The 71,495-nt window shown below is 43.3% G+C and overlaps 4 protein-coding genes, 3 long non-coding RNA genes and 1 pseudogene across 8 annotated transcripts; 5 read left to right on the forward strand and 3 right to left on the reverse strand.

Moving 5' to 3' along the window:
- Positions 1–776: 776 nt before the first annotated feature.
- LOC116206454 (molybdenum cofactor sulfurase-like) lies at positions 777–4,417 on the forward strand. Its single transcript, XM_031539336.1, has 2 exons — positions 777–1,840; positions 2,383–4,417. The coding sequence occupies exons 1-2, from the start codon at positions 1,075–1,077 to the stop codon at positions 3,294–3,296; spliced, it is 1,680 nt and encodes a 559-aa protein (XP_031395196.1). The 5' UTR covers positions 777–1,074; the 3' UTR covers positions 3,297–4,417.
- Positions 4,418–6,386: 1,969 nt separating this feature from the next.
- Positions 6,387–8,084, forward strand: LOC116205856 (transcription factor TCP19-like). The gene has a single exon (XM_031538544.1). The coding sequence runs from the start codon at positions 6,657–6,659 to the stop codon at positions 7,815–7,817; it is 1,161 nt and encodes a 386-aa protein (XP_031394404.1). The 5' UTR covers positions 6,387–6,656; the 3' UTR covers positions 7,818–8,084.
- Positions 8,085–11,199: 3,115 nt separating this feature from the next.
- On the forward strand, positions 11,200–13,175 carry LOC116205827. Its single transcript, XR_004156589.1, has 2 exons — positions 11,200–12,444; positions 12,552–13,175. It is a non-coding gene; the product is annotated as an uncharacterized LOC116205827 (long non-coding RNA).
- On the reverse strand, positions 12,065–14,414 carry LOC116205826. 2 transcript variants are annotated; one of them, XR_004156587.1, is made up of 3 exons: positions 14,053–14,414; positions 13,838–13,937; positions 12,065–12,875 (listed from the first exon to the last, which is right to left on the reverse strand). It is a non-coding gene; the product is annotated as an uncharacterized LOC116205826 (long non-coding RNA). The 2 variants fall into 2 exon arrangements; XR_004156588.1 differs by lacking the exon at positions 13,838–13,937.
- An 18,913-nt stretch (positions 14,415–33,327) lies between these two features.
- On the forward strand, positions 33,328–35,103 carry LOC116205914. Its single transcript, XR_004156600.1, has 5 exons — positions 33,328–33,766; positions 33,872–33,971; positions 34,132–34,173; positions 34,327–34,368; positions 34,772–35,103. It is a non-coding gene; the product is annotated as an uncharacterized LOC116205914 (long non-coding RNA).
- A 3,133-nt stretch (positions 35,104–38,236) lies between these two features.
- Positions 38,237–40,538, forward strand: LOC116205334 (protein STAY-GREEN homolog, chloroplastic-like). Its single transcript, XM_031537907.1, has 4 exons — positions 38,237–38,737; positions 38,819–38,992; positions 39,355–39,522; positions 39,900–40,538. The coding sequence occupies exons 1-4, from the start codon at positions 38,615–38,617 to the stop codon at positions 40,254–40,256; spliced, it is 822 nt and encodes a 273-aa protein (XP_031393767.1). The 5' UTR covers positions 38,237–38,614; the 3' UTR covers positions 40,257–40,538.
- A 1,086-nt stretch (positions 40,539–41,624) lies between these two features.
- On the reverse strand, positions 41,625–44,144 carry LOC116204103 (annotated as a pseudogene).
- A 939-nt stretch (positions 44,145–45,083) lies between these two features.
- LOC116205663 (expansin-A18-like) lies at positions 45,084–67,525 on the reverse strand. The gene is made up of 4 exons (XM_031538295.1): positions 67,261–67,525; positions 67,123–67,159; positions 45,564–45,842; positions 45,084–45,396 (listed from the first exon to the last, which is right to left on the reverse strand). Exons 1-4 carry the CDS (start codon positions 67,448–67,450, stop codon positions 45,084–45,086), a joined length of 819 nt encoding a protein of 272 aa, XP_031394155.1. The 5' UTR covers positions 67,451–67,525.
- Positions 67,526–71,495: the final 3,970 nt, after the last annotated feature.

The following is a 71,495-nucleotide window of genomic DNA, read 5'->3' on the forward strand; positions in this document are numbered from 1 at the left end:
GAAGCTCCAGCCTCATATGCACGAAGAGTGCCGGCCACTAACGAAAAGTTGCTTTGCCTTCTTCTGCTTGTTCCCTTGCGTCTGCTGTCAGTTCCAACAAAATTCCGACTTAGAAAACAACGTTGCCTTGCCATCATCTCTTTCCCAAGTCAAGGTCATTGGTTCACTTGCTAGGCTGCGTTAACAAGAGCATCTCTGCAGCTGCGAAAGCAAAATCGTCCCTATTGTCGAATTTCAGAAGGAATTCTTAATCTTTGTCGTGAATTCGTTACAGATAATGTAATTTTCCTATGCTTCTGGAATCGTCAAAGCTTCAGTACTAAGACTCTTGTATGATGAAAGGGCAGTACGTATATACGCAGCATCATTGCAGCCTTGCAGGACGCCGATTTAAGCTATGTCGCCCTGAAGTTCATATCAGTCCATGGCAAAACGGAAGTTAGATGTCATCTTAGAACTGACTGAACCACACGCAACTATCATAATTTCCAAACAAATCAATCACATTATATTTTCTGTTACAAGTCTCGATCAATTCCATATAAATGTGCCGGGAAAACAGGATGGAACTTTTAGCACACGGAGCCTAAAGCCCACTCTATATTTGGGCAGTTGGTAAACAGTTCACACCCAAAATTGATGATTTATGTGTTTAGGTATGAATGTCTACATCTGCGATAAGAGGGAGCTTCTACCATCACTGCTCCGATCGATTACCATAGGACAACTATAAATGGGTTTCAGCATGGCTTTCGTTAATCGATGATGTAAACATATATATGTCGACAAAGAACCTTAAGAAGTTTCACGTCCCGCCTGCAAGCAAGAAATTTCGGATTCTGACTTTCTTATCCCTTTATTTCCCTTCTCATGTCCTTGTAACCGACATGAAGTCGTTTTACCATTAAATTTCTTAATGTTCACGGAATTCCCCTCAATACAAGTTGTCTATGCTGACAAATCATTTAAGACCCAAGCAAACGTTATATGCAACGAAAGGCCAAAACAACCAATCTGGTGGGAAAGTCCCATGTAATAGATTAAACAAGTCAGAGGACAAAGGAGATTAAAGACATGAGCTCACCCTGCATTAGAGAGGCCTCAGATGCCTGTTTCCACGGCTGCTCTCCCTTCCTCAGCAGCGCTCCCCCCGACCCATCGTCCCGAACCCCTGCCTCCGCATTCCGCTCCGACTTCGCGATGTCAGCCACCTCCTCCCTCCACCCAAATGCCACGTTCACCAACCACGAGTCCCTTTCTTCCCTGCAGGAGTCGTTCTGCAGCTTCGCCGGAGCTTTCCCACAGTTCACGGAAACTGAGCAGGCCGACAGGATCCGCGAGCAAGAATACCACCACCTCTCCTCGACCGAACATGTCTGCCTTGACTACAGTACCGGGCATGGCCTGTTCTCATACTCACAGCAGTGCATTGCCGGCTCGGTCCCCTCTTCGTCTTCTCATCCTCCAGTTCTGAGTTCGACGACAACCTACTTAGAAATCTCCTATAAGCAGGTTAACCTCAGGGCGCAGCTGGCATATGGAGGACTGGAGTCGGAACTTGAATTGAGGACTAGGAAGAGGATTACGAGATTCATGAATATCTCTGAAGATGACTACGCAATGGTTTTCACTTCCAATCAGCCCTCTGCCTTCAGGATTGTGGCAGATTCATATCCTTTCCGGTCCCACAGGAACCTCCTCACAGTGTATGATCACGAGAGCGAGGCAGTTGAGTCAATGATTGAGAACTCGAGAAAGAGAGGAGCCAGGGTGAAATCGGCCGAGTTCTCTTGGCCCAGACTCAGGATCCGTTCGGAGAAACTGAAGAACATGCTAGTGGGTAATGTCGAAATATCAGTTCAATTCAAATAAATTTCCACCGTTATCAGCTCATCTCAATTAAGCTCTACCATTACTTGGTCTTCTTCGAATCAACATTCTGTGAGATTTTAACTTCTGTACTTATGGAAACACGAGAACAGCATTAGATCCTGTTAACCTGAACTAGTTGAATCACATCGCCCTTTAGTGTCTTTGTTCAATGTTATTTCCGTGTTAATTATTTTGGCATATGCCGGTGATGAAGATTATTATTAAACCGTATCATATAACATTGTTCGTGCACCTTCCTAGTATATTTGATCTCTTTGGAAGTTCAATGTTAAATCGAGACTGAGCCTTATGATCTGCTAGAATTCAGTTGAGTTCAAAATTGAATCGAGCGAGATGTGGCACATTTACAGCATTGTTTCTTACGATTTGGTTCGGTCCATAAACGAAGCAAATAGTTCCATGCATCAGTGATACAGCTTCAATCCAAATGAGCTACAGAAAAGCAGTTTCTCCCATTGATGTCTTTCATTGTGCTGTTCCGTTTAACAGGTAAGAGCAGCAAGAAATCGAGCAAGGGGCTATTCGTCTTCCCACTGCAGTCGAGAGTGAGCGGAGCTCCGTACTCTTATTCATGGATGGGGATGGCTCAAGAAAACGGATGGCATGTCCTTCTCGATGCCTGTGCACTCGGGCCAAAAGACATGGAAACTCTAGGGCTATCTTTATTCAAGCCCGATTTTCTTATCTGCTCCTTCTACAAGGTCTTCGGGGACAATCCGTCAGGGTTCGCTTGCCTATTCGTTAACCGATCCTCCATTTCAGTCCTACAGAGCTCAGACCCTTCCCTGAGTGTAGGAATTGCCAGCCTCATCCCATCCTCGACAACAAGACTGGAGGAGCCGATCGCGTCATCTGAAATAGTGGAACTGGAGACAACTTCCAGCCCGGAGATTGAATTCCGAGCGCTGGATCATGCCGATGAGCTGGGGCTGATCCTGATCAACACCCGCGGACGGTGCCTGATCAACTGGCTGGTAAACGCATTGCTCTGTCTGAGGCATCCAGACTCGGAGGACTACTCGCGCTCTCTTGTCAGGATTTATGGGCCAAAGGTTAGTTTTGAGAGGGGTCCGGCAGTGGCATTCAATTTATTCGACTGGAAGGGGGAGAAGGTCGACCCGAAGCTCGTGCAGAAGCTAGCAGATCGGTTCAACATCACGCTGAGTTGCGGTTTCTTAAGGCACGTGTGGTTCCACGATGAGACCCAGTTCGATGAGACAGAGGAAAACCGCGGAGGACATATTTCCCGCATCTGTGTGGTGACGGCCTCTATCAGGTTCTTGAACACCTTCGAGGATGTGTACAAGGTTTGGGCATTCACGGCGAGGTTCTTGGATGCGGATTTTGTCGAGAAGGAGAAGTGGAGATACACAGCACTTAATCAACAGATGATCGAAGTATGATATGTGGCATTATCTGCACATTCTTTCATTCCTTGATTTGGAAAGAGCGATGATCGAGTGAGTAGTTGGCAAGGGAAAGCCGGGTTTTGATGATTCTGATCTGAACCTTACGTTTATCGTCATGGAATCCATACGCCTGACACAATGAGCTAATTTCTGTATGTCAAACATGAAGGATAGGATAGTCCTCAGGCCAGAACATCCAATGCTCTTCAGCCAAATATTTTGGATCCTCACTCTTAACACTTATTTATGGCCTGTGAAGACACAAAATCACGTAGTTTGTCAATGAAATAAGTTAAATTATGGTGATAGAACAACATGGATTGATTCAAGATCGTTCGACACATCTTCCCCTTAGATAAGGATTCGTCTTCGAGTCTAGTGAAGAGGCAAATAAGACGAGGAGGGGACCGAGCCGGCAATGCACTGCTGCGAGTATGAGAACAGGCCATGCCCGGTACTGTAGTCAAGGCAGACATGTTCGGTCGAGGAGAGGTGGTGGTATTCTTGCTCGCGGATCCTGTCGGCCTGTTCAGTTTCCGTGAACTGTGGGAAAGCTCCGGCGAAGCTGCAGAACGACTCCTGCAGGGAAGGAAGGGACTCGTGGTTGGTGAACGTGGCATTTGGGTGGAGGGAGGAGGTGGCTGACATTGCGAAGTCGGAGCGGAATGCCGAAGTAGTTCGAATCTGAATTAATCGGGACTTATTGAGTTTTGAGATATTAGGTAGTGCACACCAAAAAAATAGTGGTGCCAGGACTGAGCCCACAATAGATGGAAGGCCCTAATTTTCAGTGTGATCAAGATGAGGCCCAACGCCCATGGCCCAGCCTTTTTACAAGCCTAGGAGCTATTTCAGCTATTCGTGACCTGACAGGCGACTTTCAATGTATGGACACATTAGAAGGCAAAATTACGACCACCAGCAGTCTTTTGCTTTGTCTTTGTTGGAAAACATCTGTGGGCTGGGCTTCGGTCGTCAAGGGCCATTTTTTATCTTTGTTAGGGGCTACCTCTATCTAATCTTATGGTTAACGATCTCGGACCTAGTAATGGACCTTCGGCCAGGCAATCGCACGCTTCATAAGGTTGAGCGGGCTTGTTATGGTTTGTCGAATTCGTTATCTTGCAGTTCTTCCTTGAGCCTCTCTGCTTCCCTCTAGACCAATAGTCCTTTAACAATGAGTTCTTAAACCCATTGATGCAAGGGCTATAGATGGCTATGGCCATAATATGTAAGGCTCGGTTGAAAACCCCATGCGGAGCTCAATTTGTTACGTCCAGATCAACAACTCTGGTTTGTACGTCTGTGGCCCTGCCTGTCCAATAAGTCACGGGGCTTCGGACTTCTGTGTCGATGTTCTTATCGGTCTAGCGATGGTCCATGGACTGCAATACGATATCAACTATACTATATTATAAGAACTACGGAGTATATTGGATCTGCATCCTCCAAAATCCCTCTGATGTATGTAAGTGAAGTAACTTGCCTACGGTTCCGATGTTGCTTATTGTAGTGAACATAGAAACCCGGATCGCAATAGCATCACCTGATATGACCTCATGATATGGTGCTTCTAGTGACTTGCAATCTTTATTTTTCGTTTTTTTTTTCCCAGTAATCTTTATTTTTTGTTGAGATGGTGAGATATTCTCTTTCTCAATATGTTGATTGAGATTATCCTATATGCAGATATTGATTTGTCCTAATCATAAAATGCTTTAAATAGATTTTAAAAACTTGTAGATATAAAGTCTATCATTTAAATTCACAGTTTACCAACGACCTCATATCTCATGATTATAACTCGAGACTTGTAACTTCTGATTCCTCACGAATACTGAGCATAACCCTGATTTGCAAACGCCTTTAAGAATTATAGGTTGGATGATGGAAGAGACTTTAGCAGCCCGTTTGGTTTTAGGGTTGATTTTTAAAATTTTAACTCTAACTTTAACTCTACTTATTACACAACAAAAATCAACAACACAATTATTACTTTTTCTATTTTCTTCAATTTTTTAACTATTCAATTTAATTTTTAATACTAAATTCTCTCAACTATTCATTACTTTTTCACACTTTTTCTCATAATTCAACAACATAATCATTATAACTAAATTAAAATCAAAACTTAACTCTAAAATCAAACACACAATAGATCTTTCAATATAAAAATTTATCGTGTCGGAGAGGGCAAGACCATGGGGACTAGACAATAGGGGGTAACCAATGAAGTCCAATTAAATAAATAAATATATATTTTAGCATTGTTTTATAAGTAATACAAATACATTAGCATTTTTTTTCTTTTGGCTAGATATATACATTAGCATTATTATATTAAGAAGGGCGAAATACAAAGCAAAACTTTTCTACGCTCCCTTACATTTGGTTTGGTGATAAAAAGGAGCTTAACATTTTGTTTGATAACGGAGTAAAATTTGATTTCGCAATATGAAAATAAAAGTAATTTAGATAATTCATTATTTAAATTAAAGAAAAAGATAAAAATAAATAATAATTGTGTTATTGATTTGAGATAAAGTTAATGAATAATTTGGAGAATTTATTATTAAATTGAAAAAAAATGATTGTATTGTTAAATTAAAAAAAATTGAGTTAAGTTAAGTTAAATTTAACTCTATTATCAAACGAAGCAGTATCTCATGTCGTGAAAATTAGTTGGACGAAATCCAAACACACCTAATTAAAAAAAAAAAATCCTTCTCGTCTAATCCAAAAATAAAATTAAAAATAAAAGAAAAAAAGAAAAGCATAACTTTTTTTTTCCAGACCTTTCCGCAATGCTCGCTTGCTATTGGCTGAAGGGCAGAGACCACCTGTAGCTATGCAGGTGGTCCCCCACAGGGGCCCACAACCCCCACCCCACGGCCCCCACAATCTGATAACCCCGAGGAGGTCCCCCAAAGCCCAAAGGGATGGCCCCCCCACCCCACAAACATGTGCCAACCTCTCCTGTCCACAAATAACATATGATCAAATCTCCACCGTCCTTTTCCCCCCTCCCGCTGGTTCCGCCACATCCACAATCCGCCCCTCCCCCCCCCCTAACCCAACCCCACCATCAATATGCGCATATGCTCTCTCTCTCTCTCTCCCTCCTCCCTCTTCTTCTGAGGTTTGATCTTTTCCCTCTCTCTCTCTCTCTCTCTCAGTCTTACGATTTACGTTAGCCCTCGTTTTCTCGGAGGCCAAACAGAACCGAAAGGAATCTGTGAATTTTTTTTGGCTTAGTGATTCTCTGACATTGTTGAAGATGAAGACCTCCCCCTTTTATTCGACCCTGTAGTCTTTTCATCGGCAGCAGCAGCAGCAGGAGAGAAGAAGAAGAAGATGGAAGACCACGACGACGACGGGGCCGCCGCGTCGGATCTCAGCACCAGCGTCGGCGACCCGGATGGAGACTACGATCCGTCCCGCCACGCCCTCCCGGAGCACTCCGCCACCGTCGAGCACCCCATCCCCTTCCAGGCCATACCCTTGAAGCACGAGCCCGTCGACTCGGACCCCGCCTCCGAGCCGGACAGCAAGCCGCAGCACGGGCCCCTCGCCATGGTCTCCGTCGCTATGCAGATGCAGATGCAGATGCAGCCGCTTCCCGTCGTGCCTGTCGCCACCACCCCCGTCACGACCAGGCGGTCCTCCACCAAGGACCGGCACACGAAAGTGGAGGGTCGCGGGCGGAGGATCCGGATACCTGCCACCTGCGCCGCCCGGATCTTCCAGCTCACCCGGGAGCTCGGCCACAAGTCCGACGGCGAGACCGTACGGTGGCTGCTGGAGCACGCCGAGCAGGCCATCATCGAGGCCACTGGCACCGGCACCGTCCCCGCCATCGCTGTCTCTGTCGGCGGGACCCTCAAGATCCCCACGACCCCACCAGGGGGAGACCCGAATGCCCCCAACCACCCCTCAGCAGCAGACTCCTCCAAGAAGAGGAAACGCCCCTCGGCCAGCGAGTTCTGCGAGGTCACGTCATCATCGAACCCGACCGTTCCTATCGCGGCAGCACCGCAAGGTCTTGTCCCTGTCTGGGCAGTGGGCAACGGGGGCATGGTGGTCCCCGCCAACGCGTTCTGGATGATCCCCCAGGCAGCCGCCGGTGCCACACCAGGAGGCCCACCGGCGGCGCAGCAGATATGGGCCATATCCCCCACCATGGCCCCGATATTTAATGTAGCAGCCGCCGCGAGGCCCATCTCTTCCTACGTGGAGGCAGCTGCGAATAGGACCGTTACCCAACAACAAGCATCGGATGCCCGAGGCAGCGTCTCGAACTCGGCCGCCAGCACGAGCCTAGTCGGGGCCAAGGTGGCAAAGAAGTCGACAATGGCGCCGAGCGTGAGCAGCAGCTCGGGTGGCGGGAGTAACAGTAATAACAACACCGCCAAGAGCAGTAGAGGGAAAGCTCAGATGCTTAGGGATTTTTCATTGGAGATTTACGACAAGCAGGAGTTGCAGTTAATGGGCGGGGGGGCCCGCCGGGAGCAGTAACCAGCAAGCTCGGGCCACGAAGCCTTGAGGGCGGGGGCGGTGATAGGAAATTTTAGTTTTTAGCTTTCGGAAATAATAAAGGAAGGATTTAATTAGAGTAATTTCAGCTGATTAATTAACTTAGGGCGATTTTAATTTTAATTTCTGTTTGCGATTTTTGTTCCAAGTGGACAAATTAATCGTAGCAATCAATCTGCTTTGTCTTGCTCCGAAGGAAAATCAAGAGAGCAACTAATGGGGGAAATCCCGACTCATTTTCGCAACTCATATTCTTCGGGGTCCTGTGTTTCCTTTTCCCGATCATTTCCGAAACACCCAATGAACACTGAATTCGATGTAATAGTTGGTGAGATGATAACTTGCAACGAGCGACAAAGGTAAACGTCACTAATGAAAAGATTAAGGAAATTAGAAACAGTATTGAAGCTACTATTAGTTTATGTGGCAGGTAAAGCATTTCATCGAAATAGAAAAAAATTTAATCATTTTATTAATATATATACTTTTCGGTTTTTGTCAGTGAAATGTTAAATATCCTTTATCATCGTTTTCTTGTTCCTTTTATTAGACCATCAAATCTTCTAATAGAGAAAAAATAATGCTAAAATGACACTGCCAGATTAATATATACAGGAAATTTACCACATATAGAGCAGACATAAATAATAGGGAAATATTGAATTTTAGAATTTTGTTGCAAAATAACAATCAATTATATCCGAATCCGTGCTTCGGGCGAGCAACCAAAATGCACTTTGGGCGGCTTGCTTTGTGGTGAAAGAGTAACCTTTTTGGACATTTTCCTTGCAGAATAAAAATAAAAATAATAACTCTGGCCGGAAGTATGCTCTTTGTTTGAACTTAGGAATATCGACTTCTGTGAACTATAATAGATTTTTAGTGGTGTTACGCTGGCAAGGTTAATGTTCACGTTAGATATTCAGTTCATCTGATATATTCGCGGTTAAATACGAGAGTCCGAACATTACATGGATGGGGGCAACAAGGACGTCACTAGTCCTGTCTATAAATGATGATGATGATGATAAAGATAACTCTATATTAGCTTAATAGGGTCGATAATAGCTTAGTAGGGTCGATAATAGCCTAACTCCTTCTATGCATACGCAAATTAGAGTAACCCTAAAATCAAGGAGGGTACATCCGATTATGCCACTAACTACATGTATGACAGGGTTATCTATCTCTTCATTTTGTAGGATGTTCACCACTTCATGTTGATGTAAGAAATTAGTCAGTCAGAATTTGGATAGCCTTGGTTATATGGAGTAATAATAATAATAATAATATCCCAAGGGAATGAGTGAGCAGAGTACCCTTTTTGACCGTACACACGTGAGCCAAGTCGAACACGTGTAAGTGGGGGTTCAGGCGGGGAGGCGGAGTTCGTTGAATAGCTACCCGGAGTTGGGGCCCACGCGCTCCCGATCGGGGTCAAACAAGAGATGGTGTGGACCCAAAGTTCTGGGTCCCAAGCACTAGTCATCCGCGTGGAACGCACGGCTTCCCCTCCGGTGGCCCTTGTGGGGTAATTGACGATCACGCGCCACAGTTGGGACCATTTATGAGCTCGATCTTTGATCCGCTGTCAGCGGGGCCCACTTGTAGCTGTGGTGGAGGGTGGGACCTGTGAGGGGAGGGATGAGGAGGGCCCACTCGTACGCAAGGAAATTGTGGGCACAAGAGATTAAAAAATAATAAAAATAAAATATATGGGGATGAGTCCTGCTTTTGGTCCCCCTGACCCATTTGCTTAATGTTATCAAAATCGAGCCGATCATTGAACCGATTGAGTTATGGATGCATAGATTTATATATAAGTTATCGGAGGTGGATCTGACTGCATATTTCATTAAGAATAAATAAAAGCTAATATTAGTAAAGAAAAACTACTAAAATATGATAGATATACAATAATTTAAAGAATTATTAAGATAGTAAAGAAAAACATATGTTGGATGAAACAGAAATAATGACAAATGCGAATTAATCATAAAAATGGTGAAAAAGGGGCAACTAAACGTGGTAGCGCGGTGGTAGTGCGTGGATCTACTCATGTTTGGTTGGGTTGTTAAAAAACCCCCCAATGATCTAAAAAACAATTTCGGGCCGAACCGAATTGAATTGAATTTTCGGATTTTTTTATATAAAAGATTTCTGACTGGTTAAATGATTTTATTTTGGGATCGGATACGATTTCGGGTTCCGAAATGTAAAACTCATCTATCCTGAATCAACCGGAGTTACTTTTATTTTTTCAAATTATATATACTCTGTTTAGAATAGAAATCTCAAAACTCTTCTCCACCTCTCTAATGGACCCATTTGGCCATTTGATTTTATCTCAGGGAAGTTATTGCGAAAAAGGTTTTATAAGGAACTAACTTAGGATTTATCTCATTAATTACTGGTTTTAATATTTGAATTGACGTTTTTCTCTCAAGTGTTTGTTGAATTTGGGTTACCCGAGAACCGACTCGGAAACTCCAGATTCATGGATGTTTGATTCTCTTCTTGATTTTGGATTTGGTTCGCATGGATGAGTTGTAAGGTCCATAATACGACCAATCCGAATCCTCCGAAAGTTTTCCCCATACCCAGACAAAATTGACCTATGAACAAGCCTAATGTTTGGGCAATTGAAGGTCGAGGGTTCAAGCCCTCACACCAACATAATAACTATATTAAAGCAAAAATAAGGAAGATAATCCATGAAATCGGCCGGTTCAAAAGGTTCGCTTAAAAAACCGTCTGATTCCCTAGGTTTATGGGCTTAAAATTGCATTTCGGTCCATTAAACAAATTCGGACCGGCCACAGTATCAATTTGTCCGAAAGTTCTGATGACAATTCATTTGCTATTTTGGTAATTTCATAGGGGTTTACTGGTTTGTGTGCCATGTAATTTCTTCAATACTCATCATGTAATAGAATCAATTCCAAAGTTTTGGATTCAAAGCTTATCTGTTACGTAATGATCTTGGACCCTATCACGAACTTGTACTATATCACATATTCTACGTAGTAGTTTGGAATTTATCCATTTTTCTATTTATAGAAACTCAAAGTTTGAACATTGCAACGACATAGAGAAATTAACAAACAATAAAATAAAATAAAGGACCTGAGATCGTAAATATTTTTAGCATTTGTTACCAACTCAGTTAGAAATTAAGTAGATCAATTTATTTGTAGAGGGGAGATAAAAGTGATAATAGAAATATTAAAACTTAAATTTAGTCTATATAAAAAATAAACGATAAAAATAAAAAAACTATCATAATATATATTATTATTTTATATCATTTATTTGGGTAAATAACACCACATGTCATAGTTTTTTTTTCACCCCACATCACAAAATCAAATATTTTCACCGGATGTCACAGAATTTTTTCACTACGTGCCATGCCTTCAATATTTCTTCAAGAATTGGATGGAATGCTGATGTGGCTTGATTTTGGGACGAACCTTGCACAGTCGGAAGCACACGTCACTCGAGCGGGACCCACATGCCACCATCTTCTTCATCTCTTTCTCTTCTTTGCTCCCTACGCACACACTGACAAACACAACTCCCTTCCTCCTTTGTCTCCTCCACCTAAAACCATCACCTCATCTTCATCATCGCCATGCAGCACTAAGCAACAACATGGCAAGAAGAAGAGGGAGACGACAGGAACAACTCAGGAATGGAGGATAGGAAAGAGCAGCAACAGCATCTCAGGAGCTTGGGGAAAGAGCGGCCATTCTAGAGTAGCTCGAGAGCTCGGAAAGGAGCAACATTGACTCAGCAGGGCGCTCAAATGAACAACACGGCAACAACAAAGAAGTAGAAGCTGAGAGGAAGATAGTGATAAAGCGATGGAGGCTCCTATGGGTCCTATTCCCTTGTCCCTCCTTTGACGTTCTTCCCTCTCCCCTTCTATCTTCATCATAGCTCAGCCATCATCTTTTATCATCGTCATTGCCCCCCTCTTTCTCTCGGCCTCCCATCATCACAGCTACATCCACCTCCATCACCATCCTTTGCCCATCACCATCTCCATCCTCTGCCCATTACTATCTCCATCCTCTGCTTTCTCTCTATTAGCTCTATCCTCTGTACCTTTCATCACCAATGCCACCCTCAACTCCTTCTTCACCTTTGCCTTTAGCTGTTACATCCCTCTTATCCTTTGCCCTCATGACCATGGCCCTCTACCATAATCACCAGCATCTCTTTCCTTTTCTCTCCCCCACTCTTTCAACTTCCCTTACACGGATACAAACCACCAGCATCTTCTCATCTCCCCCTTCCACTTCCATGGGCGCCCTTTAAACCATTTATCCTCCTCTGCCCTGTGTCTTCATCACCAATCTCCTGTTGCCTCCTTCATTTTCAATCATCATCCTCAGCTTTTCCTTGTCCTTTAGCCACTCCATGACCTCCTCAGCCGCCTCTATCCCTTTACCACTATCTTTCTCTCAACTCCTACTTCTTTGCGTTGGGAAAAATAGACGATAGTAGAAGAAATTCTGAACGAAAAGCAAAAAAGACACGAAATTAATTACCCAGTTCGTCAGAGAAGAAATTCTGACTACATCTAGAGGCGCCGCCAAGCCAGGTATTCTACTACTTTTTTCTTTGAGTTAGAGTTACAAGAGATATTAGCTGCTACTTATAAAGGGAATCACCCTAATTACATCACCAATGGGCCGAATTGAAAAACAGAACAAAACATGAGCTCTCGATTTGGAATCACAGTACTTCAAGTTTCATAACTCAACACTTTGTCGCTGCCGCGCTGCTCCTCTGAGCTCCTCGCTGAGTCATTGCTGCTCCTTTCCGAGCTCCCGAGCTATTGTTGCATGGCCGCTCCTTCCCCCGAGCTCCTGAGATGCCGTTGCTATTCTTTCCTATCCTCCACTGCTGAGTTGTTGTTGCCTTCTCCCTCTCCTTCTTGCCATGTTGCTGCTTACTGCTGCATGGCGATGATGAAGATGAAGGCGATGGTTTCGGATGGAGGAGACAGAGGATGGAAGGAGTTGTGTTTGTCTGTGTATGCGTAGGGAGCAAATAAGAGAAAGAGAAGAAGAAGATGGTGGCGTGTGAGTCCCACTCAAGTGACATGTACGTTCGGTTGTGCAATGATTGTCCTAAAATTAAGTCATGCCAGTATTCTGTCCGATTTCTAAGAGAATGTTAACTACATGACGCGTGGTGAAAAAAAAATCTGTGATATCCGATAAAAATATTTGGTTTTGTGATGTGGGGTGAAAAACCTAAAAAAATGTGACATGTGGTGTTATTTACCCCATTTATTTTGTATATAGTTGTGATTCCGAATACTTAAAAGGAACTAGAGCCTATTTTTACCAATTTATATTTAACTATCCAAAAACTATCTAGTTTATATTTAATCCATAACCTACATATCAAAATAGGTTCCAACGGGTTCCGAATTTGCCCTTTACTCATACACATTCTTGAAATTTTATTATCAATGTTTTATTTTTTTATTATTGCTTACAATTTCTTCATTATATGCAAGAACTTTAGCACTGTTAACGCCCATGTCAGCAAATTTAACGGAGCAATTGACATTTTGGTAAACGTGGGAACGGAGCGAAACTTTGTGAATTTACATGTCAAAATAAATAAAAATGATAAATCTAAAAATTTAAGGAAAATATATGCATTTTTTAACTATTAATCTATATATTATTATATATTATTTATTTTGTTTCCGGTTCTGATTCCGGATACTTTTTTTTATAACTCTCAAGAATTTCATCCGTAAAGAAACAATATTTACATGGAGATCAAAGAGTTCTTAAGAGATTACAAAAGAAGAGGAAATAAGGAAGTCTCACATGAGGAAAGCATAACAGAATAGACAAGGGAAAGACAGAGAGAGACAAAACTACATCAAAGCTATGAATTCTTGCGCTCTGTTGATCGCAGATTTAACAAGCTAGTCAGCTATCGCATTTCCTTCCCAGGAAAAGTATTGGTACCTGATGGAGCTGAAGTGCAAAGCGAAAAGATGGATGTCTGCGAAAATTTGCTTCTATTTTCAAGGAAAGCCAATGCTCTTGTTAATCCATCCAATCACATCTAGAGAATCCAATTCAATAATAAGAGAAGAGCAAAAAAAAAGTTGAATTGCAGACAGTCAGTTGGAGAGCTTTTCTTATCGCAAGCAACTCAGCAAGATTGGATTCAATTATACCAGATGGGGCAACAAAGAGGCAGATAAAGTTCCCAGCTGAATTGCGAAGAACACATCTGGATCCTTAGCGTCCTGGCTTCCCTAGTGAAGAGCCATCCATGTTCCAATTCAGCCACCCAAAGGAGGAACTGACCAAGAGATTGCCGGTCTGGGATACTTATTATCGAAACGGAGCTGGAGGCTATTTATACCAATATATTATTTAACTATCCAAAACCAAAACCAATCCAATTTATACTTAAAATTAACCCAGAATCAGGTATCAGGAAAGGTTCCAACCAACCCTTTGTTCATACCCATTCCTGTAATTTTATTATCAATGTTTATTATTGCTGATAATTTCATCCTTCTATGTAGGCACGTCGCATCTCACCCTCTTGTTCTTCAACCTCTTATGGACGAACGAGGCCTGCGCATACGACATACCGTCTCAATATCAGGGTCTCTCTGAGTATATCTCTCCCTTCAACATTTGTCTTCAAGCCCTCAGGAGTAAGCTCACACTCATCCACCGTGAGGGTCGTGGTGTTCGAGATGGTTGCCGCCTGGCTCAGGATTGTTGGGTTTAGATGGCTCAAGCTCAAAACCGAGTCACATAAAATGTTACAATTATCAATTTGGCTAGATTTGTAGCTCAAGCTTAATGGCTGGCCCAGATGGAAAAAGCTCAACACGAGCTGATCTACATCTCGTCTAATTCAAGCGGATGCCAAATGACATGTGATCAATATATGATGTGTTTTCACGTCAGTTGCGCATAAGATCGACTGGCATTCATCTCTTTGCTATCAAAATGAGTTATCTTGTCATGTTCTCTACCAACGTTGCATATTATCTTATCCTGTGGTTGCAAAATTTTGTGACGTGTGAAATCAGCAAATTGGGGGGCCACTCTTAACATATTTATGGGGGTTATGGTCTTTGACAATGGTGGGCCCAAAATCGCACTCAAATGTTGGGTGGCTCACTCTTGTGGTCGGTCTGAACTCTGACCTAGATGGGGTCACTGCCGTCCCCTGGTGGACCCACGAAGCATATCTTATAACAGCCGTTCGATCCTTGCAAATTGCATTTGATAAAACGTACACACACATATATATATATATATATATATATATATACACGAAGGGAAAAAAATCGTCATCTAAACCGCGATATTGAAAATCATGCGAAATCAGTACGTGTAGATTCAATTGAGGTAGCATGTAGCATTATGCTCATCAATTTATAATTCGTTATTCCTTCCAACTATTTAAATATTATATGCAGTTCCAACAAATTGCAAGAACAGATGCCAAAAAGTCGAGCAACTACATATGCGATTTCTCTAGTTGAATCAGCTATAATCGAATGAGATGGCACGACTAATCCCGAAGAACTAGAGTAATGTAGATGTGGCCTTTTTATTCGACCAACTTCCGGAAAAATGCCAAATTAAAACTGAAATTCATTCATGTTGCTAGATTTGTGATCAAACTTTGTGGCAGTCTTGCGGGATCAAATTTCAAACCAAACCAACTAGATAATTTTATTATTTTATGTGATGGAGGTGGGCCTCCCTCCAATGGACAGATGTTGCCCCTGGGGTCTACCTTCCCTTTCCCTTCCAGAGGGGAACATACGGAGATGGACCACTCTTGGCTGGGACCAGTATATATCCATTATTGCAGTACAAGTCCCCAGACATTATCCTTATTCACTCAGGGAGCGAGATCTTATAACATGTCCATCCATGTATACTGTTATGGCCTCTTTTTTTTTTTTTTTGGCCTGTTCTTTACACAATGGCTTATGTAACAAAGGTATACTATTGGTATAGTCTACGAACCAAAATGCCTATTTCAAATTTTAAGTGTGAAAGCAAAAAGTGACGCATAACAAACTTGCATATAACTAATTGATCGAGTTTGTCAAATGAAATTTTCACTTATGTTCTTAGGCAGCAAATAACCATGCTTTATTTAAAGAAATATGCATTAATGGTCATATAGATGATACGATCTTGTGATTTGAATATTACTAATGACGATATAGACGTATGAACATGAGTTAGTGCTACTGTTTAATTGAAACATATTAAAAGCAACTGACAATTGATATGAGAAGTTTTGTCCAAATGTAATTTGCATTTGTTTATACTTTCATTTCATATGATTCTAATGGAAAATTCTACTATAACCCTTGTGTACGATGTCTAAGTCCATCCTACTATCAGCCATATTAGATCGACAATTCCTTGCAAGACAAGGCAAATCTCATCCGACGGTTGATGAATTCTTATGTACGGTGGCACTGATAGCCACATAAGTCTGCTCTCGGCTCTTAGGCGCCCCCACCCCCCCTTGGGGTCGGAAGTGATCAAATCATTATACTTTTTGGGGCCAAACTTGTGAGGCTCAAGAGTTGCTTTTTGATCGACGACAGCTGTAATTGGAGGGGTCCATCTTATGGTGGGACCAATATTTGCATCACGAAAGGGCCAATGCGGTTGGGCTGTCTTGGCGGCCAAACTAGTGGGGCCTCTTCCCAACAATTTCACTGGTGGACACCCTCAAAGAAAGGAACTGTTCTCTTATTAGGAGTGCCAAAAGAAAGTAAACAATAATAATAAAAGAATTTAACACAAAGATACGAATACTCAATTTATATTTAAAATAAAGGATTTTATCGATGGAGATTAATTTGGATGAATTCCCACCATTTTATCTTAGATAAAATATTGAGTTTGAATTTTATTAATAAAAAAAATTACTATTCTTTAGTGAACCATTCAACTCGATTTTGAATATTTGACGGTGCAAATTGGGAAAAAAAAAGGTAAATAGCATTAAAATATTTTAATCAATATAAATTAGTTTAAGTGATTCAATGTCTATTTTATAAAAGAAAAAATAAGTTGAATAAAACTCTCTCTTTTCTATCTCGATTAAGGAAAACAATAATATCGGGTGACTAGTATATATGTTATAGAAGTTGGGAAATGTTATGGCCCACGAGGTCAGTTCGTACGCAACCCACCCCACGCTACCTCGTCTCGACCATCGGATCCACCATATTAATTTTTTTAAAAAAAAATTCGGGCGATTAGACTTGTCCACATTGTGACTCGTTTCAGTTTGACTACTGTTAATATGATTTGGTAATTACTAAAGTATATGGTGACATACTAGTCATGACACAATAACTTGACGTCTCATCACTTTTCTTAACCAATGATCGCACGTTTATATATTTCCTTTTCTATTTCCTATAGGCAAAATTGAATATAATATTACTTAAAAAAGAACCTCTGAGCCATAACCAAATGCTCGAATAAATTAGTCTTTCATTTCTTTCAGTGTATATAGGGGCCCAAGTTGAAAGCCCAAGTCCAAAGATGCATTTTGGATTTGGAGACGCAACGCCGGGCTCTTAAGATCTAGCAAATAAGCAAACATCAAGTCTAATCGTTGCCTCACCGTGGTTTTCTTGGGAGAAATTTGTCGCTTGATCATGCTAGCTAGGGAATGGGTTGCTGCCAATCGAAACTATAGCGCCCGATACATTAAGACTCGAGTCACCCAAAAAAAATAAAATAAAGACTCGCAGGCAAGCCTCTAGGATGGCTTGAGACCCTCCTAGTCCTGTAGGCTCGCTTGGAGCCGCGAGCAAAGGATGAGGGCTGCCATCTGCTCGCGACCTGAGGCTAGCCTCTCGGGCCGGTTAGGTCCACTGATCAACTGCATTAAATTGACCGTTGCCCACTTAAACTCAAAGCGGACCCACAAGTCAGGGACTTGGACTGGTTGCCATGCAGCTTCCACACGCACAGAGTTACTTCAGCGAAAGGGGTGAGCTGGGATCAATTCATCCTTGATTCGTCCCCGGCAGTCTGCATATTAATGTATGAAAATAAAAAATACTGCGAAAATTTTGAATTAATCACAAAATACTTCATTTTTAAAAGTTAACTTGCTGGATACGGTAATTTTCAGGTCATAACCGCATTTGTGTAATTAAAAAGTTAATGTTGTTAAATACAATGTGATTTATTTTATTTTTTTGGTAGGAACGTGATTTATTTTATTTACTCACTGACATAAATTTTTATATGCTACCTTTCCTGGGAATGTACTGTTGCTTAAGCTTGTAGAAAAGATTTTGTTATACGCAAAATTAGAAGAGAAAAGAAATTTCTTGCACCCGTTGGTGGGGTGGGGCAGTGAGAGCACAAAAGGGTGGAGATAGAAGTGATAACTTGAAGAAATCAAGAGACAGACAGGTAACACTTGATGATTTTATTCTTAAAACTCCCATTTTTATGTGAAATATTGTATTGCAAGAAAGTATGAAGAATATCAATGAGAATGTTTTGAATTTCTAAATACAATGGACAACTGAAGAGAATTTCAAAATCTTCATTCGCTCTCTTATTAATATAGAGATCTGAGAAAATATTAGGTTAATTGTTGTTGTTGTGAAACTTTGAAACAACCAAGACAGTTTATTCAGCCAAAAAAAAGGACAGTTTATTTTAAATTATACAATATATATATGATTTATTTATTTATCCGTAACACTATTCCTCAGTAATGGAGTAATGTACTTGAATAGTTTTGACGGCTCATTGTCGTGCTTCGTACGGTATGTTGGGGAAAATAAGGAGATACCCTATGTGTGTCGTCTCGATGTATAGAAATATGAAAATTAGAAAGCATGGCCAATGTTACCTCATACAAGGCGATACTATGGTAAAAACTAAATATCCAGAGATATGCATCTTATCTTAGTAGTAACATACTATATATCTCATGCTACTTTCAATCGGCATCAGGCACATTGTCCTATTTATTCACCGTCTACTCCACATGTTATTATTATTTTTGGATAAATTATACTGGTAGTCTAAATTTTTTTTACAAATATTACAATATGATACAAACAGTTTTTTTTACTACTTAATGATACACAATCTTTCAAAGTTGTTTTAGTATAGTACATACCGTCGTCTCGCGATTGACGCCGTCAAGCCGACATTGACATGGCTCACTACGTGTCAACACCTTTCTGACGTGGCCGAAGTGATTCATAGAAGGGCACCAAAACCTATGAAATGAAAATCTAATTCTTCAAACTCACTGCAACCTCCTACTCAGATGCACAACCCCCCCAGCCCTCCATTCTCACTCTCTTCTTCTTCACCTCCTCCTCCTCCTCCCCTACCATTGAAGCTCGACTTTCCTGCTTGGAGGAACCCGCCGAAGTGTTGGAAGAAATGGGTCGAGCTGATGGAACCCGAGTACTCCGCAACTTGGCAAAGGGCCGGTATTTTCGAAGCAGTCAAGGCTTCCACGGTAGCACTAGTTGTGAAAGACCCGGACTTGAAGAGATGGTTGAGATCGAGATGAGGTTGAACCGGGCTTGGTCTGAGCTCATAAAAGGGAAATCTAAGAAGGTTGCTGATTCTCCTTGGATGAAAATGTTCATGTCAAACATTCGCCTTGTTTGTGTCCCGGTTTGTTTTCCCAAGATCTTTGAAAATGTTTGAAGGACATTGTGCCCTAAAACATTTTGCACCATTATGAAACTTCTGTAAAACATTTTGTACTATTAAGTTACAATTTCAAAAGAGTTTGCACCATCATGTAACGTTTCACCAAAAACAGATAACAGTCATCTTCTTCCCCGTCTTTGTGTATAGAGTTTGTTTATAAACATATCAGTTTTTAGAAAGGGAAACAGATGAACTCGGAGCTAGGCTTTCACAAAAAAAATGACATTGTCATTTCCTTTACGAGATCTGATTAGTTTGAGGGTTTCTCCCAACAATTAGACTATCGCATCATAACCATTACAACATATTCTCCATGATTTTGCCTCCGTCTTGGATTCACAGCCGAGGAATCGTTGGCCTGAGTTGGCCTCCGTCCATGATGTCAACAGTCGCCGGCATTGTGGAGATGCCAAAAAGTCGAGCTTCAATGGTGGGGAGGAGGAGGAGGAAGTGAAGAAGAAGAGAGTGACAATGGAGGAGGGCTGCGGGGTTGTGCATCTGAGTAGGAGGTTGCCAAGGGTTTGAAGAATTCGATTTTCATTTCACGAGTTTTGGAGCCCTTTCATGATTTCACGAGTTTTGACGCCCTTCTGTGAATCCACCTCAGCCACGTTAGAAAGGTGCTGACACGTAGTAAGCCACGTCAACATCGGTTTGATAGCATCAATCGCCAGATGCTGATATGTATTACACTGAAACAACTTTGAAGGTTGTGTACCATTAAGTAGCAAAAAAAACTGTTTGTATCATATTGTAATATTAGTAAAAATTTTGTACCACCAGTGCAATTTATTCTCTTTTTTTTTGTGAAAGTGTCGGTATATTCATGCCATCTTTTTCCTTTTGGTAGAAAAAAAAAAGAAGGTTTAGAATAGCGACCAATCACACCTTTTTCGAGCTCTAGTGTTTGACTGACATAGCTATCTCCATAGAGTGCAACTCTCCACCAAGAAGCTAGTGGTAAGCAGAGGGATAAACTCTTAAATTAGTAGAACTGCAATTGTACAAGAGGCGACTTGAACAAGTAACGTGTTAAGACAACTATTACCACTAGGCTCACCTGACCCTAGTTGTATATTCATGCCACCTTAGCAACAAATATAGGTGGTTTGATGAACACAACTCACAATCATATTAGATACATTATCTTGCTCGTGAAACTTACTTTATTTTGTTCCAGTTATAAAGAAAGTACATGTGTATAATAAAGTGGAAATTAAAGAGTACAAGAAGTGATAATTGAATTTAAATTTCTTGATTTTACATTTTATATTTATCGTCGAACTACACTCCTTTCGTTGGTAAAAATTAAATCAATTTACTTTTTAACTTATTTACTTCAACTATGAATAGTAAATTAATTATCATTTACTTTTTTATTATGGACACGTGGCTAAATGTTAGTGTGGTTGGGGATAGGGCCGGCAATATTTGACACGACACGATAACACGACATGGATACGACACGAAGTTAAACGGGTTCGGGTTGAGGTTTTTTGATATTCGGTCTAAACGGGTTCAACCCGTTTAGACACGGTTAATAAACTTGTCTAAACGGGTTGAACCCGCATAACCCGATTAGACACGATTAAACCTGTTTATTTAGACGTTTAGACGTGTTTAATCGTGTTACTTAATCGTGTAACCCGTTAACCCGTTTATCTAACTGAATTTACCAATATACCCTTCCATTAACCCTAATTTTGAAATTCCTCCTGCGGTTCTTCATTCTTGCCTTCCCGTTCCTGACTTCCTGTTTCTGTACTGTAGTTGTAACCCTAAATTCCTACCCCGTAACCCTTCCTCCTTTGGTTCCGCCTCCAGAGTCCAGGCCCTCCACGGCTCCACCTCTGTCAGCAGAAGAATCCTCCACCGCTCCACCGTCCAAGCGTCCATGATCCGCTTCGCCGTTCTGATCGACCCTGCGACCTCGAACCCCCGCGACCGCTACCCCGTGAACGTCGACTTGAGCCCTCTCTCCGACCTCAGAGCCTCAGACGAAGCAACGTTGGCTCGGTCCTCGACCTCGAACCCGGCTCCACCCCGCGACCTCGGCGCAACGACCTCGACCCCGCGACCGCGACTGCCACCCCGCGACCCTCGAGCCGTCGACCTCGAGCCTTCTCTAACTGTTCAGAAGTTGCGACAGCACCGAGACTTCAGACGAAGTTGAAGTCGACCTCGACCTCGACCCCGGCTCAATCGCAGATAGGTGATAACACTGTGTTGGTATGTTGATTTTATTCGTGAGGTAATTGCTAGAGAGAGGATAATTGAGGCGACACACAGTGACACAATTACGATGAGTGGTTCTGGTAATTGATTACGCAACTGTGTATTTGTAAATACCAGATTATATTGAATCTTGCTGAAATGTAGAAATCTCTCCTGCTTGGACCTTTTAGTTGTTATGGTAATTGATTAATCATTACTTGAAATGTAGAAATTTCTCATGCCTGGACCATTTAGTTGCTCTGGTAATTGATTAATGATTACTTGAAATGCAGAAATATGTTCCATGTGAAGTGATGAAGCAGCGAATGCAGGTTCAAGGTACGACAGCTTCTCGGAGTCCTCTTGCCTTAAAAGATAATGCACCAGTAAAACCTGGTGGGCAAATGTATGGGTATTATGCTGGAATGTTTCATGCTGGGCGTTCAATCTGGATGGAACAGGGATTACGAGGATTATTTGCTGGGTATGTGCTGCAATTCGCTATGTTCAGTTTTTTTGGGGGTTAGGTTGCAACCATTGTTGGAGTTATCTCAAGAGAAAAAAAAAATTAGAGAGAAGTTATATGTAGAGGGAATGTTAACAGACTCATATTTTCCCATTCTCACGATTCATGTTTCGTGTGACTATTTTACTGTTCTGGAAATATGACCATAACAAAAAGTCATCCTTGATGTTAGAAGGAACGGTCACTCTTATCTTGATAAATCTGCTTATGTTGCTCTCTCGTTGTCCTAAGTTGAACTGATTATTGTGTTATCATTTCTCCTTGATCTTCAAAATGACTGATAATTTCCCTTTGATTGCTTTGGTAGATACATGTCCACACTTGCTAGGGATGTGCCTTTTGCTGGTTTGATGGTACTACAACACGCCTTCCATTTCTCATACTTGACTTTGTGCAGTTGCTTTTTCCATAGTATAAGTGTGATTATTGCCTTCTAACTCAAAGAGTAAGGATACATTCAGTTTTAGTGACTGAGAGGTTGATTTATTTTATAATCTTGAGCGAAGAATAATCTTCTTCCATTAAGGTATCGATAAGATTATACACCTAGCTGGTCCTCCATTGGCTCATGAGCCCTCATGCATTTACTTAAATTGTTGCTTTTGGTGGCCTTTGCAGGTCATGTTTTATGAAGCTCTTAAGGACATAACCAGTTATGGAAAGCAGAAGTGGGCACCCAATTCTAATTACAGCATCAGTAGTTCGTTCGAGGGACTCTTATTAGGTGGATTAGCTGGTGGTAAGTTCTGTAAACTTGACTCTGTGACATCGAATGGACTTTCACTGCATGATCTCCAGATATAACATCCACCAATCAGGAGAGGGGGCAGTCTTTTCAATCAGTTTCTTTTGACATTGTGGCATAATTTCCTTCATCTCGATTCGTGTTGGCTCGTATATGGGGTTCTGGCACCAGCTTGTGGAAGGAGTTGACCAGCATATTAAGATTCAGCTCTGTATTTAGCACTTCTTGGGTAACTTCATTCACCGTGAGCAGCTGAACAATGCTACCTACTTTGGAAGAATTAATGATATGATGCTATTATAAGTTATTGTGATTTATTTTAAGACTAAACTTACATTTCATGATATTTGTACTTCCTAGATTATGATCCATTTCTATGAATGAAATGAGCATGGTTAACTTTTTAGAAATTTCTGTTCGGAATAAACAGGTCGTAATCGTGTTAATGTGTCGAATAAACAGGTCGTGTTAACGTGTCGAATAAACGGGTCGTGTTAACGTGTCCGTGTAAACGAGTTGATCGGATAAACGAGTCGTGTTAACGTGTCCGTGTAACCTGACTAATCGAATAAACGGGTCGTGTTAACGTGTCGGGTAACCGGTTATAATCGTGTCGTGTAGGAACACGTATCTATTATGACACGTTTCGATAAACAGGTTTAAACGTGTCGTGTCCAGGTTGACACGGATATAAACAGGTCGTGTTCGTGTTTCCAAAACCTGACCCGTTTAATAATCGTGTCGTGTACGGGTTATGACTTTGATGACACGAACCCGATTAGACACGACACGTATAAACACGACACGACACGAATTGCCAGGCCTAGTTGGGGATATGTCCACGTCTAGTGAAGCTGAGAGCACCTCATGATTTTTATGCACCTAATCTTGGTATCATGGGAGACCATGAGCTTACCAAAAGAAGCCGTCCTCTTCTTTGATGTTCCAATTAATAGACTCTCGATAGTTCCGTTTGTAGCTCAGAAGAGAAAACTTTCAAGAGCCAAGATTTCCTCTCAATATTTCCCCAAAAAATAGGAAGAAGCATCTCCTATAAACCCAAAACTTGCCTTATTTCTATTTAAGATTTTTGGGATTCTTCTTCCATTTTCGGAAACCTGAGCTCAGGTCGGGTTCTGGTTATTTGTGACACATTTTTGGTCCTTGATATTGTTGAGCCCGGGATACTTCTCACAGATTTATCGAGTAATAACTTGGCAAATAATAATTTCCACTATAAGTCGAGAAATATAATGGAGACAGAAATAATAAATGAAGAATAGTGAAAGACTGTGAGATTTAACGTGACACTCAGAGTGTGAAGGGAAAAACCACAAAGGGGTCAACGGGCAAAGATTTCGCTATGTAATCAACTTGTTACCTAGATATCGGTTTCTCTGTGGACCAACAGTAATTGAACCAAACACAACCTACCACTCTCTACTTGGAGATCCGCAACACATTAATTCTTTGTAATTAATATACCACAGAAATACCCCAATTACCGAATAATCATGCCCTCATACTCTCTCCGCGGTGTACATAATCTCTCACACCCACACACTCACTCTCACACTTCCTTACGCTCCTTCTATGGAGCAAATTGAGAAACTCTCTTAATGGAGTTCGCTGCTTCTTTGTGTTAGAGAAATTGATATTATATTCATACAAGTGGATGCATATAAATTGTACCCAAGTTGAGATAAGATTTTGTCAGAAAAAATCTCACCCTCTTGTGCAAATTGCAAACAATTTGCAATTCTTTTTTTTTTCCTCTTCATGTGTGGCGGAGCCCACACGATAATCTCCTTGCTCTGGCCCTACGAGAAGGAGATCCTTCTCCCGACTCCTCACTTGGAGTCCATCCCGGCCTGCTTCGAGCAAAGCTCCAGCTTCTATTTGGGAATGATCTTTGTAAGCATATTCACAGTGTTTTTATTTGTGTGGATCTTCTGCAGCTACATATGTTGCTCCTCTATTACTGATCTCAACCAGTGATATCTAACATCAATGTTTTTCGTCCTTGCATGGTACATGGAATTCTTGCTTGAGTCTAATGCACTCTAACTATCGCAAATGACCACATACTTGTCCTGCTTCAAGCCCAGTTCTTGAAGAAATCTCTTCATCCAAAGCATTTCTTTTCCTGCTTCATTTGCTGCAATATACTCAACCTCTGTCGTGGATAGGGCAACACACTTTTGCAATTTAAACTGCCACGAGACGGCTTCCCATCAAAAGTAAACACACTTTTACATCAGTGAACCGACTGCAAGGGAATAAGGGATACCTACCATGGCCTCCTTTTCCTCTTTTGTGGTTGTACAAGATTGTCTACTCAACTTGAAGTGGTTAGCAAGAGGTGTGACCACCGGCTTCGCCTGCTTCATGTTGAACCTCTCAAGCACCCTTCAACATACTTCTCTTGCAATAACCACAACTTCCCAACTTTCCTATCATGGAAAATCTCCATGCCTAGTATTTGTCTTGTAGGACCCAAATCCTTAATGTTAAAGGACCTGGACAACTCCTCTTTTAGCTTGCGAATCATCGTCATATCTTGTCTAGCAATCAACCTGTCATCTACATACAACAACAAGATGATGAAGTTGCCGTCAGGAAATTGCTTTACATATACACATGGATCTAGGGGTGACAATATGTGCCGTATCGTGTTTAAACGAGTCGTATCTAAATGGGTTCGTGTCAGAAAGGTCTAAACCCAAATACGACACATTTAATAAACGTGTCAAGATTTTCAAATACAAACACGACACGTTTAATTACAGGTTGACACAGACACGACACGTCCAACCCGTTTAACTAAGCGTGTATAAATGTGTATGTATACTTACCGACATGATATAACACTATTACCTTTAGGTACATATTATACCTACATGATATTACACTATCAACTTTAATTACATATTACTATACAATTGACATGATAAAAATACTATAAACGGGCGATTTATATAAAAAAAAAATTATATGATTTTAGTGTACTTTCTTCTATAAATTGATATATTATGTAAAACAAATTTATTAACATGATAACACATACTGTAAACGGGTATAATCGTGTCTAAACGGATTATAAGAATTGACCCCGTTTAAACACGATTATTTATCGTGTCTAAACGGGTTTGACCGATTTAAACACGAAACACATTTAGTCTTAACCCAAACCTGCTTAACTTTGTGTCGTATCCATGTCGTGTTATCATGTCATGTCAAATACTATCGGCCCTATATGGATTTGCCTCTGTTCATTTATAACTTTGCCTGGTCATAAACGAATTGAACTTCTTGTACCATGTGTTCTTTCCCTTTTACTTCAAATCCTTCCAACTGTTTCATGTAGATCTCCTCCTGTAAATCTCCATGCAGGAAAGCAGTCTTCAAATCAAGTTGTTGAAGCTTTATGTTCAAGCTAGCCGACATGCCAAGTACAACTCTGATTGAACTCATCTTCATGGCCAAAGAGAAAATCTTGTCAGAGCCAACACCTTGTCTTTGTGTAAAGCTTTTGACCACTAATCGAGCTTTGTACTTCACTAGCTTGTCACCATCTTTCTTCAGCTTGAACACCCACTTGTTCTGCAAAACTTTCCTACACTTTGGTAGCTCCACCAATTCGTAAGTGTTGTTATTTTGCAAGGAACTCATCTCTTCTTGCATTGCTCAAATCCAACACTCCTTATCTTGTGCTTTTGCACATCATGGAAATCCTCCGACTCCCCCTCATTAGTCATTAAGATATACTCAGTATGGGATATCTCATGGATGGTCGGTGTTCCCTCTTAGATCTCTTGACCTAAGGTACCAGGGTTAGCTCCCCCTGCTCAACACCTGCATTGTTTGGCTCAACTGCACCATCCATGGCAATAACTAGCTCCTCATCATCCCTTAGTTCTGCTTCATGAGGGATTGTTCTATCTGTGGCGTTTTCTTCTAAAATAGGAATCAGTGTTACGTCGCAAACACTGTCTGTAGCTTATGTCTGCTTTTCTACTTCCAAAGTCTCCTGCTCGTGGAAAACCACGTTCATGTTTCTGATGACTTTTCTTTTCTCTGAATCTCATAATCTGTAGCCATACTCCTCGTCTCCATACCCGACAAAAATGCACTCCTTGGCTTTTTCGTCCAACTTTGACCTTTGTTCCTTCGGCACGTGCATGAAAGCTTTGCAGCCAAATATCTTCAAATGAGAAAGATGCATTCATACTTGTCCACACCCTCTATGAGATGTCGTATTCTAAAGGAACAGATGGAGATCGATTTATTAGGAAACAAGCGGTGTTGACCGCTTCACCCCAGAATGGCTTGGGCAATTTCGCCATTCTCTGCATGCACCTGACTGTCTCTTGGATGGTTCGGTTCATCCTCTCGGTTACACCATTATGTTATGGAGTACCTGGTTTGGTCCTTTCGTGTCGGATTTCATAGCGCGCAATAATCCTTGAATTCTTTCTAGGTGTATTCCTCGCCATTATCAGTACGCAAAAACTTCAGACGCTTCCCCGTCTGTCTTTCCACCATGGCGTGAAACTTCTGGAAATACTAGAACACTACGTCCTTGGACCGTTACAGATAAACCCAGGTTTTCCTTGATGCATCATCAATGAAAGTGACAAAATACTTATTGCCACTTATCAACTCCACCTCCATGGGACCACACACGTCATAATGGATTAACTCTAACTTATTTTGTTTTTGTTGGGACCGAGTACGAAAAGAAACTCTGCATTAGTTCCCAAACAGACAATCGTTACAAGGGTTGAGTGACGATCCTTTAGCAAAAGGAATGAGGGACTTCCTTGCCAAAATCTGTAACCCCTTTTCACTCATGTGAGCTAGCCTTATATGCCACAAATTTGGCGAAGCAACATCTTCAACCGCATTCGCCTGGGAGCTGCACACTTTCACGGTTGTCTTGTACAGTGTGCAACATAGGCTCCCTCTTGTGACCAGTAATGATCCTTTGGTCAACTTCCACGTACCAACACCAAGTTGCTGATTATATCCTTCTCTGTTAAGCAACGTCGAAGACATAAGTTGAGCCGCAATTCCTTTATGCGGTGCACATCCTTCAAGGTTATTGTACACCCTATAATGGTTCGTACAATGATATCACCAATCCGCACGATCTTTGCAATACTTTGGTTGCCCATCTTCACACTGCCAAGATCTCCCGCCTTGTACGTTGTGAAGAACTCACGTATTGGGGTGCAATGGTAAGAAGTTGCAGAGTCGACTATTAACTCAACGATTGGATCTTGGATGCGATCACAATCGCTACTCGTACAGAGTAAGGTTTCGCCTTCTGCACCGGATGATGGTGCAGCGGCTGCGGTGTTCCGATCATCTGCCTTCCGGTCATTACCTTGTTTCTGCTTCAGCGATTGGTAGTTCCACTTCATGTGGCCAAGCATACCGTAATGGTAACATTTCACTTTGCTTCGGAACTTGGACCTTCCTCTTGATTTGTCACGCCCCTTCTATCCTCCGTTATGACTCTAGCCCCCCATTCTTCGTGACGAGGGCAATTTTTTAGAGTTCTCAAAGGAAGCCTACCTTAGCAGTTCTTCAAAGAATAAAGCAGTTGTTACTTCATCCAACTTAAGTGCCTCAACCTTGATATAACTAAGAGTTGTCACCAAATTATCCTAACTATCGGGCATAGTACACATGAAGGTTGCTGTTTTGGCTTTTTCCTCCATCTTCTTACCATCACTATCGAGTTGACTTATGATATTGTTAAAATTATTCAGGTGCTCTGACACCTTGGTGCCTTCCTTCATTTTTAGGGAATATAATCTCCTCTTCAAAAGAATCATGTTTAGGAGAGACTTTGTTTGGTACAAGCTCTCGAGCTTCGTCCATAAACTGGCACGGTCATTTCTTCCATGACGTTGAAGATTACTTCATCTGCTAGGCACAAGCGAATAGTGGATACTGCTTTCTCATTTAGCTCATCCCATTCTTCATCTTTCATGGATTCCGGCTTCTTTTCCTTGCCAAGTAATGCCTTGTGGAGTCCCCGTTGAATAAGGACATCATGAATCTTGATCTTCCATAACTCGAAATCCTTCCTGCTATCGAACTTCTCCATCTCAAAATGAGATTTCTCCATTGTAGTAGAAAACTTGAGGCTCTGATACCAGTTGTTGGGCCCGGGAGGTTTCCCACAGGTTTATCAAATAATAACTTGGCAAATAATAATCTCCACTATAAGCCGGAAATAGAATCGGGACGAAAATAATAAATGAAAGATCACGAAGGACATTGAGATTTAACGTGAAAAACCCTCATAGTGCAGAAGGAAAAATCACAATGGGCCAACAGGCAAAGATTCCACTATGTAATCAACTTATTACACAGATACTGGTCTCTCCATGGACCGACAGTAATTTAACCAAATACAACCTTCTCAGGGACCTTCCACTCTCTACCTGGAGACCCGCGGTATATTAATTCTCTGTTATTAATATATCACACACACCCCGAGACATACCCCAATTATCGAATAACCTTGCCCCTGGACTCTCTCCGTGGAGTACATAATCTCTCACACCCAAACACCCTACTCTCACACTTCCTTACGCTCTCTTTGTGGAGTAAGATGAGAAACTCTCTCGATGGAGTTCTCTGCTTCTTTGTGTTGGTGTACTTACTGCCGTGGGAAGGGCCTCCTTTTGTAGGTTGGAGAAATTGATATTATATTCATGCAAGTTGATGCATATACGTTGCACCCAAGATTGAGATAAGATTTTGTAACAAATCTCACCCTCTTGTGCAAATTGCAAACATCTTGCAATTTTTTGTTTTTGTTCTCTTAACGTGGGCCCGGAGCCCACGCAACAGATATATGTTGAAGCTTGTTGTAGGGTGCTAGCTTGTGCTTCTCTGGAAATGGGGAGAGGGAAGGCCCAACTGAAGAATATAAAGAGCGAAGCTAGCAGGCAGGTACCTTATCGAAGCGCCATAGGGGTCTCCGAGCTCTCGGTTCTCTGTGACGTTGAAGTCGCCCTCATAATCTTCTCTCACAAGGGAAAGATCTATGAGTTCTCTACTTCGAGGTTAGGCTCTCAGCACTACGAGACTCTCATTTTTTTCTTAAGATTGAGTTTTTTTTCCCTTTTTTTTTTCAATTACAAGAGCAGTTCATGAGAATAATGTACTGAAATAGAAATTTTAGTTATTAATAATGGGATAAAAATGATATCACAAATGGGTAGAATCTACAATCTTTTGATTTTTTTTCTTTTTAATTTTTTGGTATTTCACCATCAACGATTTTTGAAGATTACTATTGCACACAGTGTTTAGTTGTCAAAATCATCAGATTATAATCATATCTCTTTGTTTACTGCGGACAAAATAATAATCTAATTACTGTACAGTATTCACAAATTATTTTATGGACAGCTCAAGGCGGGATAGCTCTAATGAAAATATGATTAAAAAAACTTGAAATAGAAACCCTAACTTGTTTTTTTGGGATCTGACCACGAGTTTGTCAGCTTATTATGACCACAAAGAATTTCCCTAATACATAATTTGTCAATTGCGTTCCCTTAAAATGTTTTTAGGACCTATTTGGAAAGAAGTTTCTAGACAATGTATTTGGGAATGTCCATGGTGCAATTATTTTAAAGTGGTTGCACCATACAATTGAACAAAAAAAAACTATCTCATCAAAAGATGATGAAACGTAGTGGTGCATGCATCCGCTGGTAATTATCAAGATATTTTAGGTTATTGTGATGGAACTACATGTGCCCATTTATTAACTCTTCAGGATTTCTATTTTATTGTATTAACCATAAGCCTCCTATGTAACCCAAAAATTGATAGTAAGTTTCTAGTAAATTACTAATAGAAAAAATAGAGTACACAAATTTCGAAATAAATTACACAAATTTCGAAGTAAACTACATAATTTTTGATAATTTACATAGATTTTAAAGAAACCTACTTAACTTTTTACTTGATTATATGATGTAACCATTTTTATTGATTGTGCCATTGAATCTTCCCATTTTAGGAGACCGAACTTACTAAGTCACTTAACATAGAGAAACAAGAAAAGATGAGGTTCTTTCTTAGGAGCCTTCTATGGAAGTTATGTCCTTCTAACTATATATACTCTCGATCGGTTTGAAGAAACGAGGCTTGAAGGGCTACTAAATACTCGCAATGATAAGGATGGACAACTAAATAACACGTACTTTCAATGCTAAACATGAATCATCATACTCAGTTCAAGCAGTCTGATTAAGGTTGTGTACATCGTAATATGTTGGAAAATTTTATGTTTTAGCACTAAGAGGAGGGGTATGCCCATATAAAAGAGGTCATCATCGTACTCTTCCAGTGGTAGTTCTTACCATTTAATTGTATTGGAGTGAATGTCGAGCAGGTTCGACGAAAAGGGAACTCGAGGAATCATATGGCGGACTCAGCGTGCGTTTGAGAGTGGCATAGAGAGACGATTGAAATAAAGATAGGATGCAAAGAGTTGATCTAGTGGATATAGAAGAGAAGATATGGACTAATTAGGGGGAATTCTTGGGTTCAGTGGCTGAATTTCAGCCGTACGAAATGTTTTCGTACTTGAAGAATAATGTTTTGTATAAAATATCAATCGACTGATTCATACATGCAGTCGACTAATGCTTTCACATGAAACGTTATTCTCCTTGTATGAAACATTATTATTCTTGTACGAAACATAATTGTCCAAGTATGAAAATATTTCGTACGGCTAAATATTCAACCACTGGATCCAAGATTTGCCCACTAATTAGGGACGACTATGGACGGATAGAAATTAACACATCGTTTGATTTTGCAATCTGATTTTAAGATTTTAACTATAACTTTAACTATACTCACTACACAACAAAAATCAACTCTTTTAATTCAAAAAGGTGGGCCCCATATATAAACTCACATACAATTCTATTATATTCAATTTAATTTTTTATATTAAATTCTCTCAACTATTTATTACTTTTTCAACAATTCAACAACACAATCATTACACAATCATAACTTTTTTCTTAACTATTTATTACTTTTTTTCATAATTCAACAACACAATCATTACAACCCAATTAAAATCAAAACTCAACTCTACTTAATTCTAAAACCAAACACAAGGCATTCAGTGGCTATTTTTTTTTGACCGCGTGACTGTAGTAGGGCTTATGTTTAGAGATGTACCATAGCAATGGTACCATAACAGATTAAATTTAGATTTTAGGTAAAGTCGCACACGCAGTTAGTGTCAGTGGGCATCTCAAATTTATAATGAAATACCTTTTTCTTTTTCGATTACAAGAGAATTCTATGGATCTAGTATAATGAAATAAAAATCCTAATGATAAATGGGCACGGGAGTCCCAGTAAGTATCCAACCGAAATCCCTTGATTGTCAAACGAGAGAGTGCGCTACTACGCTGCACCATCTTTGATTATAATAAAATATTGTTCTTTCGATGGATTTTCTTTCGATGGATTATAACTACATACGTTGCTTTAGGAATGATATCTATATAATCGATTTCAATACCTATTACAATTTATACAACGAAAAATGAGTAATCGAACTAGTCTTCGGGATTTGGCCGGTCATTACTAAGCGTCCACAACAAAAATGAACCAAAAATGACTTTTCAGAAATCACTCCGGCTTACAAGATATAAGTGTGTGGCGGGAAGTTTATGTGCATATACTCGCAGATGTTTGTAGCGGCGAGATCTGAGGGAGATTTAACGTTTGATGCAGGTTGCAACTTTGTCAAAACTTACCCAGCTATCTCTTACAATGAAGTATTGTTTGAATGAAATGAGATAACATGAAAACAATATACGGAGTGATCAAGATCACGCTCTATTGTTCTTCAGAAACGAGGTCTCTAATTTCATTACTTATTATTAGTTCTTCATCAATATCAGTGGAGGCTCAAATTATTATTTGAATACTCTATATCTATTTTCACGTGATTTTGAATCGATCATCATGATAGAAAGCATATGATTGTACTGGTTAGGAATCGTAGAATATACATCTCGTTGTTCGGGGATTTATTTAGTTGAGAGATGGTACCCCTTGCTTGGTGGTCAGCAAAAGGTTTACAAGTATATCAGATTGACCGTTTAGTTTCATGCAAGGCGAACATGTTTTATCTGTTGAAAACTAAATAACAACTAGGATAAATTCGAGCATATACAAATACGAGGCTAATATCAACTGGTTTTACCTATTTGTAAATGTAAATTTGAGTATCCGGGATTTGATTTCAAATTCTATCTATATCTCAATTTGAAACTAGGGTTAATAACAATGATGGTGGAGCGCTACAAGATCAGTAAACCGAAGGACCTGCAGGCATCAGCTGGCACTGATAATACTGATAAACCCGATCTTCAGGTTCGCCCTTCAACTTATACGCATGGATGCCGAAAGATCATTACTTATTGACCCACGTACTATTTATTCCTCAAGCACATCTTTTCTTTGTCGTTGGGACAACTTCATATGGAGTAAACCAATTAAGAAGTTTCTTTTTCATTACCTAAATGGGCCTTTGTAACTGTTATATATGCGGCTTGATGGTGCAGCAGCTGAAGGAGACTGCTTCGATGCTGACAAAGAAGCTCGAGTTTCTTGAAGCTTCAAAAAGGTATTGATTTCACCTTACAATAAATAGGTTCGAAGTTCAAATATACCAAAAATCTTCACGTTTATGTTGTGAACGATATACAACAGATTGATAATGGTGCTGCAGGAGACTGCTGTGGGAGGGTCTCGATTAATGCGCGAACAAGAAGTTGGAACTGACAGAGAAGCAGCTCGAGAGAAGCTTAAGAAAAATCAGAAAAAGGAAGGTATGAGCAAGTTATAATTGCTCATTATACACACATATATACATACCCATAATATATATATATATGTATGCATTTGCATATTTTAAGGGAATATATAAATTCAAAGGATATGATAACTGTGATTATTAATATATGATTTTGGGCTCATACACAATCTCAGTTTCAACTGTGAAAGCAGCAGACTGAGCAGCTCAAGGAAGGGGTACGTAACACCGAATCCGCGTCGTCGAAAATCTGTTGATTTTCATCTGTTAACCTCTAATTATTGAGCTCCACGAGGCTTAATTTATGAATTTGGAGTTCAACGCAATTCCCTTTGAGTAGTTGATTATGTAAAAATTGATCTATGCTGCAGGGAATGAAGCTATTAAAGGAAAACAAGAGATTACGCCGGGAGGTAATTTCTCTGCCGATCCTGTACCATTTAAGCTCTCTTTGCTGAGAAACCACTATTATATATAGCGCTATTGATTCCCGGAAAAAATTGATATAGGACAACTCGTTATCAGAAAAAGAAACTGTAAAATAATATTTTCCTGGTCCATCATATGAAGGTCATCCCATATTCAGATAAGCTTTTAGAAAGGATTTTGCCGTATATTGCACCAGAAAAGTCGGGTCAGATGGCCGATAATTGTTTTACGTGCAACTGCCGAGTTTGAATATCTGACTGATTTATCAGTAATCCTTACGCTTTTTTTTTTTTGGCTTTTTTTAGACGTGAAATATTAATTAATATGTCAAACTCTGCCATATTATTTTCGATTACTCTAATTTTAACTTATTTTGATTTTCTGAAGGGAACGCAATCTCATTGTTGTTCTGAAGGAGCAGTGGATCAGAATTCCAACGTGGAGACGCAATCTTCCCGAAAGTCAAAAGTCGATTGCTTGGAGGGAACCTGAAGAATAGATCACTGATTCAATATGAATTCTTCTATGTGCTCTTTTTAAGTGCCGTGACCGGTGTCGACTGAGCACGCTGTCTTGATTCTTGACAGTTTCATTTTGAAGTATAAAACATGAGACTAATTATTAGATCTTTGAACGAATTTTGGTGCATGTTTACTAATGAAGTATGGCTGGACCTGAATAAACTCTAACTAAGAAGAGGTTGATTGGGAATGCCAACTTATAATGAGATTGACTCATAATGGAATTCTCTTTTTTCGATATTAAAAAAGATTCATTCAAGAGATATTATTCGTTTTGAGCATGACCCCCACGATTTTTTACCCTTAAAAATGCCTTGGATGAGAGGATGGTAGTTTGAGATTTTTTATGGATTTTTTGCATTGAGTAGGTGGGACAAAGATTCGAATGAAGGAGCTAACCTACACTACCGAACTTGGCAAAGGTCAATAGTTAGGCCCCCGAAATCAGTGGAAGCTGCCTCATTGGTCCACCCAATAAGCCGATACTACTTTCCTAATAATTCGGTGCAATTGACGGCATCATTAATGCTCCATTCCCATAGTTACAAGATAATATTTTTCACAATTTTTATTCAAAAAGAAAAAAAAAAAAAAAGAATTTAGATTCGATTTTTTCTAATAAAATTTATTTTATCTCTTTACTTTTTTCTATCACCGATTAAGTTGAGGAGTCTTCATTATAAAAAAAAATTTATTAAAATGCATTTTCAGTAAGAGATTGAAATTTTAAGATATTTTTTCTTTTCAGTCTCTCTCTCTCTTTTGCGTGCCTCACATGTCAATGGGGATCGATGGGACTTTATTTTGGCCCTCTTCTTGAAACGGACTCATCAACGAATAAATTTACAATTTCTCGGAGGGGTCGGCACAAATTAATGATAAGTTTTACATCCTAAAATATTGTAAAGGCAATCACGAAAAACATATGCTGTGTTTGTGTGAACATCCTTTGGTGTTGGCACTTCCGGTAATCCAAATAAGGCACTAGAATTATTTTGTTGTCGGACCCGTCACTGTGACCGATCGGAAAGTGTATGAGACCCACCCACCATCCACGTGATCAATTTTGTGAACCCGAACGGTTCAATCATGTAATTAACGCCATGTATACTTCTCTAAGGTCAATTCCCTAGTACGATTCTTAGAGACTCGTATACAAAATGAGTTGAGGATCTAGTTAGTACGGAATTGAATCTCGCAAGGAAGTTTCATCCCACGTACGGTTTTTGTCTCTCGTCGATGGCATCTTCTTAAGATTGAATTTAAGTGAATCTCCCATCCATTGAAAATCATAGAATCAGTCGGAACCGGTACCGGACGATGGATTGCCCAGGTGGTCAATCTTATATCGACAAGTACATCATAACACGTAAGTTGACTTTATCAAAGCCTATTGCCGATCCTTCAGGTCGTCCAACTACTAATACAAATGCAAACAATGCCTCCTAAATAAAACACGTTGAAGTGACAACTGTCCCTCTCTATACGGACCTCAAGTAGGCCCACAGCCCAGGGCCCAGGCCCAAGCCCAGGTCAAATTTGCAAACAGTGACGCCGGCACGGTTCTCTGTTCACAAGACGAACTATTTGGTTGGTTCGCAAGAAGAATTGTTATTTACACGTTCTTCGCGTGCTTGCCAAGGCAACAGTTGGGGACCCAGACGCTCGAGGACAAGTGATCGCGTTTTAACGTCTTCCCGATTCGCACACCATCACTCGTGTTAATGCTAGCGGGAGCAAGCTTGGGGGTGAACACAACCGTACGAAGTTCAGCTATTCGGATTTCGTACACCCTTATGAAAGTTGCAACAAAAATCTGGTTAATTAAAATTTTTTGAACGACACTATACTTAAGTTTTTTTAAGCGGCGGGGCTCCCCTACCGACGACCTGACCATGTGAGTGGGTGGCCAGCAAGAGAGCTCCTAATACTAGATCCATTCCCGGCTTCTCTCTCTCTTCTCTCTACTATTATCGAGGCAAGAAAAGGGTTGGGGGGGTGGGGGATCCAATGGGGACGGCTCCTTACCTCACTTGGGAGGTTTCCTTCAGCGACCTCACCGTCGGGGTGGGTGGATCATCAACGAGGGAGCCTGAGCCCCCGCCACCAATATCCTGCCCTGCCCTGGCTACTCTTTTTTTTTTTTGGTTAAGTTTTTTAATTTTAGGTTTTTACTTTTGAAATTAAAAATAATATTTAGAAGTGTCATGTTAGTATGGCATACACTAGCTACATGTTAGGGAAAAAATGGGGGTGGTGAGTGTATTATATTAATAAAAGGATAAATTTCATAGATATCTTATTTTCGTTAAAAGATAGCAACACTCACTCCTTTTAATTGGACACATACCACCCTTAGTTTCTTTGATAGATTACTTGACGTCCCGTGTGTCCATTTACCAACATATAATTTTATATATATATATTTTTTTTTATTTTTTAAAATAAAAATGAATTTTCTTAAAGAAAAAAAGGAGAGCAGTTGGCTCTCGCACGATGTGAGAGGGGGGCAGGCCAAGATTTTCTCTTAGCAGGGACAAAATACATAATGCGTATATGTTTTTCAGCAATGACAAAACTTTAAAAAGATTAAAATTTATGAGGATAAAACCTTTTACAAAAAGTAAAATTTATGGAGGGGCGGGCAACAAGTGCCCCCCTCATCCAAACGCGGCACCGTCCCTAGGGAAGGTGCCTTACTGCAGGCAACCACCCCAACCGACGACCTCATTGCTAGGGCTGGTGGCTGGTGAGAAGAGCCTCCAACCACACCAGCTCTAGGTTCTCTCTCGATATGAGGGCGTTCCCTACCAGAAACCTCAAAGGTCTGAATTCTGCCAGCGACAAGGGGTGTTGGTAGAATTTTTCTAATAGAAGGGTATGATTGTCCATTAACGAAATTAGAAGAGATGTTAATGAAATTTATGTCAAATTAAAATCATAATTTTGAAGTACAACGGCTCCCCTTTCTATCATTCTTACACATGAGTAGAACAGTATTGCATATCGAAATCTTACTGTCAGGAACATACTTGGAAAGTGAATTAAAAAAACACGAAAAATCACACTAGTAAATTTGAATTCAAAACCTCTTGATGTACTAACTTTTCCATTATATTGGCAACCGCAGGGAAAATAATTTATAGAATGTATTATTTTCTTTTTCTTATTATTACTGAGATAGCTAAAAAAACACACGTCCAAAATATTGATGGAGGCATGGAGCTGCGTGTCATTTTATTTTTTCGGAGGTCCTTTTTTTTTTTAATCTATTTTTGAGTTGCGTGTCATGTTACGCTTCAAGAAATATATATGGGAGGGAAAGAAGTCCACTGCTTGAAGCAACTGCCCAACGAAGAAGCAAGAAAGAGAATAGGAGGCTTCCATTTCCATGGCCGCACGCACCTAAACAACTCTTCCCTTTGAAGCCAAACCTTCCATCATCAATCCCCCAAAGTGAAAGCTCGCAAGCAAGTACAAAGCAAACGCCCAAAGTAAAAGCAAAAGCAAAGAAAAATAAAGAAAACCAAGAAAAAATCCACCATAATATGATAATCGTGACCTGACCTTCCAGGCTTCTCCTGTTTCTTTGGAATTTAGACTCTCTCTCTCTCTCTCTCTCCATATACCTAACTGAGACTGTGAGGAGTTCTTGCTTTGCAGCTCAAGGCCGTGTCTTTGCTTTGCACCTTTGCAGTGGGGGGAGAAGATGGGCTCTCTGTCCGCTTCTCCGGTGCTTCCTTCGAAGCCGAGGCCGTCGATCTTCGAACAGCACCGGTCTGCTCTCCCCTACAGGAGACACTCCAAGAAGAAGAACCTGTCGTTTGTTCCGGTAAGTTCGGTCTCTCCTCTTTCGGGCTCCCCTCGAATCCTTTTGTGCCTGCCTGATCTTTTATGTTTTATGATGGGCAAGGTTGCGAGGCTGTTCGGGCCGGCGATCTTCGAGGCCTCGAAGCTGAAGGTTCTGTTCCTGGGGGTGGACGAAAAGAAGCATCCAGGGAATCTACCGAGGACTTACACGCTTACTCACAGCGATATCACCTCCAAGCTCACGTTGGCCATATCGCAGACCATAAACAACTCTCAGGTAATCATCAATAAGCCCACAACCTCTGTTCTCTACGGATCCGATGCTTTGCTAATCCTTCGATCCGTCGGTGCCTTCCCTATTTAGCAATCAGAAGGACAGAAAAAAAAAAAAGAAGAGGAAAAGCTCGTATGACCTGATGAATGATGATGTTATAGTATAAGAAGCAATCAGGACAGGTGAAAACAGAGCGAAAGAACAGAGGAAATCATCATGGAGTATTTTCTGTGTATGGGGATACCAAAAAGTGATTCATTTCCCCTCTTTTCCTTTATAAAAGATAATTTATTGCTGATTTGAATTTGATTTTATAGTGTGGTGATTTTGAAGAAAGTGGGGGATTTGGGTTTTGGGGTTTGCAGCTGCAGGGATGGTACAACAGGTTGCAGAGGGACGAGGTGGTGGCGGAGTGGAAGAAGGTGAAGGGGAAGATGTCTCTCCATGTCCACTGCCACATTAGCGGCGGCCACTTCCTGCTGGATCTCTGCGCCAAGCTCAGATACTTCATCTTCTTCAAAGAACTCCCCGTGGTAAGTTATAGTTTCTAAGTTTATATTTAGCCCCCTCAAACCCCTCCTGTAAGGGTGCTATTTGGTCCTCACCCGACTCTCGGTCTACACTCGGCCGCTCATCCTCGACCGACAAGTTCGTTTTTTTGCTTGCGCTTCACTTTGAGGGTCGGAAACTCTCGTGATCTTGTCTAGATTGATGCAAATTATCTATGTGCAGTAACTCGCTGTTGCGTCTTCATACAATTTGTAACTATACGTATCATTTTCCGTTTTGACGTCTGTCGAAGAAAAGAAGCGAGTTAGTCGGGTTCTCAATTTTATTAAGAGTGGAAGTTTGAGGGGACAAGCTGCAGTTTTTCCTTTCTTATGGGCTGACCCTCCTTGGACACATGCAGGTGCTAAGCGCTTTCGTACACGGAGATGGCAACCTGCTGAACCAGTACCCGGAACTGCAGGAGGCACTGGTGTGGGTCTACTTTCATTCGAACATTCCCGAATTCAACAAGGTCGAGTGCTGGGGCCAACTGAGGGAGGCCGCCGCTCCCAACAACACCGGGTCCCACCGGAAGGAGGACCTGCAGGAAGCTCCCTCAAGCAACTTCAACGCCTGGAGCGTACCGGAGACGTGCCATGAGGACTGCGAGTGCTGCTTCCCTCCAATGAGCTCAATCCCGTGGTTGCAGAAGCTTCACGAGCACGACGGAGAAAGCAGGGCCCTCCAACAGACTCGGACCGAGGTTGTTGAACAATAGCTTTTGTCGTCTGTCTATGCCTAGAAACATCACCATAGTCATCGTCATCATCCATCAGTCAGTTATAGATTCTTTAGAAGTCTCGTGATTTGTCTGTAAATACGTCCAATGGAATTATGGAAATGTGGATAGAGTGGCTAATCGGTCATTTAAACTTGGAGATTCCTTAGTATTGTAGAACAGTACGAGGAACTCTAGAAGAAAGAAGCAGCTGTATGCGAAATTGATGATTGTAAATTCATAATTGTTCCCTCGATAAAAAAAAAAAAAACCTTCCTTTGATGCCCTTGATTGTATTTACAAAATCATTTTTGTCCATGAATTAGCCTTAACACCTACTAAATATACAAGAATACATGAGAGTCGTGAAACCCGCCTCTCAAGAATCTGGAAAGGCATATGCAAGCTCCTAAGCGGCAAGAGAAGAGAGCAGCTCTGCTATTCGAATCCGATTGGAGCTTTTTCTGGTCTTGATGGCTTCTGTTTTGGCAAGGACAGCACCCGAACCGACTTGTTGATTACAGTAATTGTACGGTACAAACGATTTAATGCCTTCGACATGGTTGGATATTTCCAAACAATTATCTGGTTCTAGGACTATCCATGGGTGCTCACTAGTTCGTTCACAATCTCAGACCATACGAGATTGCAGACCTGATAGATCGTGTCATCAGATGGGAGAACAAGTTTTACTTGAATATACCATTCGGTGGACAGAAGTTACGAAATGTGACGGAATGAAAAACTAAACATTTAGTGCATATGCATGGTAAACCCATAAGCATGCGAGTAAAACTTACCTGACTGACTGTATCTATACAGCTAAAATGTGAATTGGTGGTTGTGTTCCAAAACCTAATACAGCGGTCAGCAGTTCCACCCCCAGAAGCGAGGAGACGTGGACATGAGGTGACCAGGCGATTGCTTAAACTGCTGCTGTGTGCTCACAGAATTTTAGAACAGGTTGAGTTGAGTGTTGATTAACAAAGAGCTGCAAGGAAAATTACGGGTGGATATTGCTGAGCAAAAAAGAAAAAGAAAAAAAAAAGATCATCTGGTGGAGAAGGAACAAAAGATACAAGTACATACTTTATTATCATTTCCACTGGATGCAAGCTCCCGATGATCAAAAGACCAGTACACAAACCTGAATCAGAAGCAATTTGTCTTCAGGATGATGCATTGCAAAAATATCTATAGAAATTATGCGGATATAGGGTCCTTGATTTGACGGTTCAAATAAAAATATTATGATATTACTCGGTCCTCCCTCACAGCATTGCCATAGCACAGTAATAGAGAGATATCATGTTGCAGGCATATATACTACGGCAGGTCTTATGTTACTAGACTTCTATTATTTTGCAATCAATTATTTTCACGGGGCCACATTTCAGATTCACATGAACCACGATAATCAGAGTTCTATACCAGATTGATTGTCAGAGGAATAAATATTGGCAGAATAAAAGAGTATCATAACAGAAAGTCAAAAAGTGGAGCGTTTACATATATATACAGACATCAGAAGCTCACCTCAGACTTATGTCCAGACAGCTTAGTAGTGAATCATCCTGTGCACGTAAATCTCGTTGAAGTATACTCTTATCATGGCTTCCAGTAGACAATGCAGATGAACTCCAAGCCAAAGACCCTACTCTCAATCGGTGTCCTTCCATTGTCCTTACCCAGTTGCAGTGAGATGCATCCCAGATCTGAAAGAGGTCCAAGATCAACAAGCTATTGGTAAGACATAATACAACAAACAAAGGTTGTAGCTCAATTTCATGAAGAAAGAAGAATTAAGAGATTCTTAACGGCACAAAGTAGAACGACTACGCAGACAATTCTAGTTCCCTTGGTAATGAATACATGAGGAATGCCTTTTGCAGATCAGAAATAAAAAATCCACTACTTGAAATCGTATTCTTAATTTGAGGGAATGCCTTTGTTAGACACCAGTAGTTTTCTTTAAGAGCATTCCAGTTTTGACAATCCTGTCAATCATAATTCTCCACCCATCTGTGCACCTTGAATAGTAGAAGCATGAGTGGAGGTATCCCTCTTCAGATTTTATATGGATATTCTTGATAATACTCTGAAGCGTGAAATAAGATTTAATTCTCCTTTTGGCAAAACAGAAAGATGCATGATGAAGTTTTACTCAAGGGAAAACATTACCTGCCAGTTACATCAACATGAAGAACATAATTTGGTCGGTTAAAAAGGTTAACCACGAAAGAAATATCTTAAGAATGATCAAATTCAATTTATGCACGATCTAAACAAGACAAATATGTCAAAGGATACTAAAATGGCATGAAAATTGTAAAGAAATGAAGTAAAGCAGATTAGGATATCTCTAACTCAAGGATTAAACCCCACGGGAGGTCAGACTGGGAAACGAATTTAACTTTCACAGAACTGTACGTTTCTTAAGAAATACAGCCATCTCAAGCTAAATGGAGCTGCCTAAGTTGGATCGTCTATATCAAATGGGTTTCCATAGTCAGCCCAAACCCGAGCATACTAAATTTTGAAGCTTATGCAATTTATGAGCTACAAATTTCAACAGCATTTACAGCACTTTCTAATAAAAGTAAAAATGAATAAAGAAACATACCTGACCTGCATTTTTCAATTGCTGGTTCCGATGGCTAGATGGGCTCCACGCTGTGCCCAGCCAACCTAACAAACACTGTCATCACTCCCTAGGTCGCATAACTTTGTAACCTGAAAATAGCAGGCTTGATAAGAAAAGTGAAATCGGTGACAGTAAAGAGTATCGGGAATTAATTAGTGATTCCCCGAAGTTGAGCTAAAAGAAGCAGCTTCATGAAAAAATTTGGCATCAAATTGACATCTATAGAAAGACACAACAAAGGAACAGTCATTGTCTAATAGGTTCAAACTCACCTTACTACTGCAAGCATTCCACAAGTATACAAAACTCTCCAAACCTACGGCTAACACATTATGTGAAGACCAGTCAACTAGGTTCAAGTAGAAATCGTCTTGCAATGCAGGCGCATCCAGTACCTGAAATGAAATCGACAAACACGCCACAGTCATTGAAATACCCTGAAAACAAATTCAATAGCTGGACACAAACCCCCAACGATTACTACTCCTCCAGGATGATGGGGCTCGAGAAATTCGGCATACTCCCATTCCCGGGCACAGCCAAATATCTTTAGTCCGACAATTACCAGCTAACACGACTCGACTCGAATGCAACTTATTGAATACATCATAGTTATGATCAGGGTTCAGCAATATCTCATACAAGCCCATAACTTGAATGGACGAGCCAAAAAATTCAGCTGTAACATGAAATTGACACAAATTAAGATACCCTTAAGCTGAAATAGACTCGAATTGCGAGCTCACTCACCTTGTAGGGCGACCTCACAACCTTCCGTGCGGCCTTCACAGGGCTATGCAGAACGGTAGGGTCAGCTTCCTCGAACTCAAAAGGGAACAGGGAGTGCAGAGGCCGCTTAGTCTCGGTCTTGTAGCTGAATATATTCCGGGCAGGGGCAGGCGAGTCTGTCCTTGGGCGGAGGAGCTCGGTGAGGGTGAGGAGGAGGGGATGTCAAAGAGGGCGAAGTTGGAGGAGGATCGGCTGGGGATGAACCTGTCGGAGCAGATGGTCTGGGAGGGCGAGCGCCTTAGGGAGCAGATGATAAGTCTGTCGATATGGTTGCGGTTGAAGGGTGGAGTTTCGAGGCAGAGGGAGCTGCACGACATTGTGGGCTGGAGGTTGAGCTGCGGGTAGGCGGCGGTCTTCGGCGGAGTCGCAGGATCTGCCATGGGAGGAGCTTGGTCTTGCTGAGAGGGTGAGACAGAGAGGGAGGACTGAGTAGAGGAGAAGTGGCTGTTAATTAATTTTCCCGGGAAAAACAATTAGGTTGGGACGAAAAGCTGACAGGGATTTAGCGCGAACGGGGGGGGCCCACTCACAAATAGTCTTCCCGCACTTTCTTCTTTGGGAGGTCAATTATTAAATTCGCAATAAATTATCTTGGACTAAATAACACATAATGTAAATAAATTACACATATAATAAGTAAATAAATTGAAAACCTTTACTTCGATTTTAATCATTTATTTGCAAGTAGATTAAATAATAAAGATTTCAAAGAATTTCACTTATACTTTTGATAAATTACCCAAAATTTCATAGAATTTTACTTAAGATTCTTGTAAATGACTTAAGTGTATCCTCCAGTAATTTTTATTGATTGTAATAGATAATTTCCCTTTCTTCTCCCACTGAATTAGCAGAAGATTAAAAAAAATAAAAAAAAAGGATAACATATTTTGTCCAAAAACAAATTCACAACAAAGGATTACCCATGAGTTAGGGATCATTTGGAAAATTATATCATGATCAATTATAGTGACAAATGTTGGTGATATATATAATTTTTGTGGAATCCGGTGTAAGTGCTACCTATCTTATATATACATCGTTGATCATTGTGATCGTCACTTATTCTTTCTTCCGTTAAAGTAGAATTCATTGTAAACGAACACGGTATATTCGGGATAGTGAAAAATAATCAGAACTTGAAATTTGTACACAATTTCCAGAATCCAAATAGCTAGCCAACATTCCAAAATCTCCTTGCTGGGTACGAGCTCTATGGATTTTGTGAAAATGATGCTTAATTTAATTATAATCAGTTCGATAACTATTTTGAAGTTTTCAACTATATAATATAAGACGACAGTGAAAAGATCGCAAAAATGCAGTAATCGAACATCCCCATAGATTAACACACACGAATTAGGCCTCAAGACCCACATCGATGTACAAATGCATCACTTGAAGTTAACATTAGCCTGGTAAGTCATCCCTGCGCGCCAATTGGAAGGAGCAACATTGTAAGCGACAATGATCTGTCTGGTGGTGTAGGAAGTGAGCTTGAAGGACAGGGCCTGTCCCCCAAGCGATGCAAATGCCTGGTAGGAGGCTCCCCAGTTGTGGCTCATGCTCATCCACCCCGTCTTGGTCCCCTTAACCCACATGGTAGCTATGTCACCTCCCCCGCCAACGTTCATCACGTACACCAGCAGCCAGTACCCGTTGCCCTGGAACTGGAACCGGATCCCACCGGTCCTCACACACAGTACCCTGCAATTAATCATCAATAACGGTCCATGAAAATCACATTGACCCAAAGGTCGGTTCTTAGGTCAACTTCAAAATGTGCATCCGAAAACTCAAACTTGTGCTTTGAAATTTTGAGATGAATACAGTTTCACTCCGGGAAGGAAAAAAGGTGATGTATATGTACGTACCTCCTGTACATGACAGGGATGATTCCGGCCTTCCACTGAGCGATCTTCATGAAGGCAGGCTTGGACATGTCGAAATGGACCCGGGGCGGATTGCACCACCCGCCATTATTCGAGTCCTGGGAATAATTTGGCGGGCAGAGGTTTGTGGCGGTCACCGTCGTGAAGGGGACACCCTTTATGCATGCGTTCGACTGCACACACTTGATCTGGTAGCAAGTCCCGCAGCCATACCCGTCCTTGAACATGGTGGAGCTCAATGCCACCGTGCTCGTTCCATACCTGTGCGCACCCGAATTTCATCTCGTCGGGGCACGCGTGCGCGCGCCTATGCAACGCGGCTTGGGAGTGTCCACCTTCCCGGGGACGCGCGACGGACGCACGTGAGAAGGAGTCGCCACTTGCCATTTTACGACCCGAAGGTCGAGGGCCGGCAAGTTACCCGGGTCTAGGGGTACAGGGTACACCTAATTGCTAAGGCATATGGTCTACGAAACCCAAGGTTCCGAATTCGGGGGTTCTATTACATGCGAGCCTATATCTCGCATGCCCTATCGGTACTCTAGCTTGTCTAGGCTTACCATTTTTAATTTAATTACCGCTTAATTAAGTTCCGCTCATCTTACGCGTTTTGACACCGTAAATTCGAAGGAACACTCCGACCGTCCACTCTCCGACCGGGATTCTTACATGAATGAATGTACAATATAAATCCTTACATTGTCCTCTCAAATAAATAAAATACAAGTTACAACAACTGAATCCCGGTCGAATTGCATTCGGTTATTATTCCACTCGTGCTCACCGTGTGGTTTGAAAAGACCGAAATTGAAATTAAGATGCGCGCTCAGTGTTAGGGGAATTGAACCCCGTGATCTACGATTGGGGCGTTGGACCCCTATGAATCGTGCCCTGAAGGATCGGGCTCGATCCGCATAACAAACAAGTGCAAGAATGTTAACAAGCGGACATAAATAAAACAAACAATGGAGTTTTGTTATTGCCGAATTTACGCGAATTAACCAATTATTAACCGGGGTATCTTGGCGTACAAATCCTACCCTAAAGCAAACAAAGTGGGTACAAGGTGTGAATCGATCAAGGATCGCCTCGGGAGGTATTTCGCATTTGGCATTATTTTCAAGGACTTGACGTACGTGACGTCTGTTGTCAAATCTTGTGTTTGTGGGTTGCTTTTAGAATTGTTCTATGTTGTGACACTACGGTTGTTACAGGTTATTACCGAACATTGATTCCGCCCGTACATCCTAGAACCTAGTGCCTATCCCATTATTGCCCATTTTGTCTTAGCCAAGTATACAATTAGTTCGGTATTTGTATTTTGAGCCAATCCACCCGAACTAACTACCCGAAACTATGCTAGAATAACAAAAACTCATCGGTCGGATAAAGCGGGCTATGCAGATAAACCTGCGCCTAGATAGGTAGCCCATCCCTACCCTGATACCGTGTGTTTCTCTTATTCTAACCCTAGGGGGTGTCGCTAGGTTGTAAATAGACGATTTTGCCCTTAAGGTAAAAATTGTTTTCAAGAAAGAGAGATTACGCGGTGCGGGCCACCTCGGCCTGTGACCGGCGCTAACCGATCCCTTGGACCTTCCAGGGTTGCCAAGAACCCTAAAAGAGCCAAAAGATCGGTTAATCTATCCGGAAGTGATCTAAGAAAAACTTCCACGTCCCGACCTGAGTTTCCTGAAATCAGGTGATGCCACGAGTCAAGACGCGCAAGTCCCCCCTAGACATCCATGTCACATCGAGCCACGTGTCTTAGTTTTGATAAAATTTGCAAGTTTTGAAAAGGGCACCAACGCATGTTTGCAACCTATCGACGCGTGTTACCGGTTTATTATCAATTCATACAAAATCATTAAGGCCAAGTGAATTAATTAATCGCATGGACGTCCAATTACCCCGTTAGTGAAATTATTGATTAAACTAATTAATGTTTTGCCAAATGCTCTATATATTCGGGTTTCAAACCGTCGAGCCGATCATTGATGGACCGTCCGATGCGAATCCTAATTCCCGACCACCTTAGGATTTAAAAATTAATTTTAGGTCGAGTTTGCATGATTAATCCGATTCATGTGAGGTTTCGATTAAAACGAGATTAAAGCATTTTAAGCGCGGATCAGGAGCATATTATCACATCAAGCACAACAAACATGTAAATTTACACAATCGGTGCCGCTATGATCATGATAAACACATACAAGCATACGCAAACATAATGTTGATAAAATTGATAAAACGACACCGATTCATGCGAGCAAAAATCATGCAAAGAGCACGCATCATCACGGTGTATGCAAAATAATTACAAGAACAAAATATTTAAACGGGCATGCACGTTGTCGATCGGGGATCCAAGTAGGAAAGAGCTGGATGTCTTTGGAAAATGTTCAGGACTGATTTGAAAATTCCGAAAGTTAAGGGACTGATTTGCAAACTCCGAAAAGCTCAGGGACTGATGTGAAAATTCGAAAGGTTCAGGACTAATGTGAAAATTCCGAAAAATTCAGGAACTGATTTGAAAATTGCAAGAAGTTTAGGGACTGATTTTAAAAATTCCGAAAAGTTCAGGACTGATCTGGAGATTCCGAAAAGTTCAGGGACTGATTTAAAATTTTCGAAAAGTTCAGGACTGATATGAAGATATTAAAATAACCGGGACTTGACTGGAAACAATTTTAAAATTCAGGGCAGATCTGAAAAATAAAATTGCGTCCTCTGTACTGAAATGAGACAAAACGAAAAGTTCGTAAAATCGAGTTTGAGACAAATCCGATCACCCGTACAGCCCAATAATATTCATTTCACATCATATTCATCCAAGTAAGCATTAATATTCAGAAGCGGAGTCCTAAACATGCCACTAAGTTGGGGATTTACCTAGTTCGGGAGATTGGGGGTGAATCTGTAAAATAAGAAAAATTAAAAATTAAAAAATAAAAAATTCGCCGGGTAATTGGGCTGCTGAGGGAGGATTGGGCCGGACTGGGCCCTTGAGATCTGGGCTGGGCCGATTGGGTTGTTGGGCCGAGTTGGGCTGTCGGTGCTGGGCTGGGCGTCGGCGGACTGGACCGGGCCGAACGGGCCTGCTGCTGGGCCGAGCTGGATGGCTGGACCGAGCCGGCGTCTCTGGAGAAACCCGAAAAATAAAATCGACCAGGTTAGTGTACGGGAAACCGAGAGCAAAGGGTCGAGGGAGTTAACGGGGTCACGAGCTCGAGGAACTCCGGGTTTCCGAGGGCGTGTGAGCTGAGGGAGATTCCGGAAATCGAGCTCTGGAAGAATCAGCGTGATAGCTGGAGTTTTCGGAAGTTTCAGCCGTGGGGGGGATTCGGGTGAGCTGAGGGAGTTCCGTTCGGATGCTATCGAGCTGAGAGAGAGCGTGGGCTGGGGAAATTTTTCCGGAAATCGAGCTCTGGGGATTTTTTCGTCTGTGAGCTCCGACCGTCTTTTGTGTCCGTGAGCTCCCTTTTTCCAGCTGCGGGTTTTTTCTTTTAAAATTCGAGAGAGAGAGAGAGAGAGAGAGAGAGAGAGAGAGAGAGTGTGCGTTTGCGTTTTTTCGAGAGTCGCGTGAGCATAGGGGTTGACGTGCGGCAGGCAGGCTCGGGCGCAAGCGGCAGCAGAGGTCCCGAGACCGGTCCGTCCCTGCCGGGAGGAAGAAGAAGAAGAAAGAAAAGAAAAGAAAAGAAGAAGAAGACAGGAAGAAGAAGAAACGATGAAGAAGAAGAACAGGAAAATGGGGGGGAGGGGGCCTGGTCAACGGTCAAAGTTGTCAGACTTTGACCGTTTGACCTCTTTTTTTTTTTTTTTTTTTTTGACGCGCGTATAAATTGAAAATTCCATTTTCTTGATCGGACGTCGAAAAAATAATTCGAGATTGCCATCGTGTTCAGAAAAATTCGCTGATCGATATTGTGCGATGAATTTATTTTCAATCTCGAATTTTGTCCCGAATTTTGAAAATTGACGTCGATGTACGCGAAATTCGAAAATGTCCCAAATAAAATTAGTGTTAAATTAGGCAAATTGCTATTTCCAAAAATGTCCTAAAAAGTCGTGAATACTCGAGTAATTAATCGGAAATATTTCCCTCACGAGTTGTAAAAATGGCGATTTTGCCCCTCTGGAGCCGGTGGACCAAAATTGGGTGCTGACAGCTTGCCCCTCTTTGGTTGCGTGCTCGGATAGAGGGTGCAGCCAAAGATTATGAGAAGCACCCGTTCGGTCTTGACGACCACCTGGCCATTCTCCCAGATGCGACGGACCTGTTTGTGGGAGGAAAAAGACAAAGGATTCATGGCAAGGAAATGATACGGTGTGAATTTGTAACTTGAAAAAAAGCAAATGCAGGGCTAAAGTTCGAAAAGCAATAAATGCGGACACGAAGTCCGGGGACACAGAGTCCCTAAAGCAGTAAATGCGGACACGGAGTCCGGGGACACGGAGTCCCTAAAGCAGTAAATGCGGACACGGAGTCCGAGGACGCGGAGTCCCTAAAGCAGTAAAGATGGACACGGAGTCCTGGATGCGGAGTCCGAAAAGCAGTAAAGATGGACACGGAGTCCTGGACGCGGAGTCCGAAAAGCAGTAAAGATGGACACGGAGTCCGAAAGGCAGTAAAGAGGGACCGGAGTCCTGGACGCGGAGTCCGAAAAACGGTAAAGATGGACACGGAGTCCTGGACGCGGAGTCCGAAAAGCAGTAAAGATGGACACGGAGTCCTGGACGCGGAGTCCGAAAAGCAGTAAAGATGGACACGGAGTCCTGGACGCGGAGTCCAAAAAGCAGTAAAGATGGACGCGGAGTCCGAAAAGCAGTAAAGATGGACGCGGAGTCCGAAAAGCAGTAAAGATGGACACGGAGTCCGAAAAGCAGTAAAGATGGACACGGAGTCCTGGACGCGGAGTCCGAAAAGCAGTGAAGATGGACACGGAGTCCTGGACGCGGAGTCCGAAAAGCAGTGAAGATGGACACGGAGTCCTGGACGCGGAGTCCGAAAAGCAGTAAAGATGGACACGGAGTCCTGGACGCGGAGTCCAAAAAGCAGTAAAGATGGACGTGGAGTCAAAAAAACAGTAAAGATGGACACGGAGTCCTGGACGCGGAGTCCGAAAAGCAGTAAAGATGGACACGGAGTCCGAAAAGTAGTAAAGAGGGACCGGAGTCCTGGACGCGGAGTCCGAAAAACAGTAAAGATGGACACGGAGTCCTGGACGCGGAGTCCGAAAAGCAGTAAAGATGGACACGGAGTCCTGGACGCGGAGTCCAAAAAGCAGTAAAGATGGACGCGGAGTCCGAAAAGCAGTAAAGATGGACGCGGAGTCCGAAAAGCAGTAAAGATGGACGCGGAGTCCGAAAAGCAGTAAAGATGGACACGGAGTCCGAAAAGCAGTAAAGATGGACACGGAGTCCTGGACGCGGAGTCCGAAAAGCAGTGAAGATGGACACGGAGTCCTGGACGCGGAGTCCGAAAAGCAGTAAAGATGGACACGGAGTCCGAAAGGCAGTAAAGAGGGACCGGAGTCCTGGACGCGGAGTCCGAAAAACGGTAAAGATGGACACGGAGTCCTGGACGCGGAGTCCGAAAAGCAGTAAAGATGGACACGGAGTCCTGGACGCGGAGTCCAAAAAGCAGTAAAGATGGACGCGGAGTCCGAAAAGCAGTAAAGATGGACGCGGAGTCCGAAAAGCAGTAAAGATGGACACGTAGTCCGAAAAAAAGCAGTAAAGATGGACACGGAGTCCTGGACGCGGAGTCCGAAAAGGCATTAAAAGATGGACACGGAGTCCGAAAGGCAGTAAAAGAGGGACCGGAGTCCTGGACGCGGAGTCCGAAAAAAACGGTAAAGATGGACACGGAGTCCTGGACGCGGTGTCCGAAAAGCAGTAAAGATGGACACGGAGTCCTGGACGCGGAGTCCAAAAAGCAGTAAAGATGGACGCGGAGTCCGAAAAGCAGTAAAGATGGACGCGGAGTCCGAAAAGCAGTAAAGATGGACACGGAGTCCGAAAAGCAGTAAAGATGGACACGGAGTCTTGGACGCGGAGTCCGAAAAGCAGTGAAGATGGACACGGAGTCCTGGACGCGGAGTCCGAAAAGCAGTGAAGATGGACACGGAGTCCTGGACGCGGAGTCCGAAAAGCAGTAAAGATGGACACGGAGTCCTGGACGCGGAGTCCAAAAAGCAGTAAAGATGGACGTGGAGTCAAAAAAACAGTAAAGGGACCAACGGAGTCCTGGACGCGGAGTCCGAAAAGCAGTAAAGATGGACACGGAGTCCGAAAAGTAGTAAGAGGGACCGGAGTCCTGGACGCGGAGTCCAAGAAAACAGTAAAGATGGACACGGAGTCCTGGACGCGGAGTCCGAAAAGCAGTAAAGATGGACACGGAGTCCTGGACGCGGAGTCCGAAAAGCAGTAAAGATGGACACGGAGTCCAAAAAGCAATAAAGATGGACGCGGAGTCCGAAAAGCAGTAAAGATGGACGCGGAGTCCGAAAAGCAGTAAAGATGGACGCGGAGTCCGAAAAACAGTAAAGATGGACACGGAGTCCTGGACGCGGAGTCCGAAAAGCAGTAAAGATGGACACGGAGTCCGAAAAGCAGTAAAGAGGGACCGGAGTCCTGGACGCGGAATCCGAAAAACAGTAAAGATGGACACGGAGTCCTGGACGCAGAGTCCGAAAAGCAGTAAAGATGGACACGGAGTCCTGGACGCGGAGTCCGAAAAGCAGTAAAGATGGACACGGCGTCCAAAAGCAGTAAAGATGGACGCGGAGTCCGAAAAGTGGTAAAGATGGACACGGAGTCCGAAAAGCAGTAAAGATGGACGCGGAGTCCGAAAAACAGTAAAGATGGAATGTAGAAGCAATGACTAATGTTGGGGGACGACGCAGGGCGCCGGAGGGCGAAGGCCATGATCCGTTGAATTCGAGTTCATATTGTGCTTATGACGGTGCCGTGGTAAGCGTTGTTCGTCGCTTGTCGCAGGATTGGGCATTGTGTGTCTCCTTGAGGGTCATCCGCTCGGATTGGAATTTCGTCTTGTCGCATAAGGCAGACATGAGTCCGTCAGGAAGTGACACCTTTCAGGATCCGAATGCTCACACCTGCACACAAGGGATAGCGGTTAACGGTCGTTGTCAGTCACGCCAATACCGCTGGAATTACGATGTGCAAAGGAAATATGTAGCGATGCTTCAGGGATTTGGACACAGTGGCCATTTGAGGGGGCGGCCGTGTCCCCGAATTGACATGTACTTGACTAAAAGAAAGGCTTTTTACAAGGTGGGGCATGGCCCGCAGAGTTTTGAGTAAAGGTAAAGGGATGGATCTTTAGGATCCTCCAAATTAAGGATACGACGATTCGACTCCATTTCGAGGCATGTCTCGAGCCTGGAGAGTCGAAGAGAGTTTGCTTGCGTCGAGGACTGCCAAACCACTACTAGCTGTAGCTTCACGCGAAGTGCCGCTGTTCTTTCGTGGCTAGGCCGACAATTGCCCCTAATTTTTGCCTAGGTCTTAGGATGAGTAACGGCCTAGCGGGGTATTTTTTTGACTTTTCTCACATGAGTGCTCACCTTTTGCTACGATCGCCCACGTTCGGGTCCGATCGCACCTCTCGGTTCCTCTAACTTTTGCCTAGACCGCCCTTTGCGGGTTTTCAGCCTAGCAAGGAATTTACTTGTGCTCTCCTTTTGCCACGACTCCCCTTTGCGGGATTTTAAGTCGTGCCTCTCGTTCCCTAACTTTTGTCCAGGCCGCCTCAAGGAGGTTTTCGACCTAGCGGGAAAATTATTATTTTTCTCTCTGAAATATTCTTAGATGAGAAGAATGAATGGACAGGACACGTGCGTGATAAAAGAAAATGTGGTGAGGTGAATGGCACAGAGCCCAAAGGAAGACAGAGGAAGATAAGGGCCTGGAGGGTGGTCTGAAACTTGCGGGAACAAAAGAAACAGCCGGATGACAAAAAAGGCCATTAAGGGTAGTACTTCTTAAGGGCATCGGCATTGAGGAGCGCGGTTTTCGGTCCCGTCCATATCGCTTAGGATAATTGCCCCTCCGGAGAAGACTTCCCTGACGACGAAAGGTCCATCATACTTGTATGCAAACTTGCCCCGAGAGTCAGGTGTGATGTGCAAGACCTTTCGTAGGACGAGATCACCGGGGCGGAATTCGCGGTGGCGAACCCTTGCATTGAATGCTCGAGCCACTCTTTGTTGGTAGCATTGACCGTGGCAGAGCGCTGTTAGCCGTTTCTCATCAATGAGATTGAGCTGCTCGTAGCGCTGCTTCGCCCATTCTGCTTCTTCGAGCTTGGACTCGGCGAGGACCCTCATGGAAGGAATCTCCACTTCGATTGGGAGGACTGCTTCCATGCCGTAGACTAGGGAATATGGAGTTGCCCCGGTTGAAGTGCGGATGGACGTTCGATATGCCAAGAGCGCAAAGGGAGCATCTCGTGCCAATCCTTGTAGGTCACCGTCATTTTCTCGATGATCCTCTTGATGTTTTTGTTCGCAGCTTCCACCGCACCGTTCATTGGGTCGGTATGGCGTAGAGTTGCGATGGTGTATTTTGAATCGCTCACAGAGGTCATCGATGATCCTGTTGTTCAGGTTCTTGGCATTGTCGGTGATGATTGTCTCGGGGACTCCATATCGGGCGATGATGTCGCGCTTAAGGAAACGTGCCACGGCATTTGCGGTGACCGAAGTGAGCGTTATGGCCTCGACCCATTTGGTGAAGTAGTCAATTGCCACCAAAATGAACATGTGTCCATTGGATGCTTTGGGATTGATAGGGCCGATCACATCGATGCCCCATATTGAAAAGGGCCACGGGGCCGCCATCGGGCGTAGCTCATTGGGGGGTGCTTTGATCTGATCGGCATAGACCTGGCACAAGTGGCAGTGTCTGACGTGTTTGGCGCAGTCGGCCTCCATGGTGGACCAAAAGTAACCTAGGCGCATGAGTTTCTTGGTGAGCATGAGACCGCTCATGTGGGGTCCACAGCTCCCTTCATGTATCTCTCCCATAAGGCGTTGGTCTCGTTTTCGTCAACACACCGGGTAGTAGTGTGGCGTCGAAGGAGGACGGCGGTAGAGAGTCTCTCCGCTCAGGAAGTAATGCGTTGCGAGTCGCCTTAGTGGTTTCCGGTCCCGACGGTTGGCAAATGTCGGGTATTGGCCGGTTTGCAGAAAATGTTTGATGTCTTCGTACCATGGCTGTTCATCGGTCGCCTCGATTGTGTCGCAGTAAGCCGGGCCTTTGGCAATCTCGATCTCAAGTGGCTCGATGAGGTTTTCTTTTGTAATGCTCACCATTGATGCCAGTGTCGCAAGTGCATCTGCAAACTGATTCTTGATACGTGGCGTGTAGGTGAACGAGATTTTTTGAAGTTCTCCGCTAACTCCTCGAGATACTCGTGGTATGGTACTAACTTTGCGTCTTTCGTCTTCCATTGCCCTAACGTTTGGAAGATTGTGAGCATTGAATCTCCGAACACTTCTAGCTCCTTCACCTTGAAGTCATTTGCTGCTTGCAAGCCAAGGATGCATGCCTCGTATTCGGCCACATTATTGGTGCAGAGAAAATTAACTTTTGCTGCAATCGGGTAATAACGTCCGTCCGGGGATATCAGCACTGCGCCGATACCAGAACGGTGGAATTCACCGCGCCATCGAAATACATCTTCCACGCGGTCCCATCTCCTCCTCATCTACTCGGAGGATCCCTTCGTCTGGAAAGTCGGAGTTGATCGGCGTGTCATCCTCGATGGGAAATTCTGCAAATGGTCTCAATGCTTGCCCCTTGACTGATGTGAGGGGCACATACTCGATGTCGTACTCGTCAGTTGACAGCGCCACTTTGCAATGTTCCTCATAGAGGATGGGCTACCAAGTAGATATTTCAGGGGATCCGCTTTGACAGCAAGCGGATAGTGTGATAGAGAGTGTACTGTCGAAGTCTCTGCATGACCCACCAGTGCGCAGCACATCTTCTCGATCCGGGTAATTGGATTCCCCTTCAGTAAACTTCTTGCTTAGATAATAGATGGCATGTTCTGCGCGTGTGGACTCATCTTCTTGCCCCAACATGCACCCCATGATTGCCGGCGCACTGTCAGGTAAAGAATGAGAGGTCGACCTGGTATGGGCGGGACTAACACGGCGACTGAACTAAGTATGTCTTAATATCGTCAAAGGCCTTCTGACAGTCGTCGTCCCATTCAATTGCTGCATTTTTTGAAGCAAGATAGCGGAAGAGGGGTTGACACTTATCTGATAAGTTCGCGATGAAACGCGCGATGTAGTTCAGTCGTCTAAGAAGCTCCGTACCTCGCGCGCTTGTGATGGCGGAGGTAACTCCCTAATCGCTTTCACCTTGTCAGGATCAACCTCGATGCCTCGTTCGCTGACCACAAATCCTAGCAGTTTTCCGGATTTCGCGCCGAATGTGCACTTGGCCGGGTTGAGCCTAAGCTTGTACTTCTTGAGACGTTCGAAGAGACGCCTCAGATTGACGAGGTGATCCTCTCCCTCCTTGGACTTGCGATCATGTCGTCGACGTAGACCTCGATCTCCTTATGCATCATGTCGTGGAAGAGCGTAACCATTGCCCGTTGGTAAGTTGCCCCGGCATTTTTGAGCCCGAAGGGCATGACCTTGTAGCAAAATGTGCCCCACATCGTGATGAAAGTCGTTTTGATCTTGTCGTCTTCGGCCATCCGGATTTGGTTATACCCCGAAAAGCCATCCATGAAGGAGAACTGATTGTGGGCGCAGTGTTGTCGACCAAGACGTCGATGTGAGGCAGAGGGAAGTTGTCTTTAGGACTAGCCTTGTTGAGGTCCCGGTAGTCGACGCAAACCCTGACCCTTCCGTCCTTCTTCTCCACGGGCACGATGTTTGCCACCCATTCAGAGTAATTGCAGACTTCTAGGAATCCCGCATTTATCTGCTTGACGACCTCCTCCTTGATGCGGAGGAGAAGGCCGGCTCGCTGCCGCCGTAGGTGTTGCCGTTTGGGCGGGAAGTTCTCTGTATCGAGTGGGAGAGAGTGCTTGACTATCGACGGATCTAAGCCCGGCATGTCGGCGTAGGACCAGGCAAAGACCTCTTGGTACTCTTTCAGGAAATCGATCATCCGAGCTCGTTGTGTTGGATCGAGGCCCGTCCCGATCTTTAGCGTGCGAGGCTCCTCTTCAGTGCCTATGTTGATTTCTTCTGTTGGCTCAACTGAGGTGAGTTGACGGTTCTCGAGGCGGTGCAAACTCTCCTCTATCTCAGGCACTCGACTGTCCTCGTCGAGCCCTTCCCCGAAGTATATGGGTTGGGGCTCTTCGAGGAGTTCTTCGGATGGGTTCGAATCGACGCGTCGAAGATTTGGATTCGAGTGGAGCCTGGAAATTTAAACGAGTCATCTTAGAAATATTTAAAGTGCTGCGAATGAGTAAGAGAGAAGGAAACGAAGGAGACACGAGAATTCAAAAATGCATGTAGGGATTTCATTGAAGGTGGGAACATTGATGCCATAACAAAAACCCCTCTTCCGTCGTGTGGCTTATGACTTTGCCGACACGCGGGAAACATCGTCTACAAAGATAGCCTTACACATCGGCGATTACAGCCGAGTAGCGCGGGACTGAGGTCCAGTTGTTGAGCTCCTCATTCTCCTGCGCGAGGCGGATGTAGACCCCTGAAGGAGTCTCCTCGGTGACGGCGTATATGCCTGGCAGATCGACAAGCGCGTCGTCTAAATCCGAGGAGGGGCCGTCAAGAGTACCTCCGACGATGTGCTGTGATCCTGAAAAGAAGTGGGAGAGTGGCGGAACTGGGGTGCCCCTGTTGATCTTCCCGTAGTACGCTGCGAGACGGTGGAGGCGCTTGCCTCTACGGGCTTCAATAATCTCGTGGCAGGAAGGAAGGGCGAAAACCGAGTCTCCTCCTGTTCTTGTGTCTTCGATCTCGATTGGGCGGTTGATCCCTTGCCCACGTGCTCCGAGTCCGGAACCCGGAATGTAATTATGGCGCAGCAAGATCTTCCCCACCATGCGGTCGGCGCGGGACGGACCGGCCTTTCCGTAGTCTCGGATGACGGAGATGGTGTCGAACGAATGGAAGGGGAGGTTCTGATCGTCCCCAATACTGATATAGGGGACAGCCGTCTCCTTATAAATCGCATAGTCCTCCTCACCTTTGACCGTGATGAGTCGCTCTTCCACGATGAACTTAAGCTTTTGGTGCAAGGTGGAGGGGACTGCGCCCGCAAAATGGATCCATGGCCTCCCGAGCAGCAAGCTGAAGGCGTTGGGGATGTCGAGCACCTGAAAAGTGACATTGAATGAACATGGACCTACCTCGATCAGAAGGTCGATCTCTCCATTCACCTCTCCGCGAGCCATCGAAGGCTCGAACCGCTGTCTTGCTTGGACGAATACGATTCAGATCCACATTCATCTGCTTCAGGGTGGAAACAGGGCATACATTGAGAGCCGAACCATTGTCGATCATGACCCGGCCTACCACGAAGTTATTGCACTTACAGACGATGTGCAACGCCCGCGAGTGTGCGTACCCTTCGGAGGGAAGCTCGTCATCCGAGAATGAAATATTGTTGGAGAATATCGAACCAACGGTTTCTTCAATGAGATCTGGAGCCGTCTCCTTGGGGACCTGTGCCGCCGTCAGGACCTTCAGGAGCGCTTCACGATGTGGCTCCGAACTTAAGAGAAGGGCGAGTAGTGAAATGTGGGCCGGAGACTTGCCCATTTGTTCAACAACCTTATACTCGCTTGCCTTGATGATCTTCATAAAAGCCTCGGCTTCCTCTTCGGTCACCTTTTTGTGGGATCGGCGTAGCTTCCGGGGCGATCCCTAATGTCGCAGCAGGCGCCTTTCCTTTGTTCGCGACCTCCGGGTTTTCATACACTCGTCCCGAGCGCGTCACGCCCATGACGCTGAATTGACGCTCGAGGTTCCCGACACTCCCTTCGTAGGTCCACGGAACCTTGCTATCTTGATATGGCTCTCGTGCGGGGACATCTATCACGAATGGGGCGGGCGTGGCATCAAACCCCGCGTACCCTATACCGGTTTCCGCAGGCACATATTCGATTACGAACGGGGCGGATGGCTCCTGCCGGTCTCGTACTCCCTATGGCGCAAACATGATCATGTTAATGCTGGGTCCCGAGCTTGACCCGTGATCGGGAAGAGGATTAACTTGCACGTTCGGAGGTTTGACGGCGTTGAACGTGAGTTGTTTGCCATCAATCATAGCTTGGATCTTCTCCCGCAGCTTCCAACAATCGTCGGTGGTGTGACCGGGTGCGCCCTGATGGTACTCGCAGTGCCGACTCTGATCCTGAATGGTGGGGTCGAAATCGGGGTTAGGCGCTACTGATTTAATCCTATTGCCTGCGAGGAGTTGCCGGTATATGTGGGAGAGCGGGGCCGGAAGGGGTGTGAATTGTCTGCGCCGCGGCGCGGTGCTTTGTTGGTCCTGCGGGGCCGGAGCCCGTTGCACCGGCTGAGGAGTTCTCGAAGCCGGAGGCCTGCTTTGTTGGATCGGAGGGGGAATAGGGACGTAATTGTGCGGGGCCGGCAACGGAAAAGAGGCCGGCGGGGCGGAATAATATACTTGTTGCGTTGGGAGTTGCTGCTGATAATGCACCGGAGGTGGGGCATACGCCTGAGTGGTCGGTGGTGCGGGCGTGTAATTGATGGAATACTGTTGGGGGGCTTGGCGCCCTGAGTTAACAGCATTGACGGACGCGTCTTTTCCTCTCCTGTTTCCCGCGGAGGGTGTCCCAGTAGCAAGCTTCTTCGAGGACTCTCCCTCTTTCTTCTCGGCCGGTCCTTCTATCTTGCCGAGCTTAACGCCGATATCAAGTCTCTTCCCGGCGTCGATAAGGTTGGAGAACGAAGACGTGTGAGCCAACAGGTGCAAGTAGTAGGCCCCTTTGAGGGTAGAGTGGAATAATTGGATCTGCTGCGCCTCACTGATCGGGGGGACATGTTTTGCCGCTCTAGCCCTCCACTTTACTGCGTAGGCCTCGAAGCCCTGATCCTCGGCCATCTCCATTGTACTGAGCTCCAACAGGGTCGGGGGCGTTTCTGCACAGTACTTGTACTGGTCGATGAATTTGCCCGAAAGGTCCGTCCAAGTAGGGATATCCGCGGCTTTCAGTGACATGTACCAATCAAGAGCCGCTCCCGCCAAACTGTCCTGGAACGTGTGGATGACGAACTCTTCGTAGTCCCAGTACTGCAGCATCTTTCCCCTGTAGTGACGGAGATGGTGACGGGGGTCGGTAGTGCCATGGTACCTTTGGAATTCAGGCACCTTAATCTTCGGGGGTAGCCGCATACCCGGAAAAAGACTCCAATCGCAATCGCCGGCATCGAGGCGAGGACCACCTGATTGTAAGGCTTTGATGTTCTCTTCCATCTTCTTCAATCTCTGCTCCTGCTCAGTCCCCATTTCCGGGAGAAAGTTTGTCGGTGGAGCTATGGGGACAGCCTGGGTTGGCGTGCCCGGTTCAGGGATGGGAATGTTTAGGGGAGGTAGAGTTGGGTAAGAAAAGCTGATGTGGGGTTGTGGAGCTTGGAATGGGACAGGCTCGGCTGTGTGAGCAGGAGCGTGGGGGCTTTGTGCCGGGAAAAGGGAAGACCTCTAGGAGGAGCCGCGTAAACCGGTATGGACATCGGCGGCGGTACTAGGTAGTCGGGTCGACGGTGGAATGGAATGGAGAGGAATGGCTGGGGAGAGTCACCGATGGCGGAGGGACGTTAGCTGGGAGGCCCGCCGGTGCGTGTATCGCAGGCGCTTCAATACCTTCCGGAGCATGGGTCGGCGGGACCCAAAGGTTTGGGTCGACTGTTGGCCCGTACCCCGGAGGCGGAGTAGAGTTCGAGGAGGTGTGGTTTGGAGCTCTGAGTAGGGCCATGAGCTCGGCCATGTCGGCAGCCATCTGATTGACCGTGCCCCTTAGTGTGGAGATATCGCCTTCCAGTGCGACGATGCGGGCCGCACCCTCTGTAGAGGTGGACGGTGCTTGGGCTTCCGATGTTGGGACAGGTGGCGGGATTTCTCCCGAGTGTACTGGGGGTGCGCCTGCAGGAGTTAGTGGAGGCAGTGCTTGAGTCATGGACGGTTGATAATAAACCGGCGTCGGTGGAGTGTTCTCCTCGGAGCTAGCAAGCTGATTGTTCTGTGCCATCTTCGATTGCAGACGAGTGAGATAACGGTGCGGCGCCAGTTATGGTTACCTGTATTAACAAGTGTGTAAATTTCTACGCAAACGAGTTACGTTCTAAAAATAAAAAAACGTGTGAAATAATAAATAAGGGGATGACGTGCATGAGATGCATGGATTTGAAAACTAATGTTGTCACTCGCATTGATTCAAAAGGTTTCTAAGATACAATGCAATTAAAAAACAAGCCCTAAGTCGTTCTTCCACCGCGCTCAGGGTGCGAGTGACTGTTGCCGTGGAGAGCACCGATTCAGGTGAGGGCCTGGTGGAGGCGTCTATCCTAAGGGGTGCGTGGACCTCCACGGGCTCTCTTCCTGAACCTCTCCAAGGCGACATTCGCTCGTACCAGCTCCTGCTCGCGCCTCTGCAGCTCGGCGCGGGCCTGGGCGAGCTCTCTCTGTAATTGCCGCTGATCCACAAGCTGCTCGTCTTTCTCTGCGACTTCCCGACGAAGGTGATCTCTCTCGGCCCTGAGGTTAGCAAGCTCCGCTTGGATGGCCACGTTCGGGGTGAGAGGCGCTCCCGTTGGTCCGTTATCTTCAGCTCGTGGAGAGTCGGCGGAATCCTCGTGTGCTGTAGGACCCCACCGATAGAAACGGAGGACATATTCCTCGGTAGCCTGGAAATCCTGTTCTTCAAGGGTTGGATGCTCGGGGAAATACGGACGCTCAATGACCACGGTTCGCCACGCGTCCAAAACCCGTTCGATGTCTCTTTGGCGATCTACGGATGTCTGATCCTCCCGCCAAGTGTGTTCGAATTTAGCCCGTGCCGTGTCCTCGGGGACTGTCTGCAGGCTGCCAAACTGCCTCATCACTCGCGCCGGAAAATATGTGGTGGACCCCGCATGACTTACGAGTGGGACTCCGTTAAAATCAGAACACCTAAGGGCCGCGGGTCCGGGTGGCATCCACGCGGCTCGCCACTTAAAGCCCCTAGGTGGTATTTCGCGAAAAATTTTCATCCACTCGGAAATCTTGCGTTCTTCCACGCGCACGAGGGACAACAATCGAGAAATGATCGACTCAGAACCATTAAAATACATAACGGGCGCACTAGACCGAAGGGTTTGCGTGGCTTTGAAACCAAATTTGTAAGAGGATGGGGGATCCTCTTATTCTTCGGTCGCGTGTTCTCAAAACACGGTTGAGGGACCGAACGGTCTCCGCCACAAGGGCTACCTCGTAACCGCGCCCTCCGACCACTTGGAGGACAACACCGGCCAAGGCCGCATCGATGAGACTATGCGAGCGAGGGAATAAGAGGGTCCCAAAGATTAGCAATAGAACAGCATGACACAAATCCTTTCGAAGAAAATCCCCCTGGACCCTATGCGCTCGGGACTCAATAAAAAGGAGGAGTTTCTCGATTGCAATCTCCGTGCTGCCGGAGTATGCGAGTTCAGCATTCAAACGGGTCGTAGGAACCCCGAGTAGGCGTGAGACTAGGGTTGGTCGGGTGGTGTGGAAGTTGGGTTCTACAATGCCGTGGACAACTGCAGTCCGACCGATGAGTGTCCGGTACTCCTCGATGGTTGGCGTGAGCTCGGTACCCTGTATATCGAAGACGGCACGACTTGGGTTCCAGAATGCGATGGCGGCCTCGAGGAAATTCCAATCTACACGTCGGGTAGCCAAAAAGGGAACATCTCCTACGAACACAGCGATATAGTGGCGGTCGACCGGGCGTAAAGCTGTCCATATGCGGGCAATCTCCTCGAGTGGCGGTGTGACTCTATCGAGGCGCGGACAGGAGAATGAGTGCGCCATCCCTTACCAAGATGAAAGGAAGATCGACTTAAGACTCATCAATGGGAATGACATCCTAATTTTGAAAATTTACATGATGCATGCTTGCGAAAATGTAAATGCCCACGGCTTAATTCATGATACATGGTACATGTACATCGCTCTCGAAATAGAAAAGACTCAAGTGGCACGCAGGCCGACTCAACGGACTGTTCGTCGAAGCCGGGTTGGAGGATAGCATAGAGCTCCTGCAGAATGCATGGTTTTAGTGCTACAGGGACCGTGCTACGTAAGGATGGGGGCTCACGACTCAAGGGTGTCAATTCCTTGAAATCGAGCGGGGATCTTTGGGGGCCTAATCGACGGTCCAACCGTGCGACGTACCCTTACTCGGAACCCCTATTTAACCTATGCTCCTATTATCGGTCGTGGGACGCGACCCATAGGTACCTAGAAGCTAGTATGATATGCAATGCATGTACGGGAAATAAAAGTGCGTTTAAGTAGATAAGCGGAAAATGCGGAAAACGGTAAATAAACAAGCAAACAAAGCAAGCGGGAACGAGCCCGAACCCTCTAAGTCTCCCCAGTGGAGTCGCCAAGCTGTGCGCACCCGAATTTCATCTCGTCGGGGCACGCGTGCGCGCGCCTATGCAACGCGGCTTGGGAGTGTCTACCTTCCTGGGGACGCGCGACGGACGCACGTGAGAAGGAGTCGCCACTTGCCATTTTACGACCCGAAGGTCGAGGGCCGGCAAGTTACCCGGGTCTAGGGGTACAGGGTACACCTAATTGCTAAGGCATATGGTCTACGAAACCCAAGGTTCCGAATTCGGGGGTTCTATTACATGCGAGCCTATATCTCGCATGCCCTATCGGTACTCTAGCTTGTCTAGGCTTACCATTTTAATTTAATTACCGCTTAATTAAGTTCCGCTCATCTTACGCGTTTTGACACCGTAAATTCGAAGGAACACTCCGACCGTCCACTCTCCGACCGGGATTCTTACATGAATGAATGTACAATATAAATCCTTACATTGTCCTCTCAAATAAATAAAATACAAGTTACAACAACTGAATCCCGGTCGAATTGCATTCGGTTATTATTCCACTCGTGCTCACCGTGTGGTTTGAAAAGACCGAAATTGAAATTAAGATGCGCGCTCAGTGTTAGGGGAATTGAACCCCGTGATCTACGATTGGGGCGTTGGACCCCTATGAATCGTGCCCTGAAGGATCGGGCTCGATCCGCATAACAAACAAGTGCAAGAATGTTAACAAGCGGACATAAATAAAACAAACAATGGAGTTTTGTTATTGCCGAATTTACGCGAATTAACCAATTATTAACCGGGGTATCTTGGCGTACAAATCCTACCCTAAAGCAAACAAAGTGGGTACAAGGTGTGAATCGATCAAGGATCGCCTCGGGAGGTATTTCGCATTTGGCATTATTTTCAAGGACTTGACGTACGTGACGTCTGTTGTCAAATCTTGTGTTTGTGGGTTGCTTTTAGAATTGTTCTATGTTGTGACACTACGGTTGTTACAGGTTATTACCGAACATTGATTCCGCCCGTACATCCTAGAACCTAGTGCCTATCCCATTATTGCCCATTTTGTCTTAGCCAAGTATACAATTAGTTCGGTATTTGTATTTTGAGCCAATCCACCCGAACTAACTACCCGAAACTATGCTAGAATAACAAAAACTCATCGGTCGGATAGAGCGGGCTATGCAGATAAACCTGCGCCTAGATAGGTAGCCCATCCCTACCCTGATACCGTGTGTTTCTCTTATTCTAACCCTAGGGGGTGTCGCTAGGTTGTAAATAGACGATTTTGCCCTTAAGGTAAAAATTGTTTTCAAGAAAGAGAGATTACGCGGTGCGGGCCACCTCGGCCTGTGACCGGCGCTAACCGATCCCTTGGACCTTCCAGGGTTGCCAAGAACCCTAAAAGAGCCAAAAGATCGGTTAATCTATCCGGAAGTGATCTAAGAAAAACTTCCACGTCCCGACCTGAGTTTCCTGAAATCAGGTGATGGCCACGAGTCAAGACGCGCAAGTCCCCCCTAGACATCCATGTCACATCGAGCCACGTGTCTCAGTTTTGATAAAATTTGCAAGTTTTGAAAAGGGCACAACGCATGTTTGCAACCTATCGACGCGTGTTACCGGTTTATTATCAATTCATACAAAATCATTAAGGCCAAGTGAATTAATTAATCGCATGGACGTCCAATTACCCCGTTAGTGAAATTATTGATTAAACTAATTAATGTTTTGCCAAATGCTCTATATATTCGGGTTTCAAACCGTCGAGCCGATCATTGATGGACCGTCCGATGCGAATCCTAATTCCCGACCACCTTAGGATTTAAAAATTAATTTTAGGTCGAGTTTGCATGATTAATCCGATTCATGTGAGGTTTCGATTAAAACGAGATTAAAGCATTTTAAGCGCGGATCAGGAGCATATTATCACATCAAGCACAACAAACATGTAAATTTACACAATCGGTGCCGCTATGATCATGATAAACACATACAAGCATACGCAAACATAATGTTGATAAAATTGATAAAACGACACCGATTCATGCGAGCAAAAATCATGCAAAGAGCACGCATCATCACGGTGTATGCAAAATAATTACAAGAACAAAATATTTAAACGGGGCATGCACGTTGTCGATCGGGGATCCAAGTAGGAAAGAGCTGGATGTCTTTGGAAAATGTTCAGGACTGATTTGAAAATTCCGAAAGTTAAGGGACTGATTTGCAAACTCCGAAAAGCTCAGGGACTGATGTGAAAATTCGAAAGGTTCAGGACTAATGTGAAAATTCCGAAAAATTCAGGAACTGATTTGAAAATTGCAAGAAGTTTAGGGACTGATTTTAAAAATTCCGAAAAGTTCAGGACTGATCTGGAGATTCCGAAAAGTTCAGGGACTGATTTAAAATTTTCGAAAAGTTCAGGACTGATATGAAGATATTAAAATAACCGGGACTTGACTGGAAACAATTTTAAAATTCAGGGCAGATCTGAAAAATAAAAATTGCGTCCTCTGTACTGAAATGAGACAAAATGAAAAGTTCGTAAAATCGAGTTTGAGACAAATCCGATCACCCGTACAGCCCAATAATATTCATTTCACATCATATTCATCCAAGTAAGCATTAATATTCAGAAGCGGAGTCCTAAACATGCCACTAAGTTGGGGATTTACCTAGTTCGGGAGATTGGGGGTGAATCTGTAAAATAAGAAAAAAAAAATAAGAAAAAAATTAAAAATTCGCCGGGTAATTGGGCTGCTGAGGGAGGATTGGGCCGGACTGGGCCCTTGAGATCTGGGCTGGGCCGATTGGGTTGTTGGGCCGAGTTGGGCTGTCGGTGCTGGGCTGGGCGTCGGCGGACTGGACCGGGCCGAACGGGCCTGCTGCTGGGCCGAGCTGGATGGCTGGACCGAGCCGGCGTCTCTGGAGAAACCCGAAAAATAAAATCGACCAGGTTAGTGTACGGGAAACCGAGAGCAAAGGGGTCGAGGGAGTTAACGGGGTCACGAGCTCGAGGAACTCCGGGTTTCCGAGGGCGTGTGAGCTGAGGGAGATTCCGGAAATCGAGCTCTGGAAGAATCAGCGTTAGCGGAGCTGGAGTTTTCGGAAGTTTCAGCCGTGGGGGGGGGATTCGGGTGAGCTGAGGGAGTTCCGTTCGGATGCTATCGAGCTGAGAGAGAGCGTGGGCTGGGGAAATTTTTCCGGAAATCGAGCTCTGGGGATTTTTTCGTCTGTGAGCTCCGACCGTCTTTTGTGTCCGTGAGCTCCCTTTTTCCAGCTGCGGGTTTTTTCTTTTAAAACGAGAGAGAGAGAGAGAGAGAGAGAGAGAGAGAGAGAGAGAGAGAGTGCGTTTGCGTGTTCGAGGAGTCGCGTGCGCATAGGGGTTGACGTGCGGCAGGCAGGCTCGGGCGCAGCGGCAGCAGAGGTCCCGAGACCGGTCCGTCCCTGCCGGGAGGAAGAAGAAGAAGAAAAGAAAAGAAAAAGAAAAGAAGAAGAAGACAGGAAGAAGAAGAAACGATGAAGAAGAAGAACAGGAAAATGGGGGGGAGGGGGCCTGGTCAACGGTCAAAGTTGTCAGACTTTGACCGTTTGACCTTTTTTTTTTTTTTTGACGCGCGTATAAATTGAAAATTCCATCTTCTTGATCGGACGTCGAAAAAATAATTCGAGATTGCCATCGTGTTCAGAAAAATTCGCTGATCGATATTGTGCGATGAATTTATTTTCAATCTCGAATTTTGTCCCGAATTTTGAAAATTGACGTCGATGTACGCGAAATTCGAAAATGTCCCAAATAAAATTAGTGTTAAATTAGGCAAATTGCTATTTCCAAAAATGTCCTAAAAAGTCGTGAATACTCGAGTAATTAATCGGAAATATTTCCCTCACGAGTGGTAAAAATGGCGATTTTGCCCCTCTGGAGCCGGTGGACCAAAATTGGGTGCTGACAATACCCATTGGAGAACACATTTCCATATCCACACGCTCCTCCTGCAAAAAAACAACCAACACATGTGAACGTTATGACTGTGCTGCACAAGGACCTGAACTATGACAATCGTACTAAACATCAGCCATGAATGAATATATGCCTGTCGTCGAGGAAGCAGACTCGTCCCCGTAGAAGGTGGCATGGGCAAGGGCCCATGTGGTCGGCTTGAATCCTGCAGAAGCCGGGGCATAGTAGCCACCAGCACTTGATCGGGCGAGGATCGCGAACGACCACATCCCCGAGAGGAGGCAGGACAAAATCCATGAACCATGAAGGCAACAATTAGCCATGCTTGAAGTGGGGCTTTCTTCCGGCTATTCTCCCCTACCTATCTTCCGGGCGTTTGGGACAGTAACATGCACGTACCTATAAATATATACCGATGAATTGACGGTTGAATTTTTGTTATTTATACGAGGAAAATGAATGTGTCCAAGAAGCCCATGCTGATAGTTATCAAATAATGCCCTTCGTGACTCTCACGAAGCATATGGATTAGTCCAAATGTATTATTGGGTAATTAATCGGTCTAGTTGCCAAATAAATAATAAGAAAATGAAATACTTTTGTGAACAGGAGTCAAATTAAACTGGGGTTGATGAAGTGGCATGAATAATTAATTAATTGTGACGTGCGGGGAGGTTCTATCGGAGTGTCGGCCTGCTGAGTTGCTGGGAATGAAAACGAGAAAAGAAGAGCTGAAATTGCACGAGTCAAATTAAGTGTAGAATATGTCTACCGAAAAAGGATATTTAAAGTGTAAAATACTTATAAGAGACGTGTAATCTAGAAAATTTTATGATGAGGATCATTATATATATATATATATATATATATAAAGTAAGTGTATTGTGTTTGTGTTAATGGAAGCTACATTTGATTATAATGTAAACATATTTCTTAGTTGAAATATATAATAAATGAAGGATTATTTTATATAGCAACAAATAACAATATAAAAGTATAATGTTTTTAAATAAGGATTTCTTACAACGTAATTTTGAGAAATGTACAAAATAAAACTTGTACATTGCTGAATGACTGTAATATATTCGTGTAGTATATTGATGGTTAAATAAATATATAGTGCACTTTAAATAAAATGAGTATTAGAAACATTATGAACGAGAAAAATAATTACTCGAGCCTATACACTGGATTTCCCAAAATAAATATATAAGACACTTATTCTACAAAAAAATGGTCCCATAAAAAAAAATTTAACATTTTAAATTAAAGATAGCAAAAAAGTTATTTTCTAAGAAAAATCAATAAGAAATTTTTTTACATTTGAATTTTATAATATATTTATCTAATGAATCAGTGTAATCTACTGACAATTAAATCAATAAGACAATCAGTTGCAAAATTGTTATCAAAGCACTTAAAATTAGTCTAAAGATTAGCGATTACTCCGGGAAACTCAGAATTGATGTTGAAAATTCATATTATTCTTGCAAATTTTAGTTTATTTAAAAAATGATTTATAGTTTTGTAACAATAAGCTCATGCAATGCCTAAGATGCAACACTAGTATTTCTGTATTATAAGATAGAAATCTTTGGTTAAATTGACCAGAGGAAACCTGTTTAACTGATATTGAATGGAAGATGTGTATTTTCTTTTTAAAAGGTAGGTCCATCAAAAATACCATTGATAGAAGTCAAATCTAGAAACTTGCGATATATTTTCTCTCTATATGCACAATTTGAAAGCCCAACGGCTCAGGCTAATCCATGAGGAAGTATATTTAGAGATTGATATTTTTTTCGGTGTGAACTATGGTATTCGAAAGTCCAATTGGACTCTGAATGTTGGATCGGCCTATTAAGGGATTAAACTATCACAGCGTGGATTTTCTGTAATTACAAGGACTCGAACCAGAGATATTATTTAAACGAAACAAGTATCGAACCACTTAAACCAACCACTTTGATATTTAGAGACTAATTTTTATATTTGACAATGGAATATTACGATAGAAATTACCAAAAATATGAAATAGAGAATTCTTGAAAAAAAAAAAAAAAAGTGGAGGCGCTCTAGAGTTTTTCGTACGATCAGAAGGGGTTCTGGTTTGATCCGCCATTGGACCCATTTTCAAGTTTTGGGCCTCAGGTGAGCCCATAAAACCTCTCCAAGGAAAACGAAAGAGCCCAAAGCAAAGATGTTGACAATTTGGGTTCATATCCGATCCATCGTCTTGTATGTGTTGCCAAATTGGATTGATCTATCTTCAACTTATTTCCCCTTCTCTGGAAGGTCCCGTGGCTCAAGTCCAACTTATATTTCTGGACCGGTGTAAGCAGGCGATCGGTCAACATTGTGATATATGCAGAGTATTGGAATATAAATAATATTGTGATATACTAAGTCCAAAAATTATCCTAGGCATCTTGCTTTGGATTGATTGCCGACACATGACCTTCTAATCCAAGTTTTGTTCAGCAAGCGAGCGTTGAACATAAAATTCAGTTGCCTGCATACCAAAACTTTCTATAACTCTTTCACGGTGTGAAGCAATGTATATACAACGATGACAGTGGCACGACTCACATATAGTGTCACCATCTAATTGATAAGTGCATATCAGGTTGGTCTTGCTGGTCACATGGTATAGTTATTGCATGTAGAATATTTTGTATAATATCTCCGAATAAGAAAAGAAAAGGCAGAGAAAATTTAGTAATTTGTCTTTGAACAATGAAAGTTTGAGAGAAGGGGGATCCGCACAGTAACACTCATCCATGACTTGAAGCAAAAGTGCTCAAGAGGATTGGGGAATGGGATTTGATGTAGTGACATAAGCCGTCGATTAGGAATCATTAGATTTCGGAGTCGATTTTTGTCAGTAAAACCACTGTTTTGTTTATTTAGTTTTCGCTATTCTTGTATTAGATCATGTGGCTCCTTATAACCGAAAAATATGGATTTCAAGAGGGATGAGATAAATCCAAACATGGTATTTTTCTTATTCAGTACATAGATGGGATTATTGTGGGACCATTACCAATTTATTATCTAAAGGTTAAACATAACATTATGAATCGTTGATGCTTCTGGAGAAGACGGACTTGCATTAATATTCACATAGGATTTTTTAAAAAAAGAATCTAACTAGCCCTAGGCCGGTGAAAACATTAAGTCAAAACAATACATATGAGGGTAATTCTGAAAGAAAAGGCTTAACTTTTTCGAACTGCGCTATCTTATATCCAGAAGTCATATGACCACTGATTAAACTAAATTTGAGCCACATGGTATAAGTCTTTCAGTTGGATTTTCTCTCCATTCACAAGACTCGAATATGACACCTTACTTTAAAGAAATTGGTGCCGAATCACCCGAGTCAACCCACTTTAGTAAATTAATTTCTTGTACTTTTGGGTCACCTTACACGAATATAAAATTTTTTAAGGTGTGTCTAGTCCAAAGAACGTTTGGCGCATCTCTTTAGACAACGTCAGACATCAAGTGCGTATAGCATTACGATTAGAATCTAGACAGAAGTACAAAATTTGATTGTTAAGATAGTCACATCGGTTCATTAATGATCGTTTACGATCACGGATCGTTCACTATTACCACCTCAAAAGAAGGGGAAAATAAAGGGAGGATACATATCGATCTTCATTGTTGGCACTTACAAGACAATGGAGCGGGTATGAACACAAATTGTCATCTTGTTTTTCCGCTTTGAACTGGACACACATAAGAAACTTTATATTTGTCTAGCGTGACCCAAAAGTTCAAGAAATTTACCAAGGTGGATTATGTTAGGCACCTATTTTCCTGAAGCAAGGTCTCCTCAAATTGTAGTTCTGTTACCATTAATTTGTGAATTTATAACTATTCAGATATATATATATGGATTCAGATAAGGGCAGGAAACTAAAACAGAAAAAAGCAACCCCCGAAATTTCATGCAACAATAAGTCGAACAACTTCCATCCCAGTCGATTAGAAGGAAAAACAAGTGAATCATGTGGCATAAACTGTTTAAGAGGCTGAAGGATCGAATCTCACATTGGTCAATTAGAAGTAAAACCAAGGCGAACCAATTAGGCGGCCCAAACTTTTGGGCAATGAAAGGACTTCCATGCAAGTATAAATTTCCTTCACGTTTATTTCATGTTATGTGATATATGTTGACTGAAATGTTGTAAATCTTCATGGCTTTCTCTATGACTAACAACATCATCATCGATGTTTACATTGAAGATAATTGTTGCTGTTGATTAATACAGAAGCAGCATGGCGAACGATAAATAACTATTATTTAAGCTTTGTTTTGATACGAGCAAAAAACGAGGGGCGCGGAGGGAAGGTTGTAAG

This window comes from Punica granatum, chromosome 4, assembly GCF_007655135.1.
Source record: "Punica granatum isolate Tunisia-2019 chromosome 4, ASM765513v2, whole genome shotgun sequence".
NCBI classification, from domain to species: Eukaryota; Viridiplantae; Streptophyta; class Magnoliopsida; order Myrtales; family Lythraceae; genus Punica; species Punica granatum.

Coding starts and splice junctions, on each gene's coding strand:
- LOC116205334 (XM_031537907.1), top strand. CDS start 38,615: ATGGGCTCTCTGTCCGCTTCTCCGGTGCTTCCTTCGAAGCCGAGGCCG. Junction 38,738..38,818: donor AGAACCTGTCGTTTGTTCCG/GTAAGTTCGGTC, acceptor ATGATGGGCAAG/GTTGCGAGGCTGTTCGGGCC. Junction 39,523..39,899: donor TCTTCAAAGAACTCCCCGTG/GTAAGTTATAGT, acceptor GGACACATGCAG/GTGCTAAGCGCTTTCGTACA.
- LOC116206454 (XM_031539336.1), top strand. CDS start 1,075: ATGAGCTCACCCTGCATTAGAGAGGCCTCAGATGCCTGTTTCCACGGC. Junction 1,841..2,382: donor ACTGAAGAACATGCTAGTGG/GTAATGTCGAAA, acceptor TCCGTTTAACAG/GTAAGAGCAGCAAGAAATCG.
- LOC116205663 (XM_031538295.1), bottom strand. CDS start 67,450: ATGGCTAATTGTTGCCTTCATGGTTCATGGATTTTGTCCTGCCTCCTC. Junction 67,160..67,260: donor GTCTGCTTCCTCGACGACAG/GCATATATTCAT, acceptor GTTTTTTTGCAG/GAGGAGCGTGTGGATATGGA. Junction 45,397..45,563: donor ATCCCTGTCATGTACAGGAG/GTACGTACATAT, acceptor GATTAATTGCAG/GGTACTGTGTGTGAGGACCG.
- LOC116205856 (XM_031538544.1), top strand. CDS start 6,657: ATGGAAGACCACGACGACGACGGGGCCGCCGCGTCGGATCTCAGCACC.